Here is a 70869-nt window from a genome sequence, read left to right as displayed (position 1 = left end):
TCCCACTGTGTGGATGGCATCAAAACATGATTTAAGATTCTTCAACTACAGCTATGTAATTAACATATTTGGAGTTGCACATCTTAAGTCAACTTTTCCCATTAATGTAGACCTGGCCAAAAGGTGACACAGAACTGCTCATTGTTTTTACAGTTACAGACTAACATAGCTACCCCTCTGAAGAATCAGTGTCTGTATTTGATCCATTCTCCATAAGTGCCTGAAAGGGGAACAGCAAACCACAAAATACTGATCGCCTCTGTGCCAAAGAGCTTATGTATAAAGACAGCTATAGATAAGGTACAGTAAAAAACCTGCAGGAGGAAATAACTTGTATTTTTAGAAAACAAATATTACAATTATTGTCTTGCTTTTTGTGAGTATCACAGCAGAAGTGAAACCTGGTGGTGAAGTAGTATCATAGATTCAAAGGGTTGGAAGAGACCTCAAGAAGTCACCGAGTCAACCCCCTGTCCAAAGCAGGACCAATCCTGACAATCATTCTAGCCAGGGCTTTTTCAAACTGGGATTTAGAGAAGGAGAGTCTACTACCTCCCTAGTTAACCCATTCTAGTGCTTCATCACCCTCCCAGTAAAATAGTTTTTCTTAATATCCAACCTTGATCTCCCCCACTGCAACTTGAGACCATTGCTCCTCAGTCTGCCATCTGTTGCTGAGAACAGCCTCTCTCCATCCTCTTTGGAACCTCCCTTCAGATAGTTAAAGGCTGCTATCAAATCCTCCCTCACTCTTCTGAGGACAGGACAAGGAGTAATGGGCTTAAAGTGCAGCAGGGGAGGTTTAGATTGGACATTAGGAAAAAATTCCTAACTGTCAGGGTGGTCAAATATTGGAATAAATTGCCAAGGGAGGTGGTGGAATCTCCCTCTCTGAAGATATTTAAGAACAGGTTAGATAGACATCTGTCAGGGATGGTGTAGACGGAGCTTGATCCTGCCTTGAGGGCGGGGGGCTGGACTCGATGACCTCTCGAGGTCCCTTCCAGTCCTATTATTCTATGATTCTATGATTCTGCTGACTAAATAAGCCCAAATCCCTCAGCCTCTCCTCATAAGTCATATGCTCCAACCCCCCAGTCCAATTTAGGGCAACAAAAATGATTTTCTCCAATGCATCCACATCCTTTCTGTAATGGGGGCCCCAGAATTGGATGCAATACTCCAGATGTGGCCTCACCGGTGCTGAATAAAGGGGAACAATCACTTCTCTAGATCTGTTGGAACTGCTCCTCCTAATACACCCTAATATGCCATTAGCCTTTTTGGGTACAAGTGCACACCGCTGACACATATTGTGACAGGGTCAGTCCCACTCCTGGGTCCCAGACCCCTGTTCAGTCCACAAGCCACAGTCTAGGTACTGCAGCACAGATTTTGCTTGTCTCTTTCAGTGTTTGGAGGAGGGGCTGTCCCTTGGCAAAAAATGGCTGTCAGGACAGATGCTTCTGGTCAGCCTGGACTGGGTTATCAGTCTTCCCCAGCTACCAGCTGGCCTCTCTGGTTGCTTGAGGGAAGGGAGACCAAACACTCTGGCTATGTCTACATGCAGGCTTCTTGCACATGAACTGTTTTGCGCAAGAGTTCTTGCGCAAAAGGTCTTGCGCAAGAGTGCATCCACACTGCCATGTGCTTTTGCACAAGAGCGTCCATGGCAGTGTGGACGCTCTCTTGCACAAGAAAGCTCTGATGGCCATTTTAGCCATAGGGGTTTCTTGCGCAAGAAACCCCTGCTGCCCATCCACACTGCCTTCTTGCGCAAGAGCTCTTGTGCAAGCGGGCCTATTCCTCGTGGGGAGAGGAATAACTCTTGCACAAGAAGCCCTCTTTTCTGACACTTTACTGTAAATTTACTTGAGCAAGAACACGCCTGCAGTATAGACACTGCAAGTTTTCGCACAAGAACATGTGTTCTTGCACAAAGAGCCTGCAGTGTAGACGTAGCCTCCCTGTTGGAACTCCTTTGACAATGCTATCAGCATCTCTGACTGGTAATCTTATCAGTTGTAACTCCTCTCCACCTCCCTCCAACCTCCTTTTCCACTCTCTTCTCCACCCTTCCCCCAGAGGGAAGGCTTTTTAAGAGGTCCCGTGGTAGCCTGAAGTCAGCTCAGCTGGCCCTTATTTGCTTTAGAGCCACCCTGTCTCAGCTGGCCCTAATTAACCAGGGCCATTGCTATTTTCCAGCACTGCCTTTCTCCCCTTCTAATCAAGCCTCTAACCTGCCCTGCCTCAATGTCCAGCTTCTTATCCACTGTAATCCCACATCCTTTTTTGACAAACTTCTGCTTATCTTTTTGGTTCTGGACATCCAACACTTCACTCATCTGAAGAAGTGGGCATGTACCATCTACATGTTTTGTTAGTCTTTAAAGTGCTACCAGACTATTTGTTTTTTACGTTTATCCTGTACAGACTAACTTGGCTACCCCTCTGAAGCTTCTTCTTAGCCAGTCAGTCCCTATCCTGTAACAATGCTTGGGATTCTTCAATCCCAAAAGCAGGACTCTGCACTTGTCCCTGTTGAAACACATCTGATTTATTTTGGCCCAATATTCCCATTTGTCTACGTCACTCTGGGCCCTATCCCTACCTTCCAATGTACCCACCTCTCTCCCTAGCTTAGTGTCATCTGTTCACAGATGACACTAAGATGAGGGTGCAATCCATCCCCTCATCCAGGTCATTAATGAAGAATTTGAACAAAACCAGCCTTAGAACTAATCCTTGGGGCATTCCACTTGATACCAACCACCAACCAGACATCGAGCCGTTGATCACTACCCTTGGGGCCTGACAATCTAGTCAGCATTCAGTCCACCTTACAGTACATTTATCCAATCCATACTTCCTTAACTTGCTGGCAAGAATACTGTGGGACACCGTATCAAAAGCTTTGCTAAGTCAAGGTCTGGGCCAGACAGAGGCATGGGCAAGCTGGGCAGCTGCCCAGGGCGCTAACTGATGGGGGACACCTGATGGCAGCTATAAGGGGCGCGCAGCGTCCCTTACAGCTGCCATCAGGCGCCATGCGCCCGGCTCCCACAGCACCGGCCCACCCGCATCCCTGTGGCGCCGGCCAGCAACGCCCTTCTCCCCATGGCTGTGGGACCCTACACGGCCAGGCACGCACTCCAGCAGCAACAGCCACACTGGACTGGGCTGCGCTTGCGCTGTGCGCCCTAGGGATGGGCCCCGGGTTGCATACCAGCAGCTGTAGCCGGGCCGTGCATGTGCCGTGCGCCCCGGGGGCAGGGCTGCACATCCTAGGGAGGTAAGCTTGCTCCCCATAGGTGGGCCCGCACATGCGTCGTGCACGTGGGGGCGGCGCCGCACACCTGTGCCCGGGGTGCCAGAATACCTCGGGCCAGCCCTGGTCAAGGTATATTACATCCACCACCTTGCCCATGTTCACAGAGCCAGTTACCTTGTTGTAGAAGGCAATCAGATTGGGGAGGCATGACTTGCCCTTGGTGAATCCATGTTGACTATTCCTCATCTCTTTCCTCTCTTCCAAGTGCTTCAAAATGGATTCCTTGAGGCTCCCCTCCATTATTTTTCTGGGGACTGGGTGAGGCTGACCGGCCTGTAGTTCCCTGGATTGTCCTTCTTCCCCTTTTTAAAGATGGACACTAATTTTGCCTTTCCCCAATCATCCGGGACCTCCACCGATTGCCACAAGTTTTCAAAGATAATGGCCAATAGCTCTGCAATCACATCAGCCAACTCCCTCAGCACCCTTAGATGCATTAGATCCAGCCCCATGGATCTGTGCACATCTAGCTTTTCTAAATAGTTTTTAACCTGTTCTTTCTCCACCAAGGGCTGCCCACCTCCTGTTTTGCTAGTGCAGTAGTCTGGGAGATGACCTTGTCTGTGAAGAAAGAGGCAAAAAAATCATTGAGTACTTCCTTTTCCCACAGCATCTGTCACTAGGTTACCTCCCTCAACCAAGTAAGCGTTCCACACCTTCACTGACCTTCCTGTTATTGCTAACATACCTGTAGAAACCTTTCTTGTTACCCTTCACATTCCTTGCTAGCTGCAACTCCAATTGCGCTTTGGCCTTCCTGATCACACCCCTGCATGCTCGAGTAATATATTTATACTCCTCCTTCATCTTCTGTCCAAGTTACCACTTCTTGTAAGCTTCCTTTTTGTGTTTAAGCTTGCCAAGGATTTCACTGTTAAGCCTAGCTGGTCACCTACCATATTTGCTTTCTTACTGTGCATCGGGATGGTTTGTTCCTGTACCTTCAATAAGGCTTCTTTAAAATACCACCAGCTGTCCTGTATTCCTTTCCCCTTCATTTTAGCATCCCAGGGAAAACTGCCCATCAGTTCCCTGAGGGAGTCAAAGTCTACTTTTCTGAAATCTAGGGTCTGTATTTTGCTTCTCTCCTTTCTTCCTTTGGTCCGGATCCTGAAATTGACCATTTCATGATCACTGCTTCCCAGATTACCACCCACATCTAGTTCCCTTTAATTCCTCCCTGTTTGTGAGTAGCAAGTCAAGTTGTGTATGGCCCCTGGTTGGTTCCTTCAGCACTTGTTCCGGGAAGTTTTCCCCAACATTCTCCAAAAACTTTTTGGATTGTCTGTATACTGGTGTGTTGGTCTCCCAACAGATGTCAGGGTGATTAAAGTCCCCCATGAGAACTAGAGCCTGTGATCTGGAAGCTTCTGTAAGTTGTCTGAAGAAAGTCTCATCAACCTCGTCCACCTGATCTAGTGGTCTACAGCAGACACCGAACATGACATCACCCTTGTTATTCCTGCATCTAAACTTAACCCAAAGAGTCTCAACAAGCTTTTCTCCTGCTTTATACTGGAGCTCTGAGCAATCATACTGCTCTCTTACATTCAGTGCAATTCCTCCGCCTTTTCTCCCCTGCCTGAATAGTTTATATCCTTCCATGACAGTGCTCCAATCATGTGAGTCATCCCACCAAATCTCTGTTATTCCAATCAAATCATAGTTCTTTGAGTGTACCAGGGCTTCTAATTCTTCCTGCTTGTTTCCCAGGCTTCTTGTGTTTGTGTACAGACACCTTAGATAACTAGCTGATTGCTCTACCTTCTCTGTACTAATTAGAGGTCCTCCTCTGTTGTATCTTCCTCCTTGTGTTTCTTCCCAGTATTCTACTTCCCTACTTACCTAAGGGCTTAGGTCACTGTCCCCCAACAAACCTAGTTTAAAGACCTTCTCACTAGGTTTGCAAGCCTTCCTGTGAAGATGCTCTTCCCTTTTCAACAGACCCTGTAAACCTTCTTGCAGGAGGCATAAGGAATTGGTTGGCAAAGGCTTTCTTTTTTGACAGATCCCCCTCTAGACTGACGCTTTTTGCCGACAAAGTACTGAGTCGGTAAAAACTGTGGTCATTTTAATGCAAATTAGGCACCGGATATTTAAATCCCCACTTCATATGCAATGTCGACCTGCCTAATCTGCATCCCTCTGCCGACAGAGGGATGCAGTCCAGACATACCCTATGGGTATGTCTAGACTACATGCCTCTGCCGACTGAGGCATGTAATTAGACATACCGACATAGTCAATGAAGCGGGGATTTAAATATCCCCCTCTTCATTAGAATAAAAATGGCTGCCACGTTGTGTCGGCTCAGCTGTTCGTCGGCACGAAGGGGCAGTCAAGACGGGGATCGGTTGGCAAGGAAAGCCTTTGCTGACCAATCCCTTATGCCTCATTCGGCAGAGACATGTATTCTAGACATACCCATTCAGACTAATTCTAGTAATGGATTCTACTGACATCCAAAATACTGAAACTGCCTAGTTGCATTGTGAGCTAGTTCAAGGAACATCACCCATTACCAGGTGCGATCAGTCTCTATTGTCTTGCTTCTGTTTACCCATAAACAAATCCAGTGGTCTCTTCAAACAATTGTCCTATGCCTATAAAAACTCCTACCCTTGCCCAAGAAAAAATGTTCAGATACCTGGATTTAAACTGCATCAGTTCCATTGAGACTTCTTCATCTCCTGTCTGATTGAGCTGAGGGTTCTGCTCTGCTTGTCTCCTGACCTCTGGACCCCCAGCTCAAATCACCACCTGGGAACCCCAATCAGTGCAAGCTCCACAGAGTGGTGAGGTCTCTCTCTCTCTCTCTCACTCACTCACTCACTTCCTCCCTGGCCCCTCCAAGCATAGCCTCCTGACTCTGCCCTATGTAAACTGTTATATAGTTAGCTAGCCCTAACATTTGTAATCAGTTTAAATTTAGATTTAATATTGTAACTGTTTTGTGTGTTTAGCTCCCTATATATATATATATTCACTACCCAGAAATAAATAACTTTCATTGTTAAGCTGGTTGCTTCTTTCTCTTTTTCTTTCTCTTTTGCTCACTCTTCCTCAAGGGGTGTTGTTTTGGCTTCCCCATTTGCTCTGCAACAACGCTTCTTGTACCCAAGCTGAAGATTCCTGTAGTGCCCAAAATCCTGTGGGGTTTGCTCATTGTGTGGTTTACCAGTGAATGACTGTGGTGTGAAAGTGGGGATAGAGAGGTGCTGAACATGAGGGTGCAGTGTGGCATTGCTGTTAAACTCAGCCTGCTGAGTCCAGGGACATTTGAGGGGTCAACTTGTGAGTGCTGATTACCCAGTCCTCTCAGACTTGCTCTGTTAGTGGGTGAGAGTGTCTGTGTGTGTTGCTAAGGTGGGAAAAACCCCATCCTGAGGAACCTAGTTCCTGCAGAGGCGCTCCAGTGGGAGTGGGAATTGGCAGCAGGGAGATTCAGCTCCATATGAGAGCACAAGTAAGCACAAGCAGCACACCAATAGAATTGTTAGCCTCCCCCCAACCCCCACCCCATAAGGGGTAACTCTAACAAATAAGCATACCCCAGAATATTGGGCAAATCTGGTAACAGGAGGAAACCTGGGTGCATGCAGCAGCGACCTGTTCATTCGCTCATGGATTCTGTCTGAATCTGCTGTGAGGTGGAAGCTATCAGAGATTGAGTTCCAGCCCAAGCCCAGAAGTCTACACAGCAATGAAACAGTACCACAGCCTGAGCATCGTGAACTGAAGTCAGCTGGCACAGGCCAGCCACAGGTTTCTCTTTATGTCTACACAGCGGTTGGAGGCACCTCTCTTTCTCTATCCATTGTATAGGGAGTCTAGGCACCTATTTCCGGCTTTGTGACTCACGAGGATTTTCTAAGTGCCTAAATGTTAGATGTGGTAATGTTCAGCATTGCCACACCTAAATTCTTTTGTGAACCTAACCCTGTGTAACCTTCTGGAGGTTATTTGGAATCAAGGAGAACAACTTCCATGGAGCACATCCCCTGCCACCCATATGTCAAGGCTATTCCTGACTCTGGCACGCTAAGTGCCGAAGGTGAGGACCTGTAAAAGACCTTAAAATACCTTACCTCTATAGGCTTGTATTTAAAAAACTGCCCAAGGTCATAGATTCCCTGGCCTTGGGAGATAGGCTGCCACCATCAAGTGAAAACCCCCTTCTTCTTGGACTCAAGAAGAAAGCACTTGAACTTCTTCCAGAGTGGTACCCTCAAGCTCTTTTACCACAAGAGAGTTTAACAAAAAAGAGAGAGAAAACAATCTGCCATCTCCGATAGCTGACCTCTCAGTCTAAGGCATGCATACTGTATCCTATTACCTTCCAGGACACACAAATCAAACCACTGTCTTAAAAAAAGTGATTTTATTAACAAAACAAAAATATATTGACAAGCATACTTGAATGCTAGGTGTTATAGATCAATTGAGAAAAGAACAGATTAAAACACAGAGAAATTGTATCTCTGGGATACAGCTTAAAAAACAGTGCATGGGGGGGAAGAGGGAAAGGGGGGGCCACACATGGACTTAGCACAGAGAAATTTAACCACATAAGAAAACAAAGAAAATAACCTGATCATGACTAAATATATAATTTCCCTATCTACTTATAATCCATGCTTCAAGGTCCAGTCCATTTCCATGCCCAATATTCTTTGTATGTATGTCAAGTATCAGAGAGGTAGCCGTGTTAGACTGAATCTGCAAAGAAGCCTGTATATTTATACCTGCCTCTGGAATTCCCACTACATGCATCTGACCAAGTGGGTCTTTGCCCATGAAAGTTTATGCTCCAATAAATCTGTTAGTCTACAAGGCACCACAGGACTCCTCATCGCTTTTGTATGCATGGTAGCTCTGTCTGGTTCAAGTCACCTTGTTCCCCCAACTCCTGGCTTAAAACTCTCAAAAAAAGAAAGTAAGCAGGCAGGTATATCTTCCAATTCAAATTTAAACATCTTTTCCCATTGGCTCTCCTACCTTCCTCCCAACACCCCCTAGTTACCTGAGTTTAACCCTTTAATCACTGAATGCTGGCCAGCACTCCTATTCATCACACCATAATTTTCTGATTTGCATATACATTCTGACACTCAGAATATGGTCCAACATTTTAAGTGAAATTTACCCTGATACGGAGATTCATCAGATCTGTGCATCACTTAAATCTCTCCTAAGCCTGAAGTCAAGCATCAATCTTTTGCTGCCTTAGGAGTAAACTATACCCTTAATAATGTAGCATCATAATATTTTTACACAAATCTCTACTGAAATTAGTGTGATACTGTGGTCCTGAGATAATTTTATTTGTGGAACTCCCATTGAAGACAGCTGACATTAATTACCAACCAACAACTATTTACACTCATTTCCACCCCACTCCCCAGCCAAACGCTTGTCTTACCATTTACATGCAAAATTTCACAAACAAATAACTTCAGTGCCAGGTCACAAGCTCCTTTCTTGACTCTCAAAAAAGGGCTGAAAACAAATATTTTTAAGGTTATCTAAAATAGAGACAGCAATCATGCCATGAAGCAGATAATTTTTAATTACAATGTCAGGTTTGTTAATCAAACTGTTATATTCCAGAGCTGTTGCCACTTTCATCAGGTTCTATAAATAGGAGCTAGTATTAATGTGTTGATTAATTTCTGGTTCTTTGTGTCCTCTGGCACTGGTTAGCTCCTTGAGGGGAAAAAAAAAATCTAAAACTGGTGATATATGTGTGTTCAGAATATAAGTAAGTAGCTCTGACCTTCTCTGATTTCATAAATCTGATCCTCATACATGTACCATACCTGAGAAAGATTTCAACTGAGAGGCTTTGGCATATAGGAGTTATTCTCAAAATCCACAAGAAAGATACACCTTAGGAAGATTTGTAATAATTTGAAGACTTTTTGCCAATTTGTAAATGCCATGTGAATGCAGAGAGACAAGGTAAGAACATAAGATCAGCTATGCTGGATTAGACCAAAGTATTCTCTCTTCTGAAGTGGCCAATGCCAGGTACCCCAGAGAGAATGAACTAAACAGGTAATCCCCTGTTACCCATCCCTAGCTTCTGATAGACACCTAACTTCTGACAGACCGAGGCAAGGGACACCATTCCTGCTCATCCTGGCTAATAGCTATTGATGGACCTATCCTTCATGAATGTATCTAGTTCTTTTTTGGATCCTGTTAAAGTCTTGGTCTTTACAACATCCTCAGGCAAGGAGTTCCATAGGCTGACTGTGCATTATGTGAAGAAATATTTCCTTTTGTTTGTTTTAAATCTGCTACCTATTAATTTCATTTGGTGACCCCTGTTTCTTATTATGGGAACAAGTAAATAACTTTTCCTTATTTACTTTCCCCACACCAGCCATGATTTTTACAGACATCCATCATATCTCCTTTTAGGCTATAACTACACTACAATGATCAGGAAAAAGGTATGCAAATACCTTTTTCTGATAGTTTTTTTCAGAAGCGGCTTTTCTGAAATTTGGCTTGTCTACACTGGGCCAAATTTTGGAAAAGCCTCCTCTTTCAGCAGAGCCCTTCTTCCTCATGGAAGGAGGAAGACGGGCCTTCTGAAAGAGCACGTTTGCTCTTCTGCAAAAAAAAAAAAAAAAAAAAAGCGTTCCCAGTACATGGCAGAGTTTTTCTGGAATACCTCTAGTATCCCGGAAAAACGTCATAGTGTAGACATAGCCTAAGCATCCTCTTTTCTAAGATGAAAAGTCCCAGTCTTATTAATCTCTCCTCATATGGCAGCCATTCCATACTCCTGATCATTTAATTACCCTTTTCTGAACTTTTTTCCAATGCCAAGATAACTTTTTTAAGATGAGGCAACCACATATGCATGCAGTATTTAAGATGTGGCATACCATGGATTTATATAGAGGCAATAAGATATTTTCTCTCTTATTCTCTATCCCTTTTAAAATAATTCCTAATATTCTGTTTGCTTTTTTGACTGTTGCTGCACATTGAGTGGTTTTTTCCACTTGAGTAACAGCCAACTTAGTCCTCATCATTTTATACATATAGTTGGATTATGTTTTCCAATATGCATTACTTTGCATTTATCAACATTAAAATTAATCTGCCATTTTGTTGCCTAGTCACCTAGTTTTGTGAGATCCTTTTGAAGCTCTTCACAGGCAGCTTTGGACTTCTCTATCTTAAGCAGTTTGGTATCATCTAAGCAGAATTTGTTATGACTCTGTTACACGAGTCAGATTAGATGATCACAGTGGTCATTTCTGGTCTTAGAATTTATGAAACACTATGAATCTAGACCACTGTGTCTAACACTTAATGGTCCCCGAATGTATTATATAGTGTCTCCTTACCTATAATATAATCTGTCTGCATTGCCCATTCCCTCCAGGTACTGAGGCTGGAGCTGGGAATGGAAGCCACAATCAAAAATGGGAACTATGGCTAGGAGCCACAACCAGGACCTCAGATGAAATGGAGTTGCCGGCAGATTGGGGCTGGGTGGTGATCTCTCCCCACTCCCATGGGGGCTAGTCAAAGGTCCATGGCATCTCCCACCATGTCCCTCTGTGCCACTCTTGGGAGGCACATCCCAGTTTAGGGACCAGTGGCTTCACTTGTAAGCACATACATGTTGCTCCCCTTTCCCTTCCTTCCCTCCTCATTTTGCCCACGAAAGCTCATGATACTAGATATATATAAAAAAAACCCTTCTGCCAGGTAGCGCCAGCAGCAGCCAGGGCCAGGTTCAATATCTAGGGGTTCCTTTTCATCCATCTCACACAAAACTGACTTGAGCCCCCACCCAGTAGAGGGAAATCCACATACACCTCTGGTCACCTCTGAGAGGCAATGCTTCCCCACTCGCAAGCACAGAGTCTGAGCGCAGAAAAGAAACTTTTAATGACAGAGGGAGAGAAGTCACATGGCATTAGCTTGTGAAAATACCACGAACAGAGTTCATAACCAAACCACAAGTAAATGTCCCAGCTCAAATGGATTGAGCAATGTCCTTTGCCTCTAAGGCCCACAAGTCCAGCAATGTAAGTGTCCCATTCACATGCCCAAACTTTCTCCGTGCCCCATTCTCAGTTGCTGCCCTTGGTCAGGGCAGAGAAGAGCTCAAAAGTGATTTTTTTCAGAGCTCATCTCCCACCCTTGAGAAGGTGGGGATAAGAGGCATCTCACCCACTCCATTGGCCGCTCGCCACTGCTCCTGCGAGCTGTCCCACTGGCCGCCTGCCACTGTTCCTACTGGCCACCCACTGGCTGCCTGCTCCCACCAGCTGCCCCGTTGGCCACCTGCTCCTGCCAGCCACATGCTGGCTACTCCTACCAGCTGCCCTGCTGCTGCTTCCACGATGGGTCTGCCTCTGGGGCAAACCTAGTGATTTCAACTCTTGGTCAGTTTCCTCAGTGATTTTAGCTCTTGGCCTATCACCAAGGCTGGCCAAAAGATTCCAACCCCCACTGGAATAACATTTCAAAAAAACAAAGAGACTCCTTATGGAGTCTGTTTTAGGTCTATCCTTAGAATGGGGGGAAGGAAGCCGGAGGGAGAGAGACAGGTTGAACCAGTCTGACAGCTCACACCTGGCGAGCATGTAGCCTGCTGGTTCAAGCTCCTTTCTCCCCCCCTTCCCAATCCAATCCACTCCACTTGAGTCTGGAGGGGGCTTGTCCATCTATGACTCTTTACAATGACAGTGTCTCTCCTGCAAGCACTGGTGGTCATATTTTATAATTCCTACATTTAGGGTTAACATGGTTTGTGACCCTACTACAGTGAAATTAGTTACAATACAGGAGGCTCCCAACTTGCGACCGCCCGAGTTCTGACCCCCTGCACTTACAACCATTTTTATAACTGCGGAAGGGGCCGAAAACCCCCGACTTATGTCCTCGGCCTGCATTTATGACAGTGCTTGGTGCCTATCATAAATGAGGGTTTGAGTTACGATACCCCCGACTTGCAATGCTTCCCCAGGAACCAATCGGGTCGGCGGCCTCCTGTACATCACATTCCATTCCAAAAATTGACCATCCATCAGGCCTATAGTACTGGCTGAACTGGATTTACATAACCACACCCTGGATTCCTCTCCCATTCCAGCATGAGCTGTATTTACATATAAACAGTTATCTTGCACAGCTAAATGACTGAGTGAGCATAACCACACGCAGGGCTCCCTTCCCCTTTCAGCTGGCTGCACTGGAAGCAGTGGTTCAGACCCTGCTTACATATATACATACAGGGCTCGCTGAACCACTACAAGCCCTGCTCGCCAGCTGCACTGTCTGGCAATCTGCGCTGCGCATGCGCATATCACGATTGCATTATTTGTTAAGCTCTCTCTCTGGCTACGTCTACACTGGCCCCTTTTCCGAAAGGGGCATGCTAATTTTAAACTTCAGAATAGGGAAATCCGCGGGGGATTTAAATATCCCCCGCGGGATTTAAATAAAGATGATCGCCGCTTTTTTCCGGCTTGTAGATAAGCCGGAAAAAAGTGTCTAGACTGGCCCGATCTTCCGGAATAAAGCCCTATTCCAGAGGATCTCTTATTCCTACTTCTGAAGTTTAAAATTAGCATGCCCCTTTTGGAAAAGGGGCCAGTGTAGTCTCTCTCTCTCTCTCTGTGTGTGTGTGTGTGGGGGGGGGGGGGAGTCTTTAGGACTACTCATTGTTTTTATACAGACTAACACCGCTACCGAGCTGAGTCCTCAAAAATGGTTAGTGTTGACTTATTTCAAATATTTCAAGAGTGTATTGCTACTTTTATTTCAAATTGAACAATATTATCAGTATTATTTAATCATCAGCCTCTTCAAGAATAAGGACATTTCTCATTATAAAACAATCCCCCCACCCCAACCTACAATTTATGAGGGGCAATAGAGGTGGCTGTGTGGTGTTGCAGCGGAAGCCCGATGGGGCAACAGGGGAGTTGCAGTGGGATGCTATGGGGCAACAGGGCAGCGTGAGGCAAGTTATAGCAGGCGGTTATAAGGATGGCAGGACAGTGTAAGAGGATTGCAGGAGTAGCAGTGGGTGGCAGGGCAGTATGAAAGAGTTGCGAAGGGGGCTATGTGGTAGCAGGGGGTTGCAATGGGGAGCTATAGGGCAGCAGGGCAGTGTGAGGGAATTATGTGGGGGGGCTATGGGCCAGCAGGGTCTGTGAGGATTCTGGGAGTGGGAACAGGTGGCCAGGTAGTGTGAGAGGGATTAGGGGACAGCAGGGTGGTGTGAGGAGATTGCAGAGGTGGCCAAGAGAGGCTATGAGAGCAGCAGGGCAGTGTGAGTGAATTGTGTGTGTGGGGGGGCTATGTGGTAGCAGGGGGTTGCAATGGGGCAGCAGGGCAGTGTGAAGGAATTGTGTGTGGGGGGGGCTATGAGGTAGCAGGGAGTTGCAATGGGGCAGCAGGGCAGTGTGAGGGAATTGTGTGTGTGGGGGCTATGTGGTAGCAGGGGGTTGCAATGGGGGGCTATAGGGCAACAGGGCAGTGTGAGGGAATTGTGTGTGGGGGGGCTATGAGGTAGCAGGGGGTTGCAACGGGGGCTATAGGGCAGTGTGAGGGAATTGTGTGTGGGGGGGGCTATGAGGTAGTAGGGGGTTGCAACGGGGAGCTATAGGGCAGTGTGAGGGAATTGTGTGGGGGGGCTATGAGGTAGCAGGGAGTTGCAATGGGGCAGCAGGGCAGTGTGAGGGAATTGTGTGTGTGGGGGCTATGTGGTAGCAGGGGGTTGCAATGGGGGGCTATAGGGCAACAGGGCAGTGTGAGGGAATTGTGTGTGGGGGGCTATGAGGTAGCAGGGGGTTGCAACGGGGGCTATAGGGCAGTGTGAGGGAATTGTGTGTGGGGGGGGCTATGAGGTAGTAGGGGGTTGCAACGGGGAGCTATAGGGCAGTGTGAGGGAATTGTGTGTGGGGGGGCTATGTGGTAGCAGGGGGTTGCAATGGGGGGCTATAGGGCAGTGTGAGGGAATTGTGTGTGGGGGGGCTATGTGGTAGCAGGGGGTTGCAATGGGGAGCTATAGGGCAGTGTGAGGGAATTGTGTGGGGGGGCTATGTGGTAGCAGGGGGTTGCAACGGGGAGCTATAGGGCAGTGTGAGGGAATTGTGTGTGGGGGGGCTATGTGGTAGCAGGGGGTTGCAATGGGGAGCTATAGGGCAGTGTGAGGGAATTGTGTGGGGGGGCTATGTGGTAGCAGGGGGTTGCAACGGGGAGCTATAGGGCAGTGTGAGGGAATTGTGTGTGGGGGGGCTATGTGGTAGCAGGGGGTTGCAATGGGGAGCTATAGGGCAGTGTGAGGGAATTGTGTGTGGGGGGGGCTATGGAGCGGCAGGGTCTGTGAGGGGATTCCCGGAGGGGGAACAGGTGGCCAGGTAGTGACAGGCTGTGAGAGCAGCAGGGCGGTGTGAGGGAGGCTATGGGGCTGCAGGGCGGCTTGAGGAGGCGGCGGCGGCGGCGCGGTGCCGGACCCGAGCCCCCGACGGGAACTCTTTCACCGCCCGAGCCGAGCAGCGGGCGGCCCGGCCGGGCCACTGTGGAAGGCGGGGCGGAGCCGCGCATTGTGACGGAGCCGCGTCTCCGCCTCCCCTCAGGGTGGTGCTGGCGGCCGTAGGCCGAGGCCCGAGCGCGAAAGGAACATGGAGGCGGCCGCAGTGCGGGGGGCCAGGCCCGTCCGGGAGGCGGGAACAGGACTATAGCTGGTCTCTGAGCCAGAGACCGGTACGAGGCGGCGGGTCCCTGGGGATGGCGGCCCCAGGCCCCCCGCACCTGCCGGGGCTGGGCCCGCGGCTCCGGGCCGGGCTGGAAGTTGCGCTGCGGGTGCCCAGCCTCTTCCTCATCGACGCCATCTTCAACTCTTACCCCTTGCCGGGGGGCTCCCTGTACGCCGGGCTCCTGGGGGTGCTGCTGCGGCTGCTGGGTGAGAGATCCCCCTCCCCGCGCGCTGGGCTCCTGGGGGTGAAACCCCTTTCTCTGCCCTCTCCTTCCCCTGTTCGCCGGGCTCTGGGAGGGACTGCTGGGGGAGACCCGCCCCCCCGTCCACCTTGCGTTCGCCGGGGTGGTCAGGGCGAGACCCCTTCTCCTCTCCCTGTTCTCCGGCTTCCTGAGGGGGGGTTGCTGGGAAGGACCCCCCCCTTCCCATCCCTCTCCACCCTAAGTTCGCTTCCCTCTTCTCCCCACGTGCCCCAGGCTACTGCGGGGAGAGACCCTCCGTCCTTCTCCTTTCCCTGTTCGCCGGGATCCCGTGGTGCTGAGGAGGGAGACCCCTTCCTCCCTACATCCCTGTTCCCGTCGCGCCCCGGCTCCTGTAGACACTGCTAACTAACCCTTTGGCCCCTGGCTCTCTGTTCTCACTCCCTTCCCAACTATCTGCCACCCGCCCTCCTTATTGGAGCCTGCCTCCCTCCCCACTCCTGGCTTAGCCGAGTCATCCTCCCGCCTCGTGGCTGCTGCGCTCCCTCTTTTTGAGGCCTCTGTGTCTCATCCCTGCTGCCTCCTGTCTCCCCGCAACCCCTCTCTCCTTTCCCTGAGAGCCTTCCTGCCCGTGTCCTCCCTGACTCTCTGCCGTCTGACCTGAGTTCTCTAGGCTCTGTTGCCCTGTGGCTCCTTTTTAGCTGCAGAGAGCATAGATGACTGCTGTTCCCTAGTCTCCTGCTGCAAGTCTCACTTCATTGAGCTCATAGTGCTTCACTCTTTTCTATTCTCACCCTTTTCTTCCTTCTGCTTCAGCATCTCTTCCCTCCTAACAGCAGCAAGTTGAGAACTCATCACTTCTATATTCTAATTGAATTAAATTGAACCGATCTCTTTTGCTGCTCCTCTTTCCTCATTCTTTTGGTTTCTCTGTGTGATTCCTAACCTGTCAAAAAATGAGAGATTTTTGCACCCCTCCCCATAAAAATTTGAGAACTCATAAAATTTTACAATTCCATATAAGTATTAAGAATTATGATTGTGACTTTATCTAGCTAACTATGCCTGCAAGTGATACTGAAGCTAATACATTTAATGTCTCTAAAATAGGTTACACAGTGTTAAAAGGTCCCTTGTCATATGTTCATTCTGCATTACTATACACTTCTCTTTTGAGTTTTCCCTTTTCTCCATGTTTGAGATTGTAATGTTCTGTGTAGTCTAAAGATTTTCCACAAGCCTTTCCTTAGTGTCCTTACACATATCACATTCTGATAAGAGACTAAAAAACACAACAGAAATGTAGTGCTTTATTGAAGCATACTGCAAAATCTTTGAGTGTAATAGAAGAACAGCTATGTTAGGACTGGGAGGGACTTTGACAGGTCATCTAGTGTGCAGTCCCCAGCATTCAAGGCAGGACTATATAATAACTAGATCATTCCTGACTGGAGGTTTTTAAAAACAGGTTAGGAACACCTAAGACAGACATTCCACAGCTTCCCTAGACAATTTATTCCTGTATTTACCACCCTGACAAGAAGGTTTTCCTAATGTTAAACCTAAACCTCCCTTGCTGCAATTTAAGCCCATTGCTTCTTGGCCTATTCTCAGAAGTTAACAAGAAGTTTTTCACCCTCATCCTTGTAACAACCATTTGTGAACTTGAAGAATGTTATCATGTCTCCACTCAGTCTTCCTTCCTTCAGACTGAAAAAACTGAGTTTGTGTAATCTTGCACCTTGTAAAGTGTATGAAAAAGAATCCCCAGATGGGTGGGTAACCCTGGTAACTTGACGAGTCCTGTTTGATAGTGGGGAATTTTGCATTGTTTTCCTGGGTGTGCTGATTAGGGACTCTAATATGTTTATATTACAGTAATGTTCCTGGGTCTCACAAACAGGACTAGGATATTATTGTCCTATACAATCAGGGACTCTAATATGTTTATATTACAGTAATGTTCCTGGGTCTCTCAAATAGGACTAGGATATTATTGTCCTATACAATCACAGTTGAATGTTGGCAGGCAAGGCACATGTTGGCTTCATTTCTTCTTTAAACATGTTTTATAGTACCATAACTTAGCTGTAGAATTTCATTTTTGTAGTAGGACACTTGGAGTTGAAGTGGGAGAGAAGAAATTGAGAGGGAAGGTAAAAAGGGGGAAGGGAGAGAAGGATGGTGAGACGTACAAAGAGGAGAATGAGGTTGAGTAGCTGAGGAATTGCAGTGTTACAAGCAGGGGAGAGAGTTAAAAGGCAACCTGGAGCAATACGGCAGATAAGAGAGAGTAAATTTAACTGATAAAATAGAAAGTTACAAAATATGGTTTCAGAGTTGAGAGAATGCCGCTGTCCAGAGGCTGTAGTGGCTGAACTGGGTAGGCTACATGGCCTAGATGTGTGGGTTCTTTCAGTTCTAGGGTGCCTGGCTAGATGACCTTTGCTTGCCCACTGTGCTTTGCCCACCAGTTGCAGCTGGTGTCAATGGTTTTGGGAAAAAGAATCTTTCTTGTTACTGCTTTTGTCTATGTGTAGGTAAAGGGGGAGAAGGGAATAAATGGTCCCTGTGCATTAGGCAGATCTCTTTTTCCTTCCAGGACTGGAAGGCTCTGACTTACTCCCTCTGTTCCCTAACCTATTATGGGTATGACCGCAAACTGATAAATTACTTTTTTTTTTAAGTGATACTTTCTAAATGTCTCATTGAAACACCTTTCAAAGTCTAGTATGAGGCAGAAGCTTTAGGAAGTGCCTTGAATTTAATACCATATAAATGAGATTTGGTGTGTTTGTTACTAGATGATCTCTATTAAGTACATAATGACAGGATTAAGTGATTATGGCACACTTCAGATTGGTGTCTGCATGATAGGTTTTTGGAGAATTAGCATTGTAATTCTGTTTTTGTTTTTTCCCATGGAAAGTTTTGGAAGTCTCATTCCTTGAGACACTTGAAATTAAACTGGCTGCAGCACCTGATATACTGTAGGGAACAATCCTGTATTGATATAAACACACTTCCTACCCCAAAATGATGTTGACCACTTTTAATTGAAGAACCTCCTTAAAATATTCATGTATTTCATATTGATCAGTAATTAAGTGACTTGATGTGACTATTCCTTCCTGTATTTATTTTTTTCCTTTTCCCTACCCCTCAAGAAAAAAGAGCTGTTGCAGTCAATGTCTGCAAGTCAGAAACAACTTTCTAAGACATATTTTATTCAGTATTTTGTCAACTAGCTATATCTTGATACTTAAAGATTGCACTTTCCAGTTGACAAATGTGTTATTGAGATCAGCATAAACCGAAATATTCAAGTGCAAAATACATATTACTTTGTTATATTGAATTAATAGGAGAATTTTGTTGGTAAAACTCAACATGTAGGCAGTGGTAGTATAGAATTATTCTATTTTTAACAAGTTGACTTAAAAAAAATAGGTTTAAAAGCCCAGGTTAGCTATGGACGGGAGGAAAGGTTGTGTATCCCAGTGAAATTTCACTGAAACTTTTGTAGAGTTCTGTTGCGTAGTTTTGAAACAGCATTCCAGATAGTATGCCTTGTTTTGAGAAGAATGATGCTAGAACAAGAGGTATGGAAGTGCTGCAGCACCTCCTGCTTTGAAGTGGTTTTAATTATATATAGGGTTTCCAGTTTGGTTCAGCATCTCCACTTTAAAAATTGTTCCAGCACTCCTGTGGAATACTGTACAATTACAGTACATTATGGAATCCTGTTTGTTTCAATGTCTTAATTTAATTCTGCCCTTATTTACTTTACTTGGGTAAGGTGATTAAAAAAGTCAGAATGGAATTCTAAAACTATTTGCAATAAGGATGTTAAAATATGATTATATGGCTAATCGTATAGTTGATTTGCGCTGCTGCGCAGAGCAGCAGCAGAGGTAGCTCCAGGAGCCAGCTCTGGAGCCACCTCTGCTGCTGCTCTGCATTTTAAATGTAGCAAGAGCTGCTGGGCTCTTACTACATTTAAAATGCAGAGGCTCAGCAATCAGCGTGAGCTGGGACTGCTCAGTCCTGGCTTGTACTTAGTCCGCTCAGTCGTGGCGGAGCTGGGCCCCTTGCGGACAGTGGCTGTTGCCACCAAGCAGCCCCTGTCCGCGGTGGCCAGCCCTGGCTACCATGAATAGGGACTGTTTCCCAGCAGCAGCCCCTAACCACTCCCCCACTCCTGGCAGCAACAGGGGTCAGGTGGCACCCTGGAGACAGTGCCTGTGGGGAACCGGCTCTAATAGAAGCAGTAAGATGGGGGGCACCACAGAAAGAACGGGGCAAGCGGGGACTGCTTGGGTCTCCTCTCACCCTGTGCTCCCTGCAACACTTTTGCTTTTGAAATTTACAAGAATCCGGGAGGGCTCTTGTACATTTCAAAATTAGAAGCGTCACCAGGGACTGAAGCAGTCCCTGCTCATGCCCTGCCCCTTGCAGAGACGGTGCTGGGGGGAATCGCTTAAAGCCAGTTCCCCCCAACACTGGCTCCCACTCTCCTCCTCCCCCACCCATTGCTGCCTCTCTCTGATAGAAGCAGCAAGGTGGGGGAGTGACTAGTCGAATGTTTACTCTACTATCAGACTAGTTGCTAACATCCCTAATTTGCAGTCTTTCTCCAACCTCTCTGCTTAACCTATCCCTTTATCTCCCTAATAATATACTTTCCTTTCACCATTTCTTTTGGCTCCAAGTTTTCTTAAAACATTAAAATCACTTCTCGGGTCTTGCGTACCTGATGCATTAAATTGTCACTTCAGAAAGCAATATCTCCTTTTTGGGGTGTGCTGATTTGACAGGTTCATTGGAGATGTGGCTTTCTTAATCCAGCTTGCACTTGAGGAGGATTGGGAGAAGAGGCTGGCAAGAGCCAGTGGTTGTTGAAAGAGTTAGAAAATAATATGTAGAGAAGTAATAGTTCCTTCTAATATAACTCTATGGATGTTTGAATACTCTGTGAAATTTTGGGTGCCACATTAGGGATGTAATAATGTAGTCCATTAACCGAAAAGCAAAAGCTTATCGGTTAATGCTATAGACTACATGCATCCCTTCCTCGGAATTCATGAGATTAATCAACTTATTCAATTAATATTTAACGTCCCTATGCCACATTATTAGAAAGATATTGACAAATTGCTGGGAGTACAGTTGAGAATAGAAACAAGGGAATTAAAGATATAGGGATGTTAAGAGGTGGGTATTTAATCAAGTGGTCGATAAAAATTCTATCAACTACTTGATTAGTTGATAGGCAGCCCAGATTAGTCCTGGCTTGCACTGGGTATAAGACCAAATCCTGCTGCAGCTGTGAAGAGGGGCTGCTTTGCAGCAGCAGCCCCAGTATCCCCCTGCCACCTCTAACAGAGGCAGAAACAAGTGGGAGGGAGGCAGATGGTACTGGGGAGATAATGCTGGGGGGAAACTGGCTTTTAAGTTGGCTCTCCCAGCACCAGCTCCTGCTTGCCCCCCTCCCTTGTTGCTGCCTCTGATACAGAGGCAGCAAGGTGTGTGTGTGGGGAGGGGGGAGGGAATGCGAGTAGTCGACTTGACTACCCAATAAGCTGACTACCTAATAAGCATAGGCTTATTGGGTAGTTGAGTTGACTACTCCCTTACATTCCTAGTATTGATTACAGTATGAGGCAGGGAAGGACAGTAATGTTTGATGGGGGCCACTCCAAAAATTTAAGTGGTCAGGGGCCATACTGTTCCATGACATTAATGGAAGAGGAGGTGCAAAGTCTGGGATAGTGGTTGGGTGCAGAAGGGAGCTTAGGGCAAAGGATTAAGGTGCAGGAGGGGTGTAGGATCTAGGAGGGAGTTTGGGTGAAGGAGAGGGTTGTGACCTGGGTGCAGGATCTAGAAGAGGATATGGGAGTGAAAGAGAGGATTCTGACCTGGAGGAGGAGTGTAGGAGAGGGAGCAGGCTCTGGGAGGGGCATGTGACCTGTGGCAAGGGTGCAGGAGAAGTACAGTGGTTTGGATTGTGACCTGGGTCAAGAGATTAGGATGCAGGGTCTGGGAGGGGTATGGGTGCAGGAGCGGATTCTGACCTGGAGAAGGGGTACAGGGCTTGGGAGAGGGTAGTTTCCTAGGGCAGGAGTACAGGAAGGGAGGGGGTAGGGGCTGCTCCATTCAGACTGGAGTAGTTAACCTTTTAATCGGTTACATCATGTTTAACTGTTTAATCAATTAAATGGGATTTTACATCTCTAGTGCCTTCCATATTCCTGCACACCGCTTCAGAGCAGCTGTGGGGGCCATGTGCCTTTCTGGAGCCTTGAGGGGGAGGGTTACTTTGTACACTGCCCATCTTGCAAACAGGCAGTTCCCATTGACTAATGGGAGCTGTGAGATTGTGCTTGGGACTGGGGCAGTGTGCAAAGCTTTTCCCGCTACCCCCAAGCTCGCAGTTTTCAAAAACCAACACATGGCCCCTTGTGGGGGCGGAACAGGCATGGAGCTTGGCTGAGGCTCCTGCTGCCCCTGTGGACTGGGTTCTGACCATGGGCCATATTTTGCTCATCAAGTGGATTGCAACACTGAAGGTGTCAAGAAAGGAATTGGATTGTGGGGGAGGGGATGGAGGAGGAGCATGTCAGTCTTAAGCAAAGAAAATTTTGCTCCCCTATTTGCACACCCTTATCCTTCAAATCAAGTAATCCCGACCAGGCTCTCAATATATACACAAAAGTAGATAGATTTATTATTGATGATACATTTACTATAAAATCAGGGGAAAAAATGTGAGGTTGCAAAACTCGACTTCAAATAAGTGGTCACCAACCTGAAAAGGTTGCAAAATGCTGTCCTAAGCAAACTGAGTAGATTTTGTCATTTGAGTCAAACAGCCCTGAGAAATATATAAAAGAATTGCAGGATCTTACCCTAGATTTTCAGCAACTTTTTACAGATCTGGATAGGAATCAATATCCTGTATTAAAATGTATGCACAATTGTATTCTTGGCAGTCTCTCTCTTAAAATCACACTTATTACAAAAATAATTGTTTCCTCTTTTCAAACTAAGAAGTTAAATGAATTGAGCACTAGCTTATTTTATGATGTTGTAATAGCTTGACTTTTTAGAATTGAAATGAACTCAAAATAGCAATTAAAGAATGTCTGAAGATTTCAAAATATATTGATAGCAACATCTTACTTGCACTGTTCTCTACATTTTTAAAGTAATAAAAAAGCCAGTTTTATGGAAAGATTCTGGATTAACTCCAGCCTGAAGTTATCTATAGATCCACAGTTCGGTGTTTTAGTTAAAAATAGGATATTGGGCTCAATGCTGGCGTAGATGAGTGGAAATTTAGTGGTGTCTGATGTACAGAAAGACAGATTAGATGAACCAATAATGTCCCTTCAAGACTTAAAATCTATGAATCTCCCTACATTATGTCTTAACACTGATTTTGAAGGCTCCCACTTTGCCAAGATGGGGAACATAGCTAGTCTTTCTTGCAGTTTCAATAGGACTTCACAGTTGTGGTTAGTGACCCTACTGTTTTTGTTTCATTTTTGTGATGTTTATTAAAAGTAAGTTAAGTAGTCTAGTGCTTAAACAGAAAAAGTTAAATTTTAAACAGTAGCTGTATTCACAAATATTGTTATAGAAATGTTTAAAGGTAAATAAATGTTAAGGCTAAAAACTCTGAACCTGGTTACCATGAGTGTTTATAGGTAAAATGTGTAGATCTATTTTTGGCCGAAAACTTAAATTTATTTAATTCTGTTTTTTAGGAGTATTTGTATCCAGTGTTGTTCTGGTGTTGCAACAGCGAGCACTTTTCAAGTTTTATATGATCAGTTCGGCATTTCTGCTAGCTGCAACCTCAGTGTTGGTGAATTATTATGCTTCTTTGCACATAAACTTCTACAGTGCCTACTACACAGCAGCTTTTGGAATTCAGTTCCTCCCTCGTAAAGGACCTTCACTATGGATGGCACTTTCTATCCTTCAGCTTACCTTTGGAATTGGATATGTTACATTGTTAAATGTGCAGTCCATATATTCACAACTAATCATACTGGATATACTGATTCCTATTATAGGCTTGATTATTGAATTACCTTTAAATGTCAGACAGATTTTAGTCTTTATTTCAGGTCTAATTCTGACATTATATACCACAGTCATCTTAGTTATGAAAATTAAATGGTTCTATTATTCCACACGATACGTCTATCTCCTAGTAAGGCATATGTATCGCATTTATGGATTACAGCTATTGTTGGAAGATACGTGGAAAAGAATTCGTTTTCCAGCCGTGCTGCGTGTGTTCTGGCTAACAAGACTTACAGCACAAGCAGTTGTGTTAACTTATGTTGTCAAGATGGCAGAAACTGATACACAAGAGAAGTTCTACTTGATTTCCTGGGAAAATTGTTGGGAACTAGTTTGCAGTCTTATTATAAGTGGGTGTGATTCTACTTTAACTGTCTTAGGTATGAGTGCTGTAATTTCTTCAATAGCCCATTATCTGGGACTTGGTATTTTGGCCTTTATTGGATCAACTGATGAAGATGACAAGAGGCTTGGTTTTGTAGCACCTGTTTTATTTTTTATTTTGGCTCTGCAGACTGGCTTAAGTGGTCTAAAGCCAGAAGAGAGACTAGTTCGCCTAAGTAGAAACATGTGCCTTTTGTTAACTGCAGTCCTGCATTTTATCCATGGAATGACAGATCCTGTACTGATGTCTCTCAGTGCCTCTCATGTGTCGTCATTTCGCAGACACTTCCCTGTGCTTTTTGTTTCAGCTTGCCTTTTTATTCTTCCAGTTCTTCTCAGTTATATCCTTTGGCACCACTATGCACTAAATACGTGGCTTTTTGCAGTTACAGCATTCTGTGTGGAACTTTGCCTGAAAGTAATTGTTTCGATCACTGTTTATATATTATTCATGATTGATGGCTACTATAATGTTCTATGGGAAAAACTTGATGATTATGTCTACTATGTTCGTTCAACAGGCAATATTATTGAGTTTATATTTGGTGTAATCATGTTTGGAAATGGAGCTTATACCATGGTATTTGAATCAGGAAGTAAGATTCGGGCTTGCATGATGTGTCTACATGCTTATTTCAACATTTACTTGCAAGCAAAGAATGGGTGGAAAACTTTTATAAATCGCAGGACAGCTGTTAAGAAAATAAACTCACTTCCTGAAGTAAAAGGAAGTCGGTTACATGAAATAGATGATGTATGTGCAATCTGCTACCATGAGTTTACTACATCAGCTCGTATTACTCCATGTAATCATTACTTTCATGCACTTTGCCTTCGGAAATGGCTCTATATTCAAGATACTTGTCCAATGTGCCATCAGAAAGTATATATTGAAGAAAAGGAAAATGCAAATATTTCTAACAATGGGTTTGTTGCTGCACCTAATGAAAATCCTATAGAAGTTGCAGAAGCTGCTGCTGAAGCTGCAAATGAACTAAATGAAAATAATGACAGTACCGACAGTGATGATGATGATGACTGTGTGGCAGAACACCAGAACGAGACTCTTAATGTTGATTCTGACTCCCTGGGTGACTAAAAGCACTGAGCTATTTGTTTATTCAGCAACAGAATAAAAGTACCACTTCATCATTGTATACTTAAGCACAACAACAGTATCTCAGTGTTGTCTGTGAATAGTTGTCAGTCTGTGCTACTGTAAATATACCACTAATTATTTCTGGTCTCTTTCATGACTACTTAAAGTTATGTACATTATTGTACATGGAATAAAGTGTTTTCACATGTTTTTAAGACAAATTTGGATAAACACTTAATTGATATGGTGACACTTGTAATCCATCTGCTGTGCCAAAGACTGCATACTAATAATTCTGTAACAATGATATTTTGGTTGTGAGTTAAATGATTAAAGAAATGAGACCATCGGTTTTCCTAGAAGATAAATTAGAGATGAAAAGTTTTGAACAAGAGTTAATCTACCTCTAAATTTAAACACAATGTTAGCAGTAGGAATGTTAAAAATCATGTATTTGTGTATATGTGTAACCGCTGAAATTTTTAGTGGTTATGCATTTACATGCAGGGGAGCAGCCGACAGCCAGTATTATGGGGAGCTGGCTCTTAAAGCCATCTTTTCTCCTCCTCCCACACAGGCAACAGTGTGGGGTGCTGGTGGGAGCCTGTGGTTGGGAGAAGCTGGCTTAAACACCACCCTCACTTCCCCCTCCTGCCTCTGTATCACAGGCAATGGAAAGGAGGTGTGGGGTGCGTATAACCATAACATTCACCAATAAGCCTGAGCGTATTAGTTAATTGTGTAACTGAGTACACACTAACATCTCTAGTTAGCACAGAAGTTTTACAGCTGTAAAGTTCTGCTATCTCAAGATTTGTAGAAAACTTAATAGGACTTGTTTGTGGAATAGAAGAATAAAATTGCTGTGTTTTCTCGAAAACCTATATGATGGTAAACTTCATTTATAAGAAGTTACCATGTACAATAGGAATTTTGGCTTTAGCAGACTTATTTTAATCTGATAAAGCCAGAGTATGACTAGCTGCTACAGCCTACTTTTAAAATTTATCCTAGAATGTTGATGTGAGGGAAGTAGAGCTACAAACACTGTACAAAAAGCAGACCAAGCTTGTTGAGGCTTTTAGATATTCAGTATTTTTCTTACAGAGACAGGTTTAATCTTGTCATATTGTGGTATCACACTAATTTTTTCTAAATGACAAGCTTAATTTGCAGGGTTTTTTTAAATAAGAATAAGAGATTTTGTATAAAGCATGCAAAATAAAAGAAAGAAACATAACTTTACATATCTGAAAAGAAGACTTTAATAGTATTGTTGTAAAGCGTGTTGGCCAGTTCAAGTGGGTCTTCCTCTCTTACTGCTGTCATTATCTCCAAGACTTGACTAAAAAGAAAAAGGTTAATTTTACTCATCAGTTTAGTGCATGTGTACACAAATAGCTGCAAGGCGATCAAGATGGTTGGGATACTTATAGATACAAGTATACTTTAGTTTCATTTGTAAAAAGTAACTAGCTTTTACCAACTTAAAACATCAACCACTCAACTGGCAGTCTTCTAGTCTTGGATTCTTTGACAACTTGTACTTGGCCTAACTGAACAGTTAAACAACCTTATATTGTAATGAAAGTGATTCTGCTATACCAGTGAAATTTCTGCTAAACTCCCATTTTGGATAAAGTGCAGTAAGGTATCAGAAGTTCAAAGGGAGAAATAATGTCCATAAAAAGCACAGTCAATTAAATAGTTTTGAGTAGGGATGTAAAGTCCCATTTAATTAGTTAACCAGTTAAATGATTAAATGGAGGCAGGCAGGAGAGCTATTCGAGCTCTGCTAGGTTGGAGCAGCCTGGCTGGCTGCGGACATGGGCTGCTCCAGCCCATGCTGACTAACCATTCATATCCCTAGGTTATATTTTGCTTCCTCTCCACATTTATTTCTAATGAATAAATTCGTAGGTGTTTCATAATAGGCTGTTAAATGAACACTTCAAAAATATGGTATGCTAACCATAAGTCTTTAAAAGGGATGGGGAAGAAGCCAAAGGATAAGACTAGCCTAAAGAGTTGTACTTCTCAAATTGTTACCATGGGCAGGTCTGCACTTACTGGGAGATTGGCAGTGTGGTGACCGATGCCCCAGGGGTCAATTGAGCAGATCTAGTAAAGGCCCATTAAATCAACTGCCAATAAATCTCTTGTGGACTCTGGTATTCCACCAGAATAAGAAACATAAGGGAAGTTGATGGGGGAGTTTCTCTCCTTGACCCATCCTTCCCCCCTTCCCCCCTCATGGTGGAGATCTTGCAGCAACTTTACCTAAGGTATGCTATTCATGTAGCTGGAGTTGTGTACCTTAAAGTCAACATTGCCCTGCAGTGTAAACCTGATCCTAGGAGAGTCTTGACAGGTAGAGCAATGTTCTACTACTTATTTGTGCTTAGAAAAATACAGATTTCCAATTTGTAATTCCTGGTAGCCCTTCTGATTATTTAGCACTTACATAGCTACATCTGAATTAGTAAATACACTTTGGCTTAACATCTCAGGAGAAACTCAGCTAGAGCTTCAGTGCTGCCCTCTCAAGTTCTTGATTTCCACTGATGCTTCAGTTCTTAAGAAATTTTTCTGCACAGGCTGTTTGCAGGAATAACACATGAAGTGAAAGATCAGTGAGGGTCAGATTCTCAGCTGGTTGTAGGTACATTAGCTTCAGCAGAGCTACACCAATTTTCCCCACCTGAAGATCAGATCTCAAGACATTCTCACTAGGAAATCTGAAGCTGAAATTTATATTTAGACGCCTACATGAGTGGTCTGGTTTTTTTCTAAAGGTCTGTGCACCTAGCAGCTCCCCTGCACTAGAAGTTGCTCAGTGCTTCTGAAAAAACAGGCCATCATTTAAGTTCCTAAATAGAATCTCAACCTGAAGGCCATGCACTCAGACACTCAGCCAGAGAAAATTGGGGTAGCTCTACAGAAGCTTATGGTGCTACCCCAATTAACACCAGCTGAGAACCTACTGTAACTGACAATGACAACAGGGAATTTTCCCTTCATGAGAAAAGACCATCACCAGGTGGCTTATGATAAAGGCCTTATGCAGTTTATTTTAAACAGTACTTCCCACCTTACCCTCCTTGGTTAGTCTTGTAATACCTAAATTTAGGTGCGCTGCCACCCAGGGCACTCCTTAGCTCGGAGTCAGGCTCCCGTACTCTCTGAACCCATGCATGAGGGTTAGATGCCTAAAAAAAGGATTCACAAAAGCCAGCATAAGCTGAGCAAGAAGCCTCCTAAATTAACCAGTAGACTAGGCCTGAGCAAAACACCCTCCGTAGCTGCATCCAGCTATCAAGCCACCGAATCCAGCATGCAGATGCAGCAGTGAGCCTCAGGCAGACTCCCTTGCTTGTTCTGCCCCTGTATGCCGCTCAGAAAAGTGGCTGCTGGGCTGTTTGTTTTTCACAAACTCAGGGCGGGGCAGGAAGGGGAGTAGTGCTTCATGAACTGCTCCTGCCTCTAGCAAAATCCCATTGGCCCGTTTCCAGAATTTTGGTGTGGCCTCCACATCAGAAATAATAAATTCCTACTCCTGCAGTAGACAATGCCAAAGAGGTTTTGCCTAAGCCTCATTCCTCTAAGGGAGTTAGGTGCCTGCTTCCACTTAGGATTCACAACTATGAACCATTTCTTAGGTCCCTAAAATAAGCTGAACTGATTTAAGTAAGACTGTGGAGGAGGATGCTGTTCTTAAACTCTAACAAAATGTGGGAGACATTGGTTCAACATACACTTTGCCTAACTCAGAACTGAGAACACAGGTCTTCTACCTCTCAGCTGAGTAGGCTTTAGGCCAGGGGTGGGAAATAATTTTTGCAGGGGGGGGGGGGGTCACAATGAATTTTGCTTTGTGGTCACAGACTGGCTCCACTCCCCCTCCCCTGAGAAGAGGCAGAGCTGGGAACTAGCCTCCCCCCAGAGCTGTTTGGGGTCAGATATTTTGAATTTTAAAACACAGAAACATGGACTCATGGCTCATGGACTTGCTGCTACTGCATTGCCTGGCAACCAGCCAGGATTACTGCAGCTATTTAAAAGGCTTATGGCTCTAGCCCCTTCAGAATATGTTGGTGATCATGAGCCGTGAGCTATTTAAATAGGATCCTGCTACATGAGCCACTGCATGGAAATACAGTGGCATGGGCAGCAGGATATACACAGAAAATGGCCAGATGCAGTCTGCGGGCCAGACTGAAATGTTAGGCAGGCTGGATCTGGCCCCTGGGCCACATCTTGCCCAGCCCTACTCTAAGCTAATAGGATATTCTGGATGAGTGTCTCTCAGTCTCTCCTGCTGAAGCTATTTTACTTTGTGTTACATACTTAATCATCAGCCTAAGGAGAAAGTGACTCCATAGCCTAGAGGTTAGCATACTATGCTGGAAGACTCCAATGACTAAAGCCAAGTCTGTACTACAGGGGAAAGTCAGCTTCTGGTACTCAATTCCAACTATGTAAACAAAGTATCCCCAGACCCTGTCCCTTTCACACACACCAAGACCTCAGCCAGCTTCTGCACCCTCCCTTCTGCCCACACCTGCCACACTCAGAGGGGCCACCAATCTCCAGCCCTGGGGAAGCTGGTGGTGACAATAGGGGCAGGCACAGGGCGGACGGTTTGCTCCATGTGCTGGAGCTAAGTATTCCACCTCCTTTTTAAAGCTGTGTTTTTCTGGCATGCTTTTAAGTGACCCCGAGAATGCCTACCAAATTGGGACCTTCAGGCAAGACAGATGAGAGAAAGCCTAGTTTGTAAATCCCACTGGAACTTGGGCATGAAGTAGGTGCGGAGCTTCATAACTTGGTCAGCTTTGCATGTGTCCACCCTCAAGAATTTAGGCAGCAGCAGAGCAAAGGATGAGTGTGACGTAGTGGGGGTACCTGGCTGGTTTCTATGCTGCTGGCTCTGGGGTAACCCCCACTGGCTGACGTGGGTACCAGGACCCAGCAAAACAGGATGAGTCACTATGCAAACCAGTATGGCCAGACACCCCCCATGGAGAGGAACAAAGGAAGGTGGAATGCTGCCCTGGCTGGGGGGCAGGGCTGGAAGAGAGTTAGTTAGTTGCTGTCTGTGAGCATGGAGGAGACAGCCTAGGGAGAGGGGCTGGAGTTTAGGGGCCCAGTCTCCCCCCATCTCAAGGGGGCCTGAGGCATCCTAGCCCAGCTCTGTGACCAGATTACATCTGTGCTGTATCCTGGAGAGGCAATAAACTTCCTCTATTCCACCGGCTGGTGCAGTCTGTTTGTGCCAGTTCGGGGTGCAGGAGACGGGGGACCCCCAACGCGCCGTCACAATGAGGATCTAAATTTTGAATGTAGGCAGTTAATACCAAAATCTCTTTGTGGATCTAGCCTAAAACACCTTCCAGTGTCACCACACTTCATCTTAGCTGAGACTAAGGCTACGTCTAGACTACATGCCTCTGGGTGTCAACATCAAAGGCATTTGTCGACCACCCAGGTATGCCTCCTGGAATGAGGTTTACCTGGGTGGTCGACGCGTGGGTGTCAACATCAAAGGCATTTGTCGACCACCCAGGTATGCCTCCTGGAATGAGGTTTACCTGGGTGGTTGACAAATGCCTTTGATGTCAACACCCGCGCATCCAGACTACCGCGCTGAGCCGACAAACAGCTGATCGGCTCAGCGCGGTAGTCTGGACGCGCGGGTGTCGACATTAAAGGCATCGGTCGACCACCCAGGTATGCCTCCTGGAATGAGGTTTACCTGGGTGGTCGACAAATGCCTTTGATGTGGACACCCGCGCCTCCAGACTACCGCGCTGAGCCGACAAACAGCTGATCGGCTCAGCGCGGCAGCCATGTAAATTTAAATGAAGCGGCGATTATTTAAATCACTGCTTCATTTTCCTATGCCTGGTAGCCTCATCTACATGCCTCTGGCGACAGAGGCATGTAGTCTAGACGTAGCCTAAGGTAATGTAAAAAAAAAAATCAATGTAAGTTTGTTTTGTTCAGTTTACATCTGAAAATTGATATTCAGGGTTTAAGTTGGCTGCATGCTATTATGATCATTTGAAATGGTAACTGAGTTTAGTCACATTTTGACCTAAAAGTTTTATGCCTAATGTAACAGGTCGCTGACTGTCACTGAAATATGAAAATCCTTCCTCTGCCCCAATACATTATAAATAAAATTTTATCTATGGTTAGTTGCACTTTCTATCTCATGTGCTGTTTTGAAGGAAGTTCTCTGGCATGTTCTCCCCAACATTTTAACAAGATATTCACTTCTAACAGGTAAATTGAAACAGGAGAAGCTGACAAGCTTATGTGCAGAGAAGGGGAGGAGTGGGCTCTTAAACATAAATTGAGTTTCATCCAGATAACCTCTCTTAGCAGTAGCAGGGAGCAGATAAACTTTACAAGTTAGGGACATACATAAGTTTGTCAAAACATTGTTAGAAATTAATTTAAACCAAACTGTGTCCCTGTAAGGTCAGATAATGTATTGAAAAGTTTCATTACACATGGAAGTACATTATTCAAGGGCTACTACAAATTGCTATACATAAAGAACTTCTCAACATTTTATAATAGATGATACCATATCAAAGTAAGATCCATCAATCTTGTGGATTACTTGCCAAATTTATTTGGCCTTATTGGTATCTACATCCAAAGTGTTTTTAAAAGCTAGCCTCAAAAAGTGTGTATATATATATATATATATATATATATATATATATATTTACAAAGTGACTGAACATTGCTGTGAGAAGTAAACTAGTTTCAGATTTTGATTGCTACAAATATATTTACATTCTTGCTGACAGACATGCTTGCAAATTGTTATTTGGCCAAAAGTAAATTAAAATCACTTACAACTAGGCTTGGGGGGGATTACATTTTTAGGGGTAAATGTCAATTTCACCATACACAAACTGATGACAATATATTTCTATTGATAATTAAAATTTACAGATAGGTACTGAAAATGCTGCATGAGAACTTAGGATATAGTAAGGTTCAATGCTGACCATATCTGTTTTTACAATTATACAGCTTTAACTTTTTGAATCTTAACATCCACTGTCATTAAACAACTGCCAAATGTTCCCTATAATTTCCCACAACTGTGAAATGTAAATTTATAAAAAGAAAAAAATAGACATAATCCATCAAAATTATAATAAAATACTATTTTTTCTAAGTCTACTCATGGCAATGTTTTGAGGTGTGGAGTAGAAACAGGAGAAAGCAGATCTATCCCCCAAGCCAGACAGAAACAATAGGGATGAGAATTTGAAGAGATCTGAGTATTTCAGCCACTAGTTTTTAGTGATTACAGTTAATAAAATTTAAAAGCAGCACTTCTGCCCCCTTCTGTTTGTGTTTTTCTAGACCGATTCTAGAGCAGAGATAGGCAATAAGACAACATCAGTTTGCCAGGATTAGACCCTCTTGGGCCACTGCTGCTATATTTACCTGCACCTCTGAAGGCATGGGCGTTTGCAGCTCCTGTTGGCTGCACATTGCTGTTCCCAGCCAGGACACTGTCTCCTGCAGCTCCCATTGGCTAAAAATGGTGCCAGTACCTGCAGAGGCACAGGTCAAAGTAGAAGCGGCTGCCCTTCAGGGACTAACCCTGGTGAACCAGATCTGGCCTATAGGATCTTTGCCTACTGCTATTCTAGAATAATGGGGGCCATATGCACCTGAAGAGTTTCCCTCTTGGGGCACTATTGTTTATCTCCAAACCTCCTTTTAGGATCAAAGTGGTGTGTTTACTGGATGTGGAGCAGAATAAAACAGATGTGATTTTAATCAGTTTCATTTTGCCGCTGACCCTCAGATTAAGCTACACCAACACTAGCCTTCTTATCTGCTGGAACTGCTTTTAAATCAGTGGTGATTTTGGGGGGAAAAAACAAACAATTTGTAACCACTCTATGTTCCACTAGCCTCTTCCAACTTCAAAAGTTAACACAATTGGTTCTTCTGATGTTCTACATACTCTAAACCTAACATGGAAGAGGAAACAGTGAAATTAGAATCTGGGTATCTAGACTCTCTTTCAGTAGTATTAAGGGGAGAATTAACCTCTTGTTACACAAGAGGACTATAGTATAGAGGGAAGGGACACTAGGATATTAAATGAAAAGACATCACTGAGCACCTTGATTTGTTGAGCATCCAAAATTCCTGCTGACATCAATAAGGATGAAAGAACCCAGCCCCCCTGAAAGTTAGCCACAAAACATATGTAGATTGTAAAACAGAGTACAACACCTTGCTTCAGATTCAATGACTTTGTCATTGTTTAAGCCTACTAAATTTTGTATGTCCTTGTGTATGTTTCAAAGCCTTCATTTAAAATATAAAAATTACATACTTACATTATATGGCAAGGTTCATTTCTGTCCTTCAAGCAATGCCCTAGTTCCCATTTCTTTTTTGTGGGAAATGTTGTTTTTATACACTTTGATCCAGCATGAGTATTTTTTACGCCACACCAGGGAGCATCTATAAGAGTTAAATATAAATAAAATAATTTATTAATTTCATATAATTGTTTGCTCCTCTGTTGGTTCATGTCCTCCCCACCTGCCACAGACCAAAGCTTATTTTAGAAATCAATCTCCTTAAGCACAGCTTCTCTCCCAAATGATAAAAGCATGATTATGAGATTATTTAATTTAACATCCATCATCCAAAGGGTGTCACAAGGAGGAAGGCGAAAATTTGTTCCTCTTGGTTTCTGAGGACAGGACAAGGAGTAATGGGCTTAAAGTGCAGCAGGGGAGGTTTAGATTGGACATTAGGAAAAAATTCCTAACTGTCAGGGTGGTCAAATATTGGAATAAATTGCCAAGGGAAGTGGTGGAATCTCCCTCTCTGGAGATATTTAAGAACAGGTTAGATAGACATCTGTCAGGGATGGTGTAGACGGAGCTTGATCCTGCCTTGAGGGCGGGGGGCTGGACTCGATGACCTCTCGAGGTCCCTTCCAGTCCTATTATTCTATGATTCTATGGTGAATCAATTACTTCAAATTACTATTCCATTATATTACATTCTGTGCGATTTTTACATACAGGCAGTCCCCGGGTTACGTACAAGATAGGGACTGTAGGTTTGTTCTTAAGTTGAATCTGTATGTAAGTCGGAATTGGCGTCCAGATTCAGCTGCTGCTGAAACTGATCAGTTTCAACAGCGGCTGAATCTGGACGCCAGTTCTGACTTACATACAGATTCAACTTAAGAACCCCAGGCATCCCCAAGTCAGCTGCTGCTGAAACTGATCAGCGGCTGATTCCAGGAAGCCCGGACCAACCCAGCAGCACCCAAGCTGCTCTGCCCCAGGCGTCCTGATTCAGCCGCTGCTGAAACTGACCAGCAGTGGCTGAATCAGGACGCCTGGGGCAGAGCAGCTGGGGTGCTGCCGGGTTGGTCCAGTAGTGCCCAGAGCGGCACTACGGGACCAACCGGCAGCGCCCCAGCTGCTGTACCACAGGCGTCTGGAGCAAAACCACGGAGCACGGGGGCAGCGGGACAGCCCAGACGCACCATGGCTGTCCTGCTGCCCTCGGGCTCCGCGGCTTTGCTCTGCTTTGCTCCCCGTCTCCCTGGTCTGCAGACCAGGGGGACGGGGAGCAAAGCAGCGGAACACGCGGGCAGTGGACAGCCCAGACAGTTCCAACCCTGGGCTAACATGGCAGTGTAGACCTATCCATGGAGAACAAATTAATCCTTTCCCTATTCCTGAACCCTGCCACTGTGGTGGTGAGTTTGTGTCTGAAGTCTGCCCTTTATGTCTATTGCCATACAAGCATAAATCCACTTCAATAAAGTTTTCAAAACATTAAAAAATGCAGTATGGTCGGTCAGAACAACTTACCAGTTTCTATCATTAATCTTTCATTAGGAATTGACTTCAATGCTTCTAAGTTGGCTTCTGTTTTCAGTGAGCTAGAAATCAAACATAGGGAGTGAGTGTTAAAAGATTGTGGCTATCTGTTCAAACCATACTTAAGCTACATGTAATTGCAATAATCTTCTCAGAGTCTTATGGTTAGGACCCTACCAAATTCACAATCCATTTTGGTCAATTTCATAGACATAGGATTTAAAAAATTGTAAATTTAATTATTTCAGCTAGTTAAATCTGAAATTTCATAGTGCTGCAATTGTAAGGTTTCTGAACCAAAAAGGAGTTGAGGGAAGGGGGGGGTCACAAGACTACTGTGGTAGTTTGCAATACTGCAACCCTCTTTTCAGTCCATTGGTAGATCTTTTCTGTGCTGTTGCAGGCGGCACCACCTTCAAAGCTGTGAAGCTGGAGAGTGACTGCTGGTGTCTGGGCGCTCAGCTCTAAGGGAACAGCCACCATCAGCAGTAGTACTTCTGTGCTGCACCCTGCAGAGCTGGGCCCTCAAATCAGCAGCTACCACTTTCCAGCCGCCTGATCTGAAAGACAGCATAGAAGTAAGGGCAGCAATAACTTTGCAACTCCCCTTTCGAGTCAGGACCACCAATCTGGGAAATGTTGGTCTCCCCCCGTGAAATCTATATAGTATAGAATAAAAGCACACAAAAGACCAGATTTCATGATCTGTGATTCTTTTTTGATGGCCATGAACTTGGTAGTGCACTTTTTACAAAGCTCATAAATTTCAGAAATTAGCTACCATGTGGTCTGATTGCTATTTCATTACCTTACCAATAAAAATGGTTTCTTAGCAAAAATGCTTTCTTAAAAGAATTAATTTCCACATAAAGAGTAAGTACTATTTGCTTCAATGTATATAATAAAAAGCTCTCAACTGTGAGTCCAAGCTATGACTAAAAATGACAACCCTGTCCCAGTCCTAGTTGCACAAATTAACTTCTATGGCCACACTGGCCTGGTAAAATACATGGAAGCTTCTGTTGGATTTCTGTGTTCATCTGGCCCAAAATCTGGATAATTTAAATGCTCCTGCCAAGTGATGCAGCAGTTGAGCTCATACAAATCAGTAAAGTCTCTGTATAATTAATAGTGTGATTTCAGTCCATTGGTAGATCAGGCTGGTCACATTTAATTCTTGGTTGTGTTTGCATTAAACAATATATTTTACATTTTTATACTGTATCCTAAAATATGTGTGCCTCTAGACTCCACAACCTTACTTATTTACAAACAAGAATTGGCATGGAGGGTCTCAGAAAGGGCCCAAGACTAAATCATCTTAATGATTAAAGGGGAATGCATTTGACCTGTGAGTTAAGAATGTTTTACAGTTAACAGATTAGTAAGTGCACTTCTAAATCGGTCTACAAATGATCACTTTGAAGACTTAACCTCATTTTAGAAAGTAATTATATTTCAAAGTTATGAAACTATTTTAAAATATCATTTGTTAAAAAGAACTTACCAACCATTTATTCCTATATAGAGATCCAAATCTATTATGGCAGCTGCTTCTTCCTTTGTTCCATCAAATGAATGTACCTAGAAAAGATGTTTATAAACTTCATCATATAAGAAAGCCTGTAACTCAAAATTAATATTGGTGTAAACATAGCTCTTCATTGTAAAGTAAGAACCAGAGGTAATATGCAAGATATGTATATAGCATTCAGCACATTATAGTCAGTAAGGCTCATCTATTAGCACTTTGCCTTTGGACAAGAGGGTCACAGGCCAAATTCTGCATCTGAATGTTGATGAAGAGTGCCACCCTTTGATAAGTAGTGTTGTCTCTCAATGTGTTTTGGAAGTTTGACCTGCTATTTCTCTCTCAGCTAGGAATGATTCTCTCTCAAAGTAATCTGCAAGAGGATTTTTTTAAAATTGTCATATGCTTGCATTAATTTTTTAACATTAAAATATAAAATTTCTATTGCTGTGGATGGATACTGGTTGAAAGTTACATCTGGACATGGTTTGGATAATTTTTTTTATACAAAAAGCAAATTTTTATGGTTACTGTTCCTCCTGGAGCATGCAACAGACAAGAAAATAAAATGTGTTACAAAGTTAGTTGCACCAGAAAAAGTGTAGTTTGTTAAAGAGAAGATAGCCAAGACATTTGTGGTAGTAGGATCAATGCCACAGAGAACTTTATCACTAAAACAGACTCATTTGCAGTTATGTGAGCATGCTCCTTATGTTAAAAGCATGACCTATTTTTTACTCTTAGGCTAGCTCTACACTGGCAGGCCTTGCGCAAGAACATATGCAAATGAGGCATGGCAATGAATATTGATTGCCATGCTTCATTTGCATACTTAATGAGTCGCCATTTTGTGCAAGGGGCTTTTGAGCAAGAGCCATTTTGCCTGAAAATAAGTGGCAGAATGGCTCTTGTGGAAGAGGGGTTTTTTGCACAAGAAGGAGCAGTGTAGACTGCTCCTTCTTGCAAAAAAGCCCCTTGTGCAAAATGGTGGCTCATTAAGTATGCAAATGAGGCATGGTGATATTCTTCACTGCTCCTCATTTGCATATGTTCTTGCACGAGACCTGCCAGTGTAGACGTAGCCTTAGTGAGATAGTAATTTCCCAAGCACTATCTAAAAAGAAATCTGTCCATACTATTAGCATTTTATTTGTGTATAAAACTCACTTTTTTTTTGTTTGGGGGTTCAATTTCAGGACAGGATTACAACTATAGCTAACAACTTACAAATAACTGCAGCCATGGACACTTCAGAATTAGGAAAGAGCCAGTTTAAAATGCAAAAAATACTTAAAGCTGCACTTCTGGCAAGCCAAAACTGTTAATGTCATCTGGAAAGTCTTTCTCCTTGAACATTTCTCATTCCTTGTGAGAAATTGTTGGAGAAGGATAAAAGTATGAAAGGGATTGTAAAGCTACTATGGATTTGGAGTGGTTTAAATGGATTTAAACAAGAAATCTACTGAGATTACATTACAAATAAAAGGACAGTACTCACACAATGAATTGAGTGTTAGATTGAATATAATTTATTACAAAGTCGTTCATACTCACCACTCCTCCCACACATCTATCTCTATTCCTTCTCATTATCTCTGCCAATAAAAAGAAAGGACAATGTAAGCAAAATGGTTTGCTAAAGGGCAAAAAAACAAAATATTAAACACTTTTATCACATTTGGTCTTGAGCATTGCTTTAAACTTTCAAAGAAAACCCACCTAAAAATTCAGTGTGTGCATTTCTACAATGGAGAAACATTGGTAATTTTGTTTGCTCTGAGAGATCAAATTGTTTTTCAAAATATCTGTAAGGAAAAAAAATGTTTTTAGATAGAAACTCAGTGCAAGATTCAATAAAAACCAGAATGAGGGGTGCCATAAGGCAGAATGCTCTTTTTAAAAAAACAAACAAAAAATCACAAAAAACACCCACATGCATTTTTGTCCACAAGTATTAAGACACCAACACAATGATACTCAGATTGAGGCTCAGGAGCCACAAGTGGTTCTTTAATGCGTCTCCTGTGGCTCTTTGCAGCATGTGATATTAAAATGCTGTGTGAATTAAATATTAACCAATCTAAGTTGTTAGCTAAGATGCTTTTACTATGTAATTAGCCAATCCTCGTAGAATATGTGGTCAGTCATTTTGCTGTGAGAATATATATATAAATAGTATATATGATAACTAAAACAATGAATTCAAACTAATGTGGCTCTTTTACATAATGTTAATGGCTAATTTGGCTCCTGAACCACTGAAGTCTGAGTATCACTACATGGTATCACTGAATGGGAGTTTTTGCCTATGAAATAACTTGAAGAATGGGTCTTTAAAGGGAATTCTTCCCCTGAGCACATGACTATATTAAAAGTGATACATTTTGGAAATTAGTTAATAAGTGGCCAGAGATGGCAACATTTGGGAATGTAGGGAGTTTATGCTGGGCAGACACTGAATCAGAAGTGTGACATTTCCCTCCTTTCCCTTTTTAAGGGGAACTGAATTACCTTCACAAAGCTTTAATAATTGAGGAATTTTAGGTTTCAATTTAGCATAGTTTAAATAGTATAGGTCTCCCAAAAATGTAGGAAACAGGTGGGGGTTAATGTCAACAGGACAGCATAAAGAACCATCAAAATGAGTATGTCTGGGCTGGAGAAAGTATGGGAGCATTCTCCTGGCATTTGTACAGCCGGTCCCCGAGTTATGAATGCATCGACTTACGACCGTTCGTATTTATGACCAGCCTCTTATATAGCCGGTACCCGAGTTACAAACGAAATCCGCACTTACGAACAGCGTGGCCGTACGTAAGTGAATGCAATCCAACTTGCGAACAGATCGAGTTACGACCAAGTGCTTGTTACGTAACTCGTTTGTAAATCAGGGACCAGCTGTATACTCGAACAGCTGCAATTATATAGCAGATTGCCAATTATTTTATTTGTCTGGTAGGCTACCAAGAAAGACTTTAAATATTGGTGCATCATTTCTCAGTGGAAGTATCAACATTAGGATCACTATTATTACTTCCTCATTTCTCCTTCTAGTTCAGGCTACGTCTAGACTGTAGGCTTCTTTTGGAAGAAGCTTTTCTGGAAGAGAGCGTCCACACTGCCAAAGCACATCAAAAAAGCAATCTGCTTTTTTGAAAGATAGCATCCACACTGAATCAATGATATCTCACACTGAAACCAGCTAGTTCAATTGGTGCTGGGATGCCTGTAGGTGCCAGTGGTTGCAGCATGTCCAGTTTTTTCGGTGCCGGTCAGTTAGCTGAATCGGTGAGTGCCAACGGAGTAGTTTGCCATTTCAGTTCCGACTCAGCTCTCTTAGCTGAGGTCAGTTTTCGCTTTTCCACAGTGCCAGAAGTAGACGGCACCAGGGAACAAGCGGCCCAGGATAAAGCGGGCAGTGCTCATGCCAGGGAAGCCTGCAGCACTGGAGAGCCTCTGTGAGGTGATGAACTAGTCCTCTCACGGGGGTGCTGAGTGTGCCTGTGTCTCTGGGGACTTATCCCTTGGTGGTTCGAGGGATTTGTCCCAGAGGAGATTCTTCAGCCTCAGTTTGCGGTCTTTCCTCGCTCTGGCCATCATATTTTGACAATGCGGGCACTTTTGAGCTATGTGGCTTTCACCTAAGCATTTAATACAGGATGCATGTCCATCAGAAACCAGCACTGAGTCACAACATGAATCACATTTCTGGAAGCCAGGAGAGCCAGGCATGTTGAACGAACGTGAGGATTCAGAACTTGGCAAAAACCGGGGAAGTGTTTTTTTTGTGTTTTTTAAAATAAAGAACTAGGTAAAACTAACTATAAACTATTAACTCGTAAACTAAATATACTATTTATTTATTTTCTGTCAGAAAGGAGGGCACTGCTGTGACTCCATCTTTAGCCTAGGAGGGTAGAAAAGTAACTGAGGGAAGACTGCACCGTGTGCGCATCTAACGGATGAAAACCGTGTGAGACAGCAACTGTGCAAGCGCAGCGCGAGAAGGCACTACTAGGCAAAATCTCCAATCAGAGGTGCAAGGACACACAGAGACCTGAGTAGAGCACCCACAGAGACAACTCTCGAAGGAGAACTGCCGCTTCTGGGGCAGCTCAGGGAGACTTCAAAAATTTATGAAGTGGCCCCCTTTTAAAAATTATTGCCCACCCCGTTCTAACTTAACCTCTTCATCTCTTCTGTTATCTGTCTTCTTTCTTCCTGGATCTGGTTAACCTAGTCTCTCAGCTTTTTCCCTCCCCCTTTTTCTACACTGTGCTATTCTCTGATGGATGAAGAGTCAGCAGTAGTCATGCAGGAGCTCTACAAAGACGTATGGAAGAGTTAGCAGAGGGAAACCAGCTAGAGTGCAAGTTTTCCTAACACACTTTCCAAAGCAAACCAATAAATATTTCAACAACTATGTCAATTTCTATTGATAGCTAGCTCAGTCTCTAAATTGCTACATTGATCATTTATGGTTGGATGTCTGCCAAGCTGTCACCAGACTGGCAAATTACAACTAATATGGAAACACATTAGGGGTGCTTTATGCAGATCTTATAGTCAATAATGCATAGCAGACTCACTGTAAGCACTTTGAAGCATAGCATTAATTGGACAAGGAAAGAGGACAATGGTGTCTGTCCAACAAAATGATACTTATTACATGCTGATTTTTTAAATATTTTGTTATTAAATTAATTAGCACAGAGTATTCCTATCCTCACACATAAAAAAAGGGAAGTTCCATTCCACATGTAGGTACATAAGATGTACAGCTCCAGAATGGACTGGAAGACTATTAATAAATACTTAATATGATAACTACTCTCAGAACATACAGAACTGGGAAAGAAAAACATGACAAATGTGAAAAAGAGTAAGTGGCAGCACCAGAGAACCAGCATCTATCAAGAGACAAAGCCTATGCTTCCCAAGGGAGAGGGGAGAAAAAAAACCACACCAGTTATTATTAAAACAACAACAACAAAACAACTATCAAATCAACTCAATTATTTAAGCACAAAAGTTATAATAACTAGCAACCAAAATATGATTTAACCAAAGTATCCAAATGAATATAAAACAGTATCCAGATAATATGCTAAAGGAATTCCATCAATTTGAAAGTTACTCTTGTTACGTTAAATTCATATCCCTTAATCGCCTGGCCAATTTTTATGATTTCTACATTGCAAAATGTGAGAAGAAGGAGGAAAACTTGATAGAAACTGCTCCTGGGGCAGCTTTGCCAAAGGATGTTTGTTCATCAAGAATGGCTGTGCAAGACAGGAGGCACACACCCTCTCATCTGCACAGAAAACTGTCCCAAAGGAAACAAAGTTAAACTATAGCAGAAAATGTTTAAGTATGAACTTCGAAGTCATAGGTAACATCTAGTGGGAAACCATGTCACCATGTTTCTTCTCTTCCAGGGTAGTCATGTGGCTAACTGCTACCAATCTTACTAATTATAATAGCTTGACTCCCTCTAAGATAGCACCTGGAAAATTGGCTACACTTATGCCACAATTTGGGGGTTTTGTTCTTTCAGGGTCCTTATGTGGGTTTTGTAATTATTAATTTGAAAACTTTCCTTTATCTTGAAACTCTAAACATAAGAGTTACTTAACACTATGGCATGCAATTTTAAAACTCTTTAACAGTAATTTGCCCAGACATAGAAAAATAATAAAATGGAGCCAACAGAAATTGGCATAAATTGAAATAACCAATTATTTCACACAATCCACTGAACAATCAGATGGGAGAGACTTCTTGCCTCTGCAACTCACAGATGATCCCCCTTTTTTATTTTACCTCTTCTACCCTCCCATTCTAATTTAGGTGTGGCTGATTAGAGGTTTTCCCTCTAGGCTACTAAAAGTGTAAGTTGAGCACTTGATTTAGTTAGGGTTGGTTGATTTAATTAGGGTTGGTCCTGCTTTGGGCAGGGGGCTGAACTCGATGACCTCCTGAGGCCTCTTCCAGCCATACGATTCTATGATTCAGTGACCACATTGATTCAGGCAGTTGTCTGTTAGCTAGTGGGAAGAATAATTTGACTTTGAAGATTTATTTTAGTAGGCTCGGCTTTGTTTAGGAAACAGAAAAATCTTCAAAGTGACATTATCAACTCCTCCTACAGTGTTCACCAGACTGTGCACCATTGAATTCAGCACATTTTGATTGCTACTGCAAACTAGGGATGTTAAATTTAGATTAATTGGCTAATCAAATAGTCAATAAAGGTGCCTCTGCCACTGAAACATAGCAACAGCCCTAAGGCTGTTGCTACACTTCAAAGGTGAAAGTGCTGTGGGAAGCACAAGGCTAGCAAGGAAGTCCCCAGCTGGCTCCGGGCTGCATGCAGCGTTTGAAGCGCCCTCTTCTCTCCCCCTGCTTGCTGCCTCTTTCTGATAGAGGCAGCAAGAGGGGGGTGGGAACCAACTAGTCGACTTGTGTGTCAACTAGCCGATAAGCATTTGCTTATCGGATAGTCAACTAGTTGACTAATCATTCACATCTTTACTGCAAACTGGTAACAACAAATATGCTGACCACCTGGCTGATCCTCTTACAAGAGGCTAGTGCAGTAGCATGAAAATTCTGTAGCTTGTAACCTATTTACAAGCCACTGAACCTTCTGAATTGGAAGCTATACCTTCATCCTGCAGGTGCAAAGTGTGAAAAGTCCAAAGTAATCTCCCCACTGCCGTGAACGACATGGTTTCCCTCCCTACTCGGATAGCAATGTGCAAGCATCATCCACAAGTTCAAAGGTCATTTTGTTGACGTTTATCATCGGCTGTCAAAGATGTATTTCTCAGCTGCTTCCCTAGATAACCCTACTTATTTCTGCAGGGTTTCCTCCCCAACAACACAACCCAATTTTGGGTGCAGCACCAGCACATCTCCATCAGAACAAGCTGGTTCCCTCCTTGCTTCGCTTTCTGACAAACCAGCCTGCTCACCAGCTTTTCTATGTTGCTCTACTCCTAAGGCCTCCCTTGTCAATATCTTGCTTCTTTATCCACTTCAGGCTTTATCCTCTCTGACAGTTCCACTCCCTTCCTTCCCTACAGTTTAGCTTTTATTCCCTCACCCATTTTAGGCTTCCATCTGGACTGGAACTCCTGACAGTTCCTAAATAGCAAAGTCAGTGAATGCCCCTCCTACCCAGTGACTAACAAAATTACATTGATTCTACAGCAAAAGGAAGCATTGATTCAATATAAAGTATAAGAATAGTTTAACAATATTTAGAGTGCAATAGAATCATAGAATCAAGAAGTCATCCAGTCCAATCCACTGCACTTATAGCAGGAGTAAGTATGACCATCCCTGACAGGTGTTTGGCTAAGCTGCTTTTAAAAATCTCCAATGAGAGAGATCCCACAGACTCCCCAAGCAATTTACTCCAGAGCTTAACTATCCAGACAGGAAATTTTTCCTGATGGCAACCTAAACTAACCTGCTGCAGTTTAAGCCCATTGCTTCTTGTCCAACCCTCAGAGAACAAATTTACCACCTTCCTCCTTGTAACACCCTTTTACGTGTTTGAAACTGTTATGTTCCCTCTGTCTTTCTTCTCCAGATTAAACAAAACCATTTTTTTCAATCTTCCCTCATAGATTTTGATTTCTAGACCTTTAATAATTTTTGTTGCTCTTCTCAGACTCTCTCTAATTTGTCCAAATCTTTACTGAAATGAACACAACACTCCATGAAGGGATATAGCAGTGCAACAGTGAGTATCACAGCACCTTCTAGATGCCTAGAAAAATCATAGGAACAATCCACAAAAACCACTGTAATCTACAAAAGCCAGCACATTAGATGGAAACAATCTTCTTGCTCCAATCACTCTCCACAATGGAATTGATTCAACAGAAGAGACTGAGGAAACCCCACATCAGATTATGCCATAGGTTCACAATTCAAGCACTATACTGAGAGAAAAGACTCTTGTTCAAATCCTTTCTCCAGCTCTGGCAGAGAGGGAAGAAATGAACATGGGTCTCCCACATCCCAGGTGAGTGCTCTAAACATGGAGATAAAAGTTGTAAAGTGGGCACCAAAGTCAGGGAGAGTAAGATCCCAATTTTATAGGGATAGTCTCAGTATTTTGGGGTTTATATAAACATTTATTACCCTCCACTTCCTTTTCCGATTTTCTACCCTGGCTGAATGGTCACGCTACATAATCTCATCATGCCAGATTGTGAATGGAACCAAATCTGTTTCATATGCCATATGTTGCCTACTACACCAGGCCCTGCATGCAATTTAGGTGGCCAATACCTATCTTCCTCCAGTTCTGATTGCTCTAGTGCTTTGGTAAGAGACAGGTGTCCAGCAGCCTAGAGGAAAGCATCAGTGCACAAGCCTCAGAGTCTATAATTTAAGCATCTATGGAATTTTTACAGCATAAAGTTAGGTGCTGAGTGAGTTTAAGCATACAGGTCGCAGTCAAGCAGCAATTTGCAATGAGGTTGTGCTCTAGGATTTAGTTATTTAACTCTGGAATTTAACCACCTAGATTGCTTTGTGAATTGCACCCTACGTATCTGATTTTTCTTGAACACAGGACTAAATAATCATTATAGCTGGTCAAAAAATTATAAATTATCAGACTTAAAGTTAGATAAACAGGATAAGGTATGTAGCTGATAAAATGCCTGTTGCTATAACAGAAATTGAAAAAAACACTAGAAAGATTTATACATCAATCTCTATAGTTATCAAATAGCTCTTACTTGAGTTGGGTGTCTTTAGGGCAAAATTCTAATCTATCAAAATCTACAAAAGAAAAGAACAATTAATTCCTTTTTTTAAAGAATACAATGAATGAATAATTTTGACCTATTGCAACAATACTTACCCAGGCCACATTCCCCAATTGCTTTGATCTTCCCCTTATTTTTTTCAGCGAGATTTTGCAATTCAGCTAAATAATGGTCAGGGTTACTCTGCTCAAATTCTCCACAGCGAGTGGGATGACAGCCAACCGTACTGTAAAACATGTCTAGTGCATAACAGCATTAGAATTTTCTTGCCAGGAATACAATACATTTATATCAAATTATAGACACTGTCAGATTTTTTTATTTTGTTAATAATTTTTAAAAACCATTTTTCTCCTACTATCTCTATTTTATCTGTGTGGTGAATTAATACCAATTAGACATTTAGCCTGACAATGGAAAATATATTAATATTATATTATACCTTTAGAATAGCACTGTAGTCATTTGCTTCCAAAACAGCAACTCATACCAGAGATGCAAAAGGTAAACCAGTTACCCAACAATCATTAGGCTTACCGGCATCCTTACTCGGTAAGTGGTTAACTGGTCCTCATCAAACCTAGCTGGAGCAGCCCCAAACTGTGGTGTGGTGGTCCTGGCCCCAGAGATCCTCAGAATGAAGTATAGTAGGCCCGGCTGGAGCAGCTCTCTGCCCATGGCACAGTGGCCTGGCTGGCAGGATCTGGCCAGTCTGGGCTGGAGGAGCCCCCTGTCTGCAGCAGGATGGCCAGTGGGACACATGCTTTGGTGGCCCCTGCCTGGAGGGCACACAACAGTTAACCAGTTAATATAATTTTGATTGTTTAACTAGTTACCTGTTTTAAAGGGTATTTACATCTCTGACTCGTACTGAATTTATTTTTTCCTTGAGGCAGAAACTAGGCTGGTTCAAGCAAATCAAGTGACCTTCAGCTCTGAGGCTCATTATTCAACATGTGACTTTTCCCCTCCCACCTGCTCCTATGCAATTCTTGTTGGGGTGGGACCAATTCAGTTCAGCTAGGCATAGGGGTAACCTGTCCAGAAGTTTTGACACTATAGGTTACAGTAACAGAATTTGTGGATGTGTTTGTGAAGGAAGTCAATCCCATGATTCAGCAAAGCACTTAAGCACATGAATTATCCCAATCTTATTCAACAGAACATTTAAGCATATATTGAATTTTAAGCACAGGTTTTACTGAATAGGTATGGGATTATTCACATGCTTAAATCCTCTGCTAAATAGGGATCTTGGTGAACGGTGGAGGTTTCTTTCTAACTGAAGAAGAAGGGGGAACCAGTAAACAATGCAATAAAGAGAAAAATATTCCAACTCCTCATGGTAGTCATGCTACTGCAATCAGCATAAAACAGCATAAACTCCACACTATGTAACAATGCAAACCTGAGCATAAATACTATACCAGCATTTCAGCTTGCTTGAGAAGGGAAGGGGGCAGAGAAGTATTATTACATTCTCTAATACTGGTGTGAGGTGAACAGGGTGAAAATTAGTCTCTTCCAGCCCTTTTTACTGGAAAACTCCTGATGCTTTCATCTGCTCTATGGTGTTCAGACCAATTGTTCTGCTCTGTCTTCCAACGGTTCTTAGGTGCCCTTGTTTCTTCACACTTACTGGTTTCTGATAGACAGCTTCAAGTGAGAGTCTGGGTGCTGGAATTCAGAGTACAGGCAGTCCCCGGGTTATGTACAAGATAGGGACTGTAGGTTTGTTCTTAAGTTGAATCTGTATGTAAGTCGGAACTGGCATCCAGATTCAGCTGCTGCTGAAACTGACCAGCGGCTGACTACAGGAAGCCCGAGGCAGAGTTGCTCTGCCCCGGGCTTCCTGGAATCAGCCACTGATCAGTTTCAACAGGCTGAATCTGGACACCAGTTCTTACATACAGATACAACTTAAGAACCCCAGTGTCCCCAAGTCAGCTGCTGCTGAAACTGATCAGCGGCTGATTCCAGGAAGCCCGGGGCAGAGCAACTCTGCCTCGAGCTTCCTGTAGTCAGCGCTGGTGAGTTTCAGCAGCAGCTGACTTGGGGACGCCTGGGGCAGAGCAGCTTGGGTGCTGCTGGGTTGCTCCAGTAGTGCCGCTCCTTGGCGCTACTGGACCAACCCAGCAGCACCCAAGCTGCTCTGCCCCAGGCGTCCTGATTCAGCCGCTGCTGAAACTGCTCTACCACAGGCGTCCGAAGCAAAGCCGCGGAGCACGGGGGCAGCGGGACAGCCCAGACGCGCTGCAGCTGTCCTGCTGCCTGCGTGCTCCGCGGCTTTGCTCCCCGTCTCCCTGGTCTGCTGGTCTCCAGCAGACCAGGGAGACGGGGAGCAAAGCCACGGAGCACGCGGGCAGCGGACAGCCCAGACGCGCCGCGGCTGTCCCGCTGCCGGCGTCCTCCAAGGCTTTGCTCCCCGTCTCCCTGGTCTGCTGATCTCCAGCAGACCAGGAGCAAACCCCGTTTGTAACTGCGGATCCGACATAAGTTGGATCTGCGTAACTCGGGGACTGCCTGTACATGCGCCAATACATCCAGCATTTCCTTCTGATTCTGGCAGACAAACTGCTGGTTTGTAATTTCTTGGATCTCTTCACTACTGATGAAGTCTTTTCATCCAACACGCAGGATCTTTCTAAGGCACTTATTTTCAAAGGCATCTGGTTTTCTGTCTAATTGTTCTGATCTAATCCAGCCCTCACAGATGTATGTTAGCAATGAGATTACATTTGAGTTGAAAATTCTCAGGTTTGTTTTGGCACCGTGTATCTTTGCTTTCCATAAATTATTGAATTTAGTGACTGCTGTGAATGTCCTTCTTATCTTTGATGTAATTTATTTCCTGAACACTCCACTGGCTAGCCTAGTGCTACCTAGGTAAATGAACTGTTCTACTTGCTTGATGATTTTACCTTCCAATAGGACACTACAGCTTAGCATCCGGGTTTCAAGGATATTTGTGTTGATATAACTGATTCTGAGCCCTGTTTGTCCTCCTATTTTTGTTTTTAGCTTCTAAGGGTGTCATTCAATAGCATGATATCATCAGCAAAGTCTAGTCTTCTAGGTATTTGGCAACTATGCATGTTATGCCAGTGTTTGTGTTGGTAGTATGCTGCTTCATTGTCAGATACAGAATGCAGCCATTTCACACCACTGTTCATGCTGAATCACCCTGTTGTCTGGTAGTTCACTCTTACACTACACTTTGTATTACAGTAAACTTCCGATAATCCGGCACCTTTAGGACCCAAGGGATGCCGGATTATCAGATTTGCCAGACTATCGGAAGGGGGAGCTATGAGGGGTCTGGGGTGGCATCCCCCCCACCCCACCCCAGACCCCTCATAGCCCCCCCTTCCGATAGTCTGGCTCTGCCCTGGGCGTCCCTGATTCAGCCGCTCCTGGTCAGTTTCAGCAGCGGCTGAATGGGGGACACCTGCAGCAGAGCAGCTGGAGTGCTGCCGGGTTGGTCCAGTAGCGCCCACCCTTGGTGTGACGAGACCAACCCGGCAGCACCCCAGCTGCTCTTGGGCACGCCTGGGGCAGAGCAGCTGGTGTGCTGCCGGGTTGGTCCCGCAGCACCGCTCCTCGGTGCTACTGGACCAACCCGGCAGCCCCCCAGCTGCTCTGTCCCAGGTGTCCCCAAGTCAGCCACTGCTGAAACTGATCAGCGGCTGACTCCAGGAAGCCCGGGGCAGAGTTGCTCTGCCCCGGGCTTCCTGGAGTCAGCTGCTGGTCAGTTTCAGCAGTGGCTGAATTGGGGACAGCTGGGGTGCTGTCAGGTTGGTCCTGCAGCCCCAAGGGGCAGTGCTATGGGACCTACTCGGCAGCACCCCAGCTGCTCTGCCCTAGGCATCCCCGATTCAGCCACTGGTCAGTTTTAGCAGTGGCTGAATCGGGGAAGCTGGGAGCAGAGCAGCTCCACTGGTCCGGCTGCCCGGAGCACTTCCGGGTTCCTGATGGTGCTGGACCATCAGGAGTGCCGGACCATCAGATGCCGGACCATCGGAGTTTTACTGTATATTGCTATATAGCACTAATGATGTTGATCACTTTAGTTGGAATTCCACAAGACTGAAGAATAATCTACAATGTATGCTTCTGCAGGCTATCAGGTGCCCTTTGAACATAATCTCTGAAATAGATAATAAAGGGAGCTTGCTATTCTGTACATTCTTCTATGATAGAGAGGAACTCCTCCAAAAACACCCTCCATTTGTTTTATCTAGAAGTATAGAAACAGAAGACAGGAAGGACTGATATCCACCACCACTCCAAGCCTCCTGTAATTACAAGAAATTATGTGGAATATATCTATCTGATTTTTTTTATTGAATCTGAATATTGTGGATTCTGCCAATAGCTCCAGGAATAAGTAATTTTAAATGTTAATTACCATGGTGAAGGGTGAGGGGAAGAATCTATAGCTAAAAGGATTAAATATATATCATGCATTTTAAAGCAAGAATACCGTTTGTCTGTGCCAGTTGCAACGCATCTTTACTATCTTGTAGATTTCCACCTGTAATCATAAACTGAAACAAAGAAAAATATTGTTAGTAAATGTGTTCAACTCTGAATTAATAGCAAACAATTAGAACTTAGACAAAGAAAAACCTAGCAGTTATAGGTTACTATACTAATATTCTGATAAACCATGCATGACTCTCAAGAGACATATTAGTGCATATACTATTGGCCAAGTTGTAGCTTTTATTCTGTAGTACATAAATGAGTCTTCCACCTGCCAGTCACAGTCCATTCAATTGGTGCAATATCACTATTAATAATAATATTGACATTTTTTATTTTCCTCTTCAAGGTACTTTACTGGGTGCTGTGAGGATTCAATTCATTTGTAAAACATGATCCCCATTTTACAGTTGGGGAAATCAAACTAGAAGGATTTTGTAATTTTAAAAAGCCATCTAGGGAGTCAGTATCAAAACCCCAGGATTATAAATTCAGGAGTTTCTGACCTCATTTCACGAGGCATACCAGAGCGGTCAACAAAGGCATCCCTTGTCGACCGCGGCACATCCTAACTGCCGGTTAAACTTTTTAAACATGCCTAAGCACAAATTCTACACAGCATATTTTAAATTGTGTGTTGTGACATATGCAAAGGACAATGGAAACAGAGCAGCAGAGAGAAAATATTCTGTCAACAAAAAGTCTGTTCGGGAGTGGAGAAAAGGAGTGGAGAAAGGAAGAAGCAGAGATTGAGAAATTACACCCTAGGAAAAGAGCGCGCCGCGGAAAGAAAGCCAAGTGTCCGAATCTAGAAGAAAACCTGTTGAAGTAGGTTCGTGTACAGAAAGAGAACAAAACGGGCAGTGTCAACGGTGGCCATACAGCTCAAGGCTCGACTTATGGCTATGGAACAGAAAATCTATTATTTTAATGGGGGCTCGGGAAATGTACCAAGTAAGAGTCAGTCTTGTCTTCCTGTAATTTCAATTAAAAAAAAAAACTTGTATAACATGTGGACGAGTATAGCCGGGGGAGGGGGGATGAAAAACCTTGCATAACCCATGGGTTATATATGCTAAAAGACGGTATATTTTATTATCCTTACTCTATATATGAAAGAAAAATTTTCCTGTGGGACCACATCATGTGTCACTCTCCATCTTGCAAGAAAAGTTTTCGTCCTGCTGCCCCTCCGCCCTCATCTGCCTTCCCACTCACACCTCCTCAGCTGCCGGGGGAGGGTGCTGTCCAGGGTGACTGGCACCAGGTCTGCAAGTGGCTGTTCCAGGGCCAGTCCGAGGAGGTGCACTACACCATCGAGGCAGTCTGGGGCCTGCCCCCCCTCCCCCCCGACTTGCTCCCACTGGAGGTGGCCCACAGCCTAGACTGCTGCTTCCAGGTGCAGCCGTCGCAGAGCCTCAGGGTTTCCTCCTTTTTCCCCTCCCCCACAGAAAGCCACCATAGGTGCGTTAATCTTGCGGGGGGGGGGAGCAGGGCAGGGTTCAAAGCTGGAGCACTGGCAGGCAGCAGCCCAAGCACTCCTGGCTTGAGCAGTTGGAGGCAGCAGCTCCTCTCTGGGTCCCAGAGCATTGGGGCCACAAGCACAGCAAGAAGCCATTGCCATTACTCCCGCCATGCCTGGCTTAGCCCTGGGCCCTCCTCTGGCAACCAGCCGCTACCAGCTTTATGCACCGGAGCCCTGACAAACCGCTCTGGGGGGAAGAGGTGAGGGGGAGGGAAAGAAAGCCCTGAGTCTTGCTGAGCGGGGAAGGAGTGCTCCCCCTCCTAGGTTGGGGTAACAGCAAAGTGCAAGCGCACTGTCTGGAGCCTTTCCCTACACTGGCGGGTTTTTGTGCAAGAAATTTTGTGCAATAACACATCCATACTGCCATGTGCTTTTGCACAAGATATGTGCTTTTGCGCAAGATATGTGCTTTTGCGCAAGAGCATCCATGGCAGTGTGGGCGCTCTCTTGTGCAAGAAAGCTCCGATGGCCATTTTAGCCATAGGGCTTTCTTCCACAAGAAACCCCTGCTGCATGTCCACATTGCCTTCTTGCACAAGAGCTCCTGCGCAAGACGGCTTATACCTGTTAGAAAACAGAGTAGCTCTTGCGCAAGAAGCCCTGTCTTCCAACGCTCTACTGTAACTCTTCCTGAGCAAGAGCAGGCAGGCAGTGTGGATGCTCCGTGGGTTAAGAACATAAGAACGGCCGTACTGGGTCAGACCAAAGGTCCATCTAGCCCAGTATCCTGTCTGCCGACAGTGGCCAGCACTAGGTGCCCCAAAGAGGGTGGACCGAAGACAATGATCAAGCGATTTGTCTCCTGCCATCCTTCTCCAGCCTCTGACAAACAGAGGCCAGGGTCACCATTTCTATCCCCTGGCTAATAGCCTTTTATGGACCTAACCTCCATGAAATTATCTAGCTTCTCTTTAAACTCTGTTATAGTCAAGAACAGCCGTTCTTGCGCAAGAACCCACCAGTGTAGACATAGCCCCACTAGCTAGATTTTGCATAATGGGAGCAGCGGGAGGCCTAAAGATAAGTACGTGCTCCCCACCCCTAATGCCCAGATCTGCACTCCCAGCCGCTCTGAGCTGCCACACAGCAGCTGGCTGAAGGTCTGGCAGCCACCAAGTGGAGGGTGGCTGCCATTTTAAAAGCAGTTGATGGGGTGCTGGTGGTGGGATCCAGAGGTAGGGGTGGGGCTACGGCAGGATCCACACTGCAGGAGGCCAGGACTGGGGTGTATCCTGGCCACCAAGCCGCTGCACAGTGGCTGGCTGAAGCTTCAGCAGTCACTACGTGGCGGGCAGATGCCGGTGTTTTAAAAACAGCTACTCTGGGGCGCTGGAACCCGTGTGGTGGGGGGTGCGGAGGAAGAGAAAGGACTGGGCTGGAGGAAGAGGGGGCAGAGAAAAGGGGCCCTGGCTGGAGGGAGGGGAGAGGGAAAAAGAGCCGGGGGAGGGGTCCTGGCCGGAGAGTGGGGAAGGGGCCCTAGCTGGCAACAGGGGGGTTGGCGAGTGTAACGAGCAGGGGGCGCAGCCCCCAGTTAAATCTATAAAACACCTGTTCCTGTGAATGAGGTGGTGATTCTTTGTTTTTAAAACTAACTAATCTATATGCCTCCTGCAACAAAATCCATCCTGAAAACTTCCCCTCTCCCTGCTTGTGTAGCCTTGTATTAGAACTTGCCATGGCTAGTTTCACATACATATTTTTGGCAAAAAAAAGTGCCCTTACACTTATATTTGTGACCAGCTAATCTCTGTTCTCAAGGAGATGTTATTCCAGGTGCAAAGAATTTTGATTTTTCAGAGAAATCTGTAATACTAAAGAAAGTTTCTAACATTTTTATTGTTGCTAATTTCAACACAAAATTGTTTTCGTTACAGCTTCATAAAAATCCCAGCAGCTAAAATCTATATTTTAAAATTCACATAACAAAAATACATATACATGAGCTGTAAGAGAAGTTACCTTTTTAACACCTGTTTTCACGGCTCTCTCTATCACATCCGAAAAGTCATCTGTAGAAGTAAAAATCTGGTAAATTAAGGTCCCGTTCTTAAAACATAATGTAACTTGAATATTGCTTTACGATAAAACCATTTATGTATAGTCAATATTACGCTTAATATGATATGAACAATATTTGGACACATCCTAAAGATGAACTAATTGTAAAGTCAATAGGAAGATGATGCAAATGACTAAAAACGTGATCTTAAACTAATTTAAGCTGAGATATTTTCCATAGACTTCAATGGGCTTTGGATCAGGCTCTAGTTAAATAAATGCCTCTCTTGTCTTGAGCTCTAAGTCTGAAAAAATGTATTTGCTGACAGTACTAGTCTAAGGGGTTACTATACGCTCCAGCATACCAACAATCTGACAGCTCACTATGCCTGCATGGACCTCCGTCGACGGAGCCATGTAGATTTGTTTTTTTGGCAAAGGCAAATGAAGCCGCGATTTAAATGATCGCGGCTTCATTTAAATTTACATGGCTGCCGTGCTGAGCCGACAAACAGCTGATCAGCTGTTTGTCGGCTCAGCGCGCTAGTCTGGACGCTCCCCTGACGACATCAAAGCCCTTTGTTGGCAGCCCCGGTAAACCACATCCCATCTCATTTGCCTTTGCCTTTTCCTATCTGTCTAATCTACATGGCTCCATCAATGGAGCCATGTAGTCTAGACACAGCCTATGGGTAGAAACTGTGTCACTTAACATGACTGTAGGTAGCTCTAGGCCAATTAGCCCCACTAATTTTCTGTTACTCCCTCAAGAGCGGATCTGCCTGCATGGTCAGTTAATGCAGGTTGGACCTCCCTGGTGTGGCACCCTTGGGATCTGAGCAGTCTCGGACCAGGAAAGGTCAATGCTCCCCTTCTGGCTGCCCTACTCTCGGGCTCCGAAGGCTGGGGCTCCCAACCTGCTGCTGGCTCTGCCTTGGCCAGGGTTCTGTGGGCTATCCAGCTGCCGACACCCCCATTCAGAAGCCATCCGCCCAGCTGCCACTGAGGATTCCCTAGGGCTTCCCGGCCAAGACTTCCTTGTTGCCCCTGGGGGTTCTCTGGCTGGGGCTCCTAGACCCCGCCTCGCCCTGATGTTGCCGAGGAGTTCCCCGCACACAACTGCCAAGCCTGCTGCTGCTGGGGGATGCTCTGGCTGCCTGGCCACCCCAACCCCACTGCCACCAGGGATTCCCTGGGTTCCCTGGCACAGATAATGGCAGGGAGTTCCATTGCTGGGGCTCATCCTGCTCCCGCTGGGTGTTCCCCAAAGTTATTTGGCCCGGGGCCACCTGGCTGCCATCTGGCTCTGCCACTGCAGTGAGTTCTCCAGATTGGGCAGGGGCTCCTCATTCGCTGCCTGACCTGACTGACACCAGAGGTTTCTGGGCCAGGGGCTCCCTGTTCACTGTCTAGTCCTGCTAATGCTGGGGTTTTTCGGCTGGGGCAGGGCTCCTCACCCCTGCCTTGCTCTGCTGATGCTGGTGGTTTCACAGTTGGGACGGGGCTCCCAAGCCTCCAGCTGGCCCAGCCACTGCTTCCCAGCCCTGTGTTCTGGCCCTGCTGGCCCCTGGCTGGCTCCTGCTCCCACCTCCAGGACTCTTTGGTCTAGCAACATCCATGGCCCTGCTGAACCACAGATGTTCCGGAACCAGAGAGTCCCAGATTTGGGAGGTTCAACCTGTACTTGTTTTCCAACAGTGAAATCAAATCCAAATGAGAGATTGCAGTAAGACCAAATGCTGTTTGTTTAAGGAACAGAGAAGGATGAAAAGGAATTACAAGTTCTTTGATAAATGTGCAAATTATCTTATTTCCCTTTACCTTCTCTAAATGTTTCTGCTTTAGGGCATGTTTTCACTTGCTGCGCTGGAGATTGATGTTCTGGCATTCGATTTAATGGGTCCAGTATAAATGATAAGGGTAGCTCCGGCTGGCAACCGTACTCCTTGCAGTCATGAGGAGTAAGGGAAGCCAACGAGAGCAAACCCGCAGTAGGGATAGTGTCAATCTTGGCTTAAGGTAAGCCGACTCTAGCTATGTATTCTATGTAGCTGGAGTTGCGTACCTTAACCCAACCTTCAAAGTCTAGCATAGACCTAGCCTTAGAATTGGTTGGAAAAGCAGGGCAGTATATTTCATGAAAATTTTCAAGAGAAACTAAATTTTATTTTTCAACAAAATAAATAATTTTGTTTCAGTAAGGGGAAAAACACTTAAAAACACCCCTTTCCCCTATTGTTTTCTACTGGAAAACAGAGAAGAGAGAATAATAACAGTGAGAGAAAGTGGGATTTTTGCGACCAACATTTTTCATTTATAGTTTTTTTTATTAAAATGGAAGTGTTCTCTCAAAAAAAATCCATTTAGTCAAAGAACCATTTATAAAAAACATTTCCTAGATCTATTCTGTATCTTTTACTAAAATGTTATTTTATAATTTTCTGTATTTCTTACAGCCATACTCCTCAGCTATTTTATCCTTTCACCTCATAAAATAGCAATATACGGACGAAACCTTTCTTCAGGAAGCCAAATAAACTAATATTTATTAGGGATGTTAAATTTAGATTGATTGATTAATTAATCAATCAAAAAAGGGTGTGTCTAGACTACATGGCTCCGTTGATGGAGCCATGTAAAGTAGTTTACTTGACATAGTCAATGAAGTGGGGATTTAAATAATCCCCTCTCCATTAAAATAAAAATGGCCGCTGTGCTGTGCCGACAATCAGCTGATCCGGCATAGCGCGGCAGTCTAGATGTGACGTGGCGGCCATTTTTATTTTAATGAAGTGGGGATTATTTAAATCCCCACTTCATTGACTATGTCAAGTAAACTACTTAACATGGCTCGGTCAATGGAGCCATGTAGACTAGATGAACCCTAAGGGTGCCTCCACCTTTGAACTAGATGAAAGCTTATTGCTGTTGTATAAGTGTAAATTATTAAGTGGAAAATGTCCAAGAACTTGAAAATTGGACAGTAACAGACCACAAATTCCAGTGAAGACTGAACCTGGTGATACTAAACAAAAAGAGCTTTCAGCCATGCCTGTAATTATTTCCACTGCTTCACACTACCGTAGCATTCTAATCTTAGAATCATAAAGTTAGAAGAGACTGCAGGGTCATCTAATAGTCTAATCCCATGACAATAACCCTGTTAATTCCCTTTGAAGCATCTCGCATTGGCCACTGTCAGAAGACAAGATACACTGGGTAAGATTGGTCTGACCTAGTATGGTCCTCTTAATGCCAAGATGCAGGATTTATTGTGCCTAAGCCATCTCAGTCAGGTGGCTATTCAGCCTTCTTTTGAAAACCTCCAGTGAAGTAAGGGAAGCAGAAGGGAATATTTGCTCATGTTGGCCTTCCACAGTGGAGATGGTGCCTAGCTTGGATTAAGGTAAGCCAAGCCAGTCTGTTCCATTGTCCTACTGTTTTTACACATAGGAAGTTTTTTCCTGAGATTTAATCTAAGATTTCAAGTGACAATACTGGAATCTCATAATATAGATAATAATACTTAGATACTTTAGGCAACTTCTATGCAAAGACAATGAATATTTCATATTTACTGTTCAGGTAAGAAATATAATGAGAGAAACACCTTAAATCTGTCAAAAGTTACAAACATTTACCTTGATGTTTCCGTGTACCCCTGTAAATACCTCTGAACATAGGATCTGTCAAATTAATACCAATATCTGCAATGAGAAAAACAATGCAGGATGCATTATCTGATACAGTCTATTTCACATGTAGCTGAACAGAGTGGCTGTGTCTAGACTGCATCCCTTTTCCGTAAAAGGGATGCAAATTAGACACATCGCAATTGCAAATAAAGCGGGGATTTAAATCCCCCCCCCACTTCATTTGCATAAACATGGCTGCCGCTTTTTTCCGGCTTGGAGCTTTGCCGGAAAAAAGTGCCAGTCTAGACGGGGATCTTTCGGAAAATAAAGCCTTTTCCGAAAGATCCCTTATTCCTTATTTTAAGAGGCAAAGCTCTGAGCCGGAAAAAAGCAGCAGCCATGTTTATGCAAATGAAGCGGGGGGGATTTAACTCCCCTCTTCATTTGCAATTGCGATGTGTCTAATTTGCATCCCTTTTGCGGAAAAGGGATGCAGTCTAGACACAGCCTGTAGGTACTGGAAGTAAGACCTGGAGAAACAGATCTATCATGTGCACATGATGGTTTTGAGAGGCACCAACTACCACAGTGATAAAGGGATAGTTTACAGCCATGGTCACCAACCAGTAGATTGCGAGGCGTTCCGGGTCCCCCATTTCGTCCCACCCCCAAGAAGCCCCACTACCTACCTCGAGCAACAATGGAGGTAGTGGCAGCTTCCCGCGGGGTGCACGGAAGTCCTGTAGCTGTGCGTCACTTCTGGGGGTTCCGGAAATGCGCAGGCTGCTTCCTTTCCCCAAGTCAGTGGCATGCCGGGAACTTACCGGGTGAGTCCCCAGAGGCGCGCGCTGGGACTTCCTGTCTCTGCACGAAGGGGGAGTCGGGCCCAGAGGGGGCACATGCGCAAGCTTCCCTGCTCCACAGGAGAGGGGAGTCGTGCCTGGAGGGGGGTGCGACGGGGGCTTTCCTGTTCCGCGAGAGGGGGAGTTGGCCCGGAGGGGGTATATGTGCGGGCTTCCCTGCTCCGCGGGAGGGGGGGAAGCAAGCTCGGCGGAGGCGCATGACGGGGCTTCCTTCCTCCAAGGGGGGGGGGGGGGGGGGGGGGGGGGGGTTCGGCCCTGAGGGGGCATGTGCGTGGGCTTCCCTACTCCGCGTGAAGGGGGAGTCCGGCCCAGAGGGAGTGTGCAACAGGATGCCAATGGGGGAGGGGAAAAGAATCCTGGAAGGAGGCCGGTGCAGGGGACTCTCTGCACCCACTAGCACCCTGCCCCCTGCTGCAGAAACGTGTCCTCTGCCCTCCAGGCATCCTGTTTCCTCTCCCCTGCCCCCAGCCGCAGAACCCTGCCCCAACTGGCATCCTGTGCCCTGCCCCAGCACCCACTAGTACTCTTCCCCAGTACCATGTCCCCTGCTCCCACCATCATAGTTGAGGCCACATTAGTGAGGCTCGGGGTAGGAGGTTTTTTTTTTTTGCATCTCACTTGTGTGGCCTCAACTGACTTTTCTGTGGGTCAGTGACCCCTGACTCAAAACAGGTTCCCTGCCCTTCTCATACATGAAGACAATGCTGAAACATTTTGTGTTTGACATAGTATTTTATTTAAAAATGAAGCCTGGCCAACAAACCCCCAATTGGGGCCAAGCTCCCATCTGGCCACTGCACCATAACACTCACACACTCCCCTTTCCCCCAGACCCTAAATCTGAGCCTATCATACACTGGAACACTCTGCCCTGAGCCCCTCACATACCCCAATCCAAATTCCTGAACCCTCACATCCACAAGCCTGTGGCTTGCTTAGTACCCCAACCCTACATCTGACCCCAACACTCCCCGGCCTAGAGCCCCCTTTCCCGAGCCAGTGTCCCCTTCTCCTCCTCCTCCTGCATCCAGATTTCCTCCCAGAGCTTGCACCTCTCACCCCTTCCCACACCCAAATCCCTCATTCCTACCCCAGATACTACACATCCTGTCTCAACCCAGCGAGGGTACAGCTAGACTGCAGGGCTGTGTCTACATCGGCACCCTTTTCCGTAAAAGGGATGCTAATGAGACACTTCGGAATTGCAAATGCCGCGGGGGATTTAAATATCCCACGCGGCATTTGCATGAACATGGCTGCTGCTTTTTTCCGGCTCGGGGTTTTGCCGGAGAAAAGCGCCAGTCTAGATGGAATCTTACGGAAAATAAACCCTTTTCCGGAAGATCCCTTATTCCTACTTTCAAGTAGGAATAAGAGATCTTCCGGAAAAGGGTTTATTTTCCGCAAGATCCCGCCTAGACTGGCGCTTTTCTCCGGCAAAACCCCGAGCTGGAAAAAAGCGGCAGCCATGTTAATGCAAACGCCGCGGGTGATATTTAAATCCCCCGCGGCATTTGCAATTCCGAAGTGTCTCATTAGCATCCCTTTTACGGAAAAGGGTGCCAATGTAGACACAGCCCAGAGTTTTTCAAAATGCAGGACAATGTAGCACTTTAAAGACTAACAAGATGGTTTATTAGATGATGAGCTTTCGTGGGCCAGACCCACTTAAACTCTTCTGCATCCAGGGATGCGTTTGTTCTTCTGCTTTTTTAAGTGGAAGAGCAAACATGCTCTTTCGGTCACCCCTATATTCCTCTTTCCACGAGAATAAGGGGGCTTCCAAAAGAAGGGGTTTTGCTGACATTTGGTCCAGTCTAGACAGGCCAAATGTTGGAAAAACCTCTTCCTATAGAAGAATTAAAAAAAAAAAAAGCAGCAGTATAAGGGTTGGGGATAGCAAGTGATGGAGAGGAGGAGAATAGAGAGGGCGGGGCTTCAAGGAAGGGGCGGTAGATTTTGGCTTGTTCTGTCATTTAAAAAGCGATCTTGGGTGTAAAAAGCGTGGAGGCCACTGGTTTACAGCATATGTTTTTTCAACAACCCTCAGCCTCTAAGGTGCCAGGGGACTACTCGTTGTTTTTAAAGTCACCGCAGCCAGCCCTCTGAGACTTCCTACCCTGAAGCTGAAGTGATCCCGGGGGGCACAGAGACACGGCGAGGGAGGAACCAGCTTTGACTGGGCCCCGCTTCTGCCCAGCGTGCAAGAGAGAAGCTCCCGAGCTCGCGCCTGGGGGAGGGGCAGACCCCTCCCGCGCCCCATGGGGGGGGGGGGGCGCCCACACACCGGAGCGCTCTGCGCGGGGCCACGTTCCCCGCCACCCAGGGACGCCCGACGCGCGCCGCCCCCTCACCGATGAACTTAAAGCGGCTCATGGCTGCGGTAGCTCCGCGGTCTCTCCGTCCCGCGCCGGCGGAAGGAAGCACCCGGCTCCTCCCTCTTCCCGGCGGCCCCGCGCGCCCCCTTGGTGAAGGGCGAAGCCCAAGATGGCGGCGTACCTGTCGCACCAGCAGAAGGTGCTGCGGCTCTATAAGCGGGCCATACGCCACCTCGAGTCGTGGTGTGTCCGACGGTGAGCGCGGGGCGATCCCGGGCCCCTACGAACCTCAACGCTGCGCGCGGCCATTCGGGCTTGAACTTCTGCTGCTTCCCATTGCCCGCCCCGCGCAGCTCCTGAGGAAACCCCCCCCCCCCTTTCTCTCCGGCAGGTGTGGGGCTCGTGAGCATGGAGGTCGCCGTCTGGCCCCCGCACGTGACGTCCGCGGCGCCAGTAACGGCCAGTAACGAACGGCGGGGTGGGGGTCGGTGTGAGGGGCTGTCGCGCGCTCCTGCTTCCTTGCGAAGCGGTGGCCTCGAAACGAGACCGATCCGCCCGTCTGAGCGCTCGCTGGCCCCGCCCGTGTGCCGAGGTCTCTTTTGTTCCGTTGGGGGGGGGGGGGGGGTTTAAACTATTTTTTGGCGTCAGAAATGTCATCTAAAACGGCAGCGCCTCCTGTTGATCCTTAGCTCTGAGCTCGCCCTTGTGGTCCAGAGCTTTCCGAGAGCCTTGTGAAGGCAGTTGGTGTCGTGCTCCCCATTTAACACAGGGGGGAAACTGAGCAACAGAGACTTGATCGGATTTACCTGCCCTAAGTCACCCAGCAGATCAGTGACCCAGCCAGACATAGAACCCACCTCTCTTGGATTCCACTTCAGCGTCCTATCCGCTACATCAGGGCTAATCAACACACTGCCCGTGGCCTGATGGTTTGGGCCCATGGCGCGGTTTGACTTTATGCAAGGCTCAACAGGTGACCACCAGGTGGGAGCCAAAACAAAAAAGTAGTCATTATAATGGTCTTCTGTTGATATGCGTTTTAGCAGTTAAATTCCTGCACTGCCATTGCTCATTACAATGCTGTCATGTGGGTGGAAATCAAGTAAATGTTGCATTTTATTAATATCAGCAGAACTGATTTAAATGGGGCCTGCATGTTGTGTAGTCTTGCCTTAATCTTTGTATTCATGCCTGTCAGTGTGAAACAACTATATAATCAAATAGCTTCTATGTCTATGCAACCACACTTATGCTGTGGCCTTCTGCATGTGCTGGGAGTATTATCGTGGCCCCAGGGGCTTCCAAAATTGAGTAGCCCTGCACTACCTCATGGAATATTAGGTATGGTGGATTTTCCATCACTTTGTGATCTTCACATCAGTACTCAATTTTTTTTTTTTTTTAAAGATCTGTTATAGCGGAATTGCTGCAGAAATTACTGGATGAAGTTCCATGGCCTGTGTTATACAGAAGATTAGTTAACATAACAGTCCCTTCTGGTCTTAATCTATTTGAATTATTTTTGTATTACTGTAGTGTTACTAATAAACTTCTATGTTCCAGTAGGCCAAAAATCTATCAAACTCGTGGCCCCATTTTGCCCTCTGTAATACAGATATGGAGAAAGAGACTGTCTCTGCCCCAGAAGGCGTGTGGTCTAAACCCCCCCCCCCCCCCAAAAACCCAGGAGCACACACAAAGGATTGGGGTTGGGAATATAACACAAAAATAAGAAATGGTGATAGTCACAATTTTGTCCCTTGCGTAAGGGGCAGCATGGGAGAATGCAGACCATTTAAGTGAGAAACTTGTCCATAGGCAGTCTCTCAAAGTGCTAAAGCAGAGCAAACTGAGAAGACATTAAAGGTAACATGTAACCATTAGGATAACAAGAACCATTGTTTGATACGAGAATGGAGTGCAGGGGTTAGGTTAGTCTAATGACCTGGTAAGAGGTGAGCCAAGAAAATTTAGCATCAGAATTGTCAATTAAATTGAGAAGGTCAGTTTGCAGTCAAGCCCAGGGAGGGAAAAGATGTTGTAGAGGTCAGGTGCAAGATAATGGCCCTTTATAGTGGCAACTAAATAACAAAATGTGTTAAAATGACACCCCTGCTACGTTTACATGCCTCCCAGTAAAGAAGTCTTTAAACTTTAGCCTTGGCCTCAGCCTGTGGTGACCAGGCTCCAGCAGGCTTGGTCTTCAGTTCCACCTCCTAGGGTCATGTAGTAATTTGTTGCTGGAAGGGAGTCAAATGGAATAATGTTTGAGAACCAGATTAGACAGTACCTGGAAGGGTAGGACTGCAGAAAGGGCTTACCTAGATCAAGGACCACTCATTACAGAGTAGACAGTATGCGAGGAGAACCTGCTGTAGACATCTAATTACAAGATGGCCCAGGGAGACTCTTCCATCCCTGATAGTGGTAATGAATTCTCAAAAGATCAAGGGCAAATCTTTTAGTCTGCAGTGAGGAAACTTTTAATATTCCCATACTAGAAAACAGCCCTAATATTTTGTATCTATAGGGACAAGTTTCGATTCTATGCCTGTTTGATGAGAGAACGATTTGACGAACACAAAAATGAGAAGGATATGGTGAAAGCAACAAAACTGCTGAGAGCTGCTGAGGAAGAATTTTGGGTATGCCAGCATCCTCAACCTTACATCTTCCCTGATTCTCCTGGAGGCACATCTTATGAGAGATATGACTGTTACAAGGTAGGTGTGTTTTGAAATATTTGACCAATGTTATTCATCTAAGTTGTCTCCTGTTCTGTTGGGAGTGGAGGATGGGAATGTCAAGCACTGTTTATAAAGTCTTGCTCTTTTGCTGGTGGAGGATATTGATGTAAGAGTGTAACTGACTAAATTGTGAAATCCAACCAGTTCTGAAGCAGTAGTCACTGTAGTGGTTACTGCTGTAGTGAACTAGCTACACTCAACGGGCCAAATAGCCACATGTGGCTAGCATGTTGAACTGTAAGCTGGCTCCTGGCTAATACTTGCTGCCACCCAGCTCCCGGGGAGTCAGCTGTGCTGTGGGCTTGCAGTATAAGCTTTATACTGCAGAGCTTACAGCACATGTAACTGTTAAAAATCCTAATGGTTACATGATTACCTTTTTAACCATTTTTTTTTTTAAAAAAATTCCTCTTGGAGAACTTTTGCTACTTCGTCCCCTATTGCTTGAAGATGCGCTTTTTTTAATTTTTTTTTTTTTTTTTTTTTGGACTGTATCTTGGACTTATAGCAAGGATGGCCTGTACAAGGCATCTGAATTTCTTATGTCTAGAGACTTAAAATGTGCATTTTCCATCTTCGTAGCTGTAAGAACCACAACTTAAATAGCTGATCTACTTTTCCCAAAATTCTGTTTTTTTTTTTTTGTTTTTTTTTAAAGTATCAGCGTACACGGCTTCAAACTGAACATACACTGTTTGCTTGTGCAAAAGAACTGTTTAGCTTAGAATGGATCCACTAATGTCTCCATAATGGTTCAACAGCTACTTTATCTTCACTGGTCAGTGTGATGCATTTGCAGTTTTTCAAAGCCTATTTTCTTAGTTTTATTTCCTGGAAGAAAATTAAATTGTCATTGAGATTAAAGTACTTTGCATTGTAACTGATGGCAACAAATAGCAGCAAAAATGCTTTTTAGAGGGACACCAACTTGAAATAACACTTATTTGAGAACTTATTGAATGATAGGTTCAAAGACATCTAAGTCAAAGGGATTAGAGAAGTGCATTTCTCTTTTTTTTGTGCAACTAACTAACATGGCTACCCCTCTGATACTCTCTTTTTTTGTGTTGTGCAATTCATAGTTTCATTGCTTTTCTGCACTTGATATGCATCTTTCATCCTACAACAGAGAAGGAAAATGTTACAACAGGAACTTGTACCATATAACAACTTTCTTGTGGTCTGGGACAGATATAGTACTTGGGACTACGATTTTTCTTTTTCTGATGGGAGGGATTTTGTGAATCCTACTTGGAGTGCAAGAAGATGCACCCATCTTTTAATCCAGATGCACTACCCTGTCTTGACCAAACATCACTTCAGAGTTAAAATTGTAGAGGTTGAACCTCCCTGCCCTGGCACCTTTGGCTGCTGCCCCGGGAGTACATGGAGGCTTGGTCTTTTCCAGCCCTCCTGCCGGGTTCTACTGCCCCTGGATCCATGTGGGATAGCAGCTGCTTCCAGGGTTCCGTGATCCCTGCTCTTAGGACTCTTTGCTCCCAGTTTATTGGTCCTGCAGGCTGCTGCTGACCGGATTGGTTGTCACACTCAACCTCTTCTGCTGGGGCTCTCTGGTCATCTGTAGTCCTGCCAGACCATGGATGTTGCTGAACCAGAGTCCCGGACAAGAGACGTTCAACCTATACTATAATCTTCTGGATATATGATTGCTGAACTACACCAAACCATTGCAGACAAGCAGGAGTAAACTGAAAGTTGGAGCACCATGTTAGAATTCTTTGCCTTCATCATTTCCTGTGGTTTGCACCACAAATGCTGGCAACTAAACCACAAATTTAGGAGGACATGAGTTTTTAAATTGTACCTCCTCTGTAACTTAACTCCAAATATAAGCTATTCACATTTGTTTCAAGAGTAAAAATGAAACTAAATGGCCTAATGAACAGCACATTGGACTGTAAATCAGAAGGCCTGGGTTCTATTTCCAGCTCTGCTATTGGCCTGCTATGTTCACTTAACCTCACTGTGCTGCCATTTCCCTTTCTGTGAAATGGCGTTTTACGAAGGATGTCAGTATTTTTAAGTACATGGAGCTGTACTGATGAAAAATACTACATAAGAGTTGAGTATTACGAACTGCTTTGCTTTATGGGCCCTTACTTATAGTACATTGATTTGATTGCCTAGGCAGTGTTGCTGTGTAGTTTGTAGTTTCTCATATCTAGTGCCTGGATTTTTGACAGGTTCCTGAATGGTGTTTGGATTTATGGCATCCTTCTGAGAAGGCAATGTATCCTGATTACTTCTCCAAAAGAGAGCAATGGAAAAAGCTGCAGTTAGAAAGCTGGGGAAAAGAGGTCAGTACTACTTCAATGGGTGTGAAAGCCAGTTAGTGTATGACTTCATGCTTTAAAGAAGTTAACAATGTATTCTGGACTCCAACTGGGTGCCTAGAAACTCTTTAAAAGTGATTACTTAATTTAGTCATGATATTTACATTTCTCTGAATCTCTTAATTAGACCTTTCCAGTAAGTTGTCTGCTGAGTATAATACTGACAACTTTCCATATGCAGATATTTTAATGGCACAATTTCATAAGGACTCTAAAGGAACATTTCAGAGTTTAAGCTGCAGTTATAGCCTGAGCTGCCTCATTCTGTTGTGGCACACTAAGGGCACGTTTAGACTACGGGTTTTTTCGAAAGAAGATATGCAAATTTGCACCAAGTTTGCATATCTTCCGATTGCTTTTTCGAAAGAGGTGTGTTTTTTTTTTTTTTTTTTTTGAAAACAAGCAGTCTAAACATGGTTCTCTTGGGGGGCAGGGGGGGAGGAACCCTTTTTCGAAAACCCTTCTTCCTCAAAAAATGAGGTTTACAGCGTTCTTTCGAAAAAGGCGTTTTTTAAAAACCTCATCTAGACTGCTTGCTTTTTTGAAAAAAAGCTTTCGAAAAAATGATTGGAAGAAGATATGCAAATTTGCACTGAATTTGCATATCTTTCAAAAGGAAAATGTAGTCCAGACATGCCAAAGTTATAAATTTCAAAATGGGACAGATCATAACTATTTATTATAATATACCTTTTGCTGATAGAAGCTCTGGAGAAATAGGTATGTGCTTTTGAGAAACTCATTGTTCTGAACTCTTAAAAGCATATTGACACACTTGAGCCAATTTTCATTTAGTTTTCATCAGGAGAAAAAAATGCTAATTATCGTGAACTTTCCCCAAACATTAATGTTTAAGCAAATGGAATGGATTTCTTGGATTTATGGCTATGCAGTTACATAGTGGTGGTGAAACTTATGTTAATAGTAATTGTTATATTCTTAACTTCAAAAATTATCAACTCCAAATAATAGCTAATGTGAGCTGAGGCTTTTGACTCTAATATAGAGCTTATTTCATGTTTTAAAAGATTTTATCCTGAAAGGGCATTAGTACAAGTCCATTAAAGTCAATGGAGAGTCACCTATTGATTCCAGGGGTGCTGGTTTGGGTCTCTGATAAGCAGGGCTTGACAAATCTCTGAATCTACTCGCCCGTGATGGGTAGATTTCAGCTGGTCACTCTGTTCACCGATGGCGCATGCATGCACAATGCGGGTCTTGCGCATGTGCAGTGCAAGGCTGGCGAGTTGGTTTCGCTGCTGTTTGTCAAGCCCTGTTGATAAGTATGCTCCTTCTGTTTTGCAAACCTATTAACAGTAACAAATAATGGAATAAGTTCCCATTTAAAATAATATTGCATTGTCAATAATATTTAACTTAAACTATTGTAAGATCAGAAGATCTGTAACTGAAATAGCAAATGATTACTACAGAGTGCAGTCAACCTAACAGAGCTAACAGAAATACAATTCCTTCTATCATGTTCATGAAGTCAGTGCTCCATTTGGTTATAGTTGTGAAATAAGAGCCTATATATGAGACCATAGCACAATATCAAAAGAAATGAGCAAAGATTCAAGACTTAAGTATACTGGTTGAAGTTTATTTCCTTATGTTTTAGGTTAAGCAGCTAGAGGCTGAAACTCCACCTGATGGTCCTGTGAATGAAGCTTTGCCTCCAGCTCGCAAAGAAGGGCATCTGCCACCTCTGTGGTGGCAGTATGTAACTAGACCCCGAGAACAGGGGTCCTTTTAAAGTCCGTTCATGAACACCTGAATTACTCAAGCAGTTTGTTCTTGACAAGCAGTAGGAATGTCAGTTAAATGCACTACTGTACTTAATGCACAATAAAGCTAAGTAAAATAAATGACTATATCTAATAGGGGATTTGGTGATGTGCTGCCTTAACTCTAAGTCATCAAAAATACCTATTATACAGTAGATTCTCTGAGTTACAAACACCTTGGGAATGGTGGTTATTCATAATTCCGAAATATTTGTAACTGAACAAAATGTTATGGTTATTTCAAATGTTTACAGCTGAACATTGACTGAATACAGTTTTGAAAATTTACTATGCAAAAGAAAAATGCAACCCCCCCCTTTTTTTTTAAATAATTTACGTTTAAAGGTACTGTACTGTATTTAATTTTTTCCCCAGTTCTCTGCTGCTGTGTCTCTGGTTCCAAATGAGGTATGTGGCTGAATGTTCTGTTAACCTCTGGTGTCTGTAAAGATGAGGTTCTACAACGTTTTAGTTGGATACTCGGTATCTGTCTTCATGACATCTTCCTGTAAAATGTTAATTCTTTTGAAATGTTAATTTCTGGCCGCCTTTAGTTTGATTAGAGGATGATTGAGGTATCAGGATGGCAGAATGAGGCTTTTATTGTTGGAATTATATAGATGCCAAATTCTGATGTGAAATCCCTGTCCTTAATAGCTGAACTTTCACTTGTACCTTCTGTTATCATTTGCATTAACTCTCTCATTTGTCTCCTCCTAGATGGGCAGGATCTGAATTTTAAAGGTGAAAGACAGAAAAAGATGAGCAGGCTTCCTCTAAGCCAGGGGTGGGCAAAAAATTTTTTTAATGGGGGGGGGGGGGCCCACTCCAAGATTTTGGAAAGTGATCAAGAGCTGCACTCTTCCAGGATATTGATGGAGGAATTCCAGGGTCTGGGATGAAGCTTGGGTACAAGAGGGAGAATGGGGTCTGGTAGGTATTATGGGTGAAAGAGGCCGTTGTGACCTAGTGCAGGGTTTTGGGATGTGACCTAGGGTAGGAGGGGATTGTGATCTGGGGTGCCAAATCTGGGAAGGGGGTTTGGGAATGTGCAGGGAGGGGCAGAGGGTTGGGGAAGGGAGGGGCTGGAGTGCCAGAGGTAGGCTCTGGCCGGGAGGCACTTGCCAGCAGACACCTGAGGCAGATTGGCTGCTCCATGTGGCTCCACTCCAGGCATGAGGGAGATTGGGGGCTGGGGGGGGCGAGCGAGGGAGAAGGCTCTCTCCGCTACCCCTGCCCCCAGCAAAATTTCTCAGCTCCTGTTGGCCGGAAACTGAGAGATTGGCCAGTGGCAGTTAAGAGATTTTGCTGGGGGGTGGGAATAGCATGAGAAGTCTCCCTCCTCCCTTCGTAGCCATCAGGAACAGAGAGCAGCTGGCTTTTTTTAAAGCGTGAGCTGTTCCCTGCCTAAGGGTTCTGGCGAGGTGGCTGTAGGCCAGATCCAGCCTGCTGGCAGCTTCTTGCCCACCCCTGCTCTAAGCAGTGAAACAAAGGTTACAAGCTCTTCCCTCTTTCCTTTGCTGTTTTTGCTTTAAGACACTGCACTTAGGCAAGACCGAACATACTAAAATGTAAGTACTTGTCCAAAAATGCACGTGGATATCAACAATTTTATGTTGTACTGCAAACTATGATTGCATCTCTAGCAAACTAGTTGTAGTAGTTTTGTTTCCCAGTGTACTGCTTGCTTGTGAGCCTTCTACTAATTTGATTAAACGGACTATCTCTATATATAAAACACTTTTTCCTGCGGGACGACAGAGTGATGTCAATATATCACTCTGCGTCCCTCCCCAGTGCTCGCGAGAGGGTTGGGGAGGGGAGGAGCCATGTGGCCTTCCCTTGCCCCTCCCTGATGGGGGAGGGAGGGGCAGAAATCATGCAGCCTCACCAGAGCTCTGGGGAGGCAAGGGGGAGGGATTGGCAAGTGTGATGAGTAAGGGGTGCACCCCCTAGTAATTTTTTTTAAAACAACCAAACTGCAGAGAACTATTTTAATGGTATATGGTTTGATACAGCAGTCTCCTTTGCTGGAAGTCCTAGTTTCAAGCATTGGGGGGAAAAGAATGACTTGTTTAAGATAAACAGTGTAGATATGTTAGTCAGCAGGCCGACCTGGATGCTGTTGCATTCATTAAGATAAATGTTCCTTAATGAAATTAAGGTAATGCAAATGCAAGATGTAAGTTATGTGCTTATATCGCATTATCTGTACGCAAGGTATCAGTTTTGCTTCTCTGAACCTGGCCCATGATACTCTGTGATTTAGTATAACTGAGGGATTCCTCATTTGTCAAGCAAAGTCTTTTTTCACTTCATCCCCTCTAGCATCATGATGCAGTGCCAGCAGGTGGGCATATTTAGAGAACTGACTTCCTCACGAAGGCTCTGGACAAACTGTTGAAGCTGAGAAAACAAACTGTATAAATTCTAATTACCGGTACTCATTTCTAAGAGTAGTTGCCTCCGTGGGGTGTACTATCTTATCTCTTTTGTGAACACATAACAAATGGAAAAGGAATAGAGTAAGGAAGATACCCTTGTGAGAATCTCTGTATCTCTGCAGAAATGCTCTGTAAGGGCAAAGCGTTCCCCTCCAACTGGAAGCTAATGCCAATTATATGACATCCTTGGTGGGGATCTCAGATCACCAGTTGTCCACTTGAGAGAAGGAAAAATGTTGGGGGATAATTAGTGCTTGTGTTAGTTTGAATAGATGACTGTACACTGTCTGTTGGAGTCTGCATGCTGAGACAGTGAGCCATTAAAAGTTGGGGGTGTTGCCTGAATGAAAGCCACTGCTGTGCTGAATGAAATGGTAGGCAAGTCAGCATTCATGAAAGAAAAATGGAAAGAGCAGCTTTATCATCCTTGCATGTATTCCAGAAATGTGTGTGATCCCATGACAGGGCCATCCTGCAGAAACTCACTTGTGCAGGAATTGAGAGAACAGGCTCACTGGCTAGAACATCAGGCTACCCTCATGGAATAGTAACTGGCACCAAATATTAGCTATCAGAGCTGTGTATGGGGTGGAGGAGTTAATGTAGCATTAGTGTTGGAGCCTCTAGGCATCAAGACTGCTCAGAGCAAAGGGGGAGGGGAAGGGAGATGACGCATGAGTTCAGGTTACTGACCACAATGAGAACTGGAACAATTGCAGGCTAGTGTAGCAGTCTGAAGGGCTGAGTAATCTTGCGGGGGTTTTTTCCAGCTTCTCAAACCTGCTTTTATACTTCATTTATACCCTTTAGCCAGGTCCTACTGAATTTCTATTCCAAGGTGCTTAAGGCTTGCTTGCTATGTTGCTGTCAGTCTTTGCTACCATATTTCACCTTATCAGAAGCACGAAGTACACAAAGCCTACTGGGCTTATAGATTCTTAGTTGGGATTGGTGCTGCCTTGGGTAGGGGGCTGGACTTGATGACCTCCTGAGGTCTCTTCTGGCTCTGATTCTGTAAACGGAGTTCTTGTAACTGGCTTTCTTTCCCAAACAGTTTTAGCTCTGTCTTGGTGCAGATCTGGTTGTGAACAGAGGACCTTTTGCTCTTACTATGCTTTCTCTGACTCCCGTCATCAAAAAACCCCTCTGTCTATGGGAAAGCACCGAAGGTAGGCCAGCTTTATAGCAGGTGCTGAAGGTATTCTAATCAAAGTGGTCTAGGAGGATGGGGGGGGGGGGGGGGTATTTCAGTCTTGAGAGAGGTAGCATAGAGGAAAAGTAAGCAGTCAATTCTCATTGCATATTTTTGCTATAATAGAAGGGTTTTAATTCAAGTAGCTGGTTCCCCTTTGGTGAAGAATCTTTGTGCCAGTTCAGCTCCATTCTAGGTACCAGATGAGTTATGGGCTATGTCTAGATTGTAGGCTTCTTTCGGAAGAGATCTTCTGAAAAACCTTTTTCCACACTGAATGGACGCTATCTTGCATTTAAGCTGTGATTACTATGGATGGAGTGGCCACCAGGGCACCTGTGCTTTTTCCTCTTTCCTCCTCTTTTGAAAACTCCCTCTTCCCTGCCCACAAATGCATTTTTTTGAAAGGGCTCTTTCAGACAAAGGCTTCTTCCTCATAGAAAGAGGTTTA

At 44.5% G+C, this 70869-nt stretch overlaps 3 protein-coding genes across 5 annotated transcripts; 2 read left to right on the top strand and 1 right to left on the bottom strand.

Moving 5' to 3' along the window:
* Nucleotides 1-14905: 14905 nt before the first annotated feature.
* On the top strand, nucleotides 14906-25069 carry RNF139 (ring finger protein 139). Its single transcript, XM_006123585.5, has 2 exons — nucleotides 14906-15278; nucleotides 23041-25069. Exons 1-2 carry the CDS (start codon nucleotides 15104-15106, stop codon nucleotides 24846-24848), a joined length of 1983 nt encoding a protein of 660 aa, XP_006123647.1. The 5' UTR covers nucleotides 14906-15103; the 3' UTR covers nucleotides 24849-25069.
* An 884-nt stretch (nucleotides 25070-25953) lies between these two features.
* TATDN1 (TatD DNase domain containing 1) lies at nucleotides 25954-60819 on the bottom strand. 3 transcript variants are annotated; one of them, XM_025184930.3, is made up of 12 exons: nucleotides 60752-60819; nucleotides 56720-56785; nucleotides 53040-53089; nucleotides 49554-49617; nucleotides 45166-45309; nucleotides 45041-45083; nucleotides 37998-38083; nucleotides 37833-37873; nucleotides 36255-36331; nucleotides 34739-34809; nucleotides 33236-33362; nucleotides 25954-26193 (listed from the first exon to the last, which is right to left on the bottom strand). In XM_025184930.3, exons 2-12 carry the CDS (start codon nucleotides 56757-56759, stop codon nucleotides 26091-26093), a joined length of 846 nt encoding a protein of 281 aa, XP_025040715.1. In that variant the 5' UTR covers nucleotides 56760-56785; nucleotides 60752-60819; the 3' UTR covers nucleotides 25954-26090. The 3 variants fall into 3 exon arrangements, with proteins under 3 accessions (XP_025040715.1, XP_006123645.1, XP_075776273.1); XM_006123583.4 differs by lacking the exon at nucleotides 60752-60819 and adding an exon at nucleotides 60076-60209; XM_075920158.2 differs by lacking the exon at nucleotides 60752-60819 and adding an exon at nucleotides 59931-60064.
* On the top strand, nucleotides 60011-66876 carry NDUFB9 (NADH:ubiquinone oxidoreductase subunit B9). Its single transcript, XM_006123584.4, has 4 exons — nucleotides 60011-60149; nucleotides 62425-62617; nucleotides 64846-64959; nucleotides 66617-66876. Exons 1-4 carry the CDS (start codon nucleotides 60064-60066, stop codon nucleotides 66749-66751), a joined length of 528 nt encoding a protein of 175 aa, XP_006123646.1. The 5' UTR covers nucleotides 60011-60063; the 3' UTR covers nucleotides 66752-66876.
* The last annotated feature ends 3993 nt before the right edge of the window (nucleotides 66877-70869 follow it).

This window comes from Pelodiscus sinensis, chromosome 2, assembly GCF_052426305.1.
Source record: "Pelodiscus sinensis isolate ZL-2025 chromosome 2, ASM5242630v1, whole genome shotgun sequence".
NCBI lineage: Eukaryota > Metazoa > Chordata > Testudines > Trionychidae > Pelodiscus > Pelodiscus sinensis.
This window is presented reverse-complemented; position numbering and strand designations above follow the sequence as displayed.

Bases quoted from the DNA above. Each gene is read 5' to 3' on its own strand.
- RNF139 (XM_006123585.5), top strand. From the start codon at position 15,104: ATGGCGGCCCCAGGCCCCCCGCACCTGCCGGGGCTGGGCCCGCGGCTC. The intron at 15,279-23,040 runs GTGAGAGATCCC...TCTGTTTTTTAG, and splicing joins GGTGCTGCTGCGGCTGCTGG to GAGTATTTGTATCCAGTGTT.
- TATDN1 (XM_075920158.2), bottom strand. From the start codon at position 59,952: ATGAGCCGCTTTAAGTTCATCG. The intron at 45,310-49,553 runs GTATTCTTGCTT...GTTATGCACTAG, and splicing joins GCAACTGGCACAGACAAACG to ACATGTTTTACAGTACGGTT. The intron at 38,084-45,040 runs GTAAGAGCTATT...TTTTCCTTACAG, and splicing joins CCTAAAGACACCCAACTCAA to ATATTTTGAAAAACAATTTG.
- NDUFB9 (XM_006123584.4), top strand. From the start codon at position 60,064: ATGGCGGCGTACCTGTCGCACCAGCAGAAGGTGCTGCGGCTCTATAAG. The intron at 62,618-64,845 runs GTAGGTGTGTTT...GATTTTTGACAG, and splicing joins AGAGATATGACTGTTACAAG to GTTCCTGAATGGTGTTTGGA. The intron at 64,960-66,616 runs GTCAGTACTACT...CTTATGTTTTAG, and splicing joins TAGAAAGCTGGGGAAAAGAG to GTTAAGCAGCTAGAGGCTGA.